Source organism: Apium graveolens, chromosome 11, assembly GCF_009905375.1.
Source record: "Apium graveolens cultivar Ventura chromosome 11, ASM990537v1, whole genome shotgun sequence".
NCBI lineage: Eukaryota > Viridiplantae > Streptophyta > Magnoliopsida > Apiales > Apiaceae > Apium > Apium graveolens.
The window spans coordinates 195,268,997-195,341,085 of NC_133657.1; the positions used below are offsets into that span (position 1 = coordinate 195,268,997).

The 72,089-nt window shown below is 34.0% G+C and overlaps 1 protein-coding gene across 8 annotated transcripts; it reads left to right on the top strand.

Moving 5' to 3' along the window:
* Window positions 1-27,001: 27,001 nt before the first annotated feature.
* On the top strand, window positions 27,002-53,121 carry LOC141697469 (putative tRNA N6-adenosine threonylcarbamoyltransferase, mitochondrial). Of its 8 annotated transcripts, none has more exons than XR_012564736.1 (16): window positions 27,002-27,258; window positions 29,884-29,971; window positions 30,565-31,264; window positions 31,359-31,403; window positions 40,651-40,725; window positions 40,850-40,946; window positions 41,065-41,155; window positions 42,461-42,510; window positions 50,239-50,429; window positions 50,541-50,626; window positions 51,219-51,294; window positions 51,399-51,482; window positions 51,572-51,686; window positions 51,784-51,843; window positions 52,386-52,474; window positions 52,763-52,876. XR_012564736.1 is itself a non-coding variant. In XM_074501863.1 (16 exons), the coding sequence occupies exons 4-16, from the start codon at window positions 31,019-31,021 to the stop codon at window positions 52,898-52,900; spliced, it is 1,383 nt and encodes a 460-aa protein (XP_074357964.1). In that variant the 5' UTR covers window positions 27,007-27,258; window positions 27,564-27,637; window positions 29,884-29,971; window positions 30,565-31,018; the 3' UTR covers window positions 52,901-53,121. The 8 variants fall into 8 exon arrangements, 7 of the variants coding, with proteins under 7 accessions (XP_074357964.1, XP_074357965.1, XP_074357966.1 ...); XM_074501863.1 differs by lacking the exon at window positions 51,784-51,843 and adding an exon at window positions 27,564-27,637 and having other exon boundaries at window positions 27,007-27,258; window positions 52,763-53,121; XM_074501864.1 differs by lacking the exon at window positions 51,784-51,843 and adding an exon at window positions 27,564-27,637 and having other exon boundaries at window positions 27,007-27,258; window positions 29,884-29,929; window positions 52,763-53,121.
* The last annotated feature ends 18,968 nt before the right edge of the window (window positions 53,122-72,089 follow it).

A 72,089-nucleotide genomic window follows, 5' to 3' on the forward strand; every position in this document is an offset into this window, starting at 1 on the left:
GGAATGTCTAGCAATATAATTTATATTAATTACATTTATGCCAAAAAAACAATATCTCGATAAAAAGAACTTGGGAACAATTTTACAAAATATTTTCACTCAATTTTATTCTACTATTTTCAATTCTACTCGCTTTTCTTCTCTTTTTAATTAAAAAAACTTGGAAGCACACGATATTGTTAACATCTAAAGAATTTGTTAGCGAGGGAATATGGTTAAGAAAGATTTGAGGTTTGCGGTCGGAATTAAAATCTGGAGCGGTGGTCGGTGGTCGGTGATCGGAGAAATCACCAAATTGCATTGATTTGTGCTTAAGAAATGGCTTAAATTGCTAGGGTTTATGTTTTCCTTCTCAGGGCTCTCAAACACGTTCCCTCATAATTGTCTACGTACCTCCTTTTATAGAGGATCAAGCCAGACGTAGTTCTTCGGGAACAAGAAATCTAGATGGACTTGGCTTCTCATTCTGCGACCCAATAGGAGTTGTCGAAAAACAACTTCCTACGATAACTCGAACATTGATTTACTTTAGGAGTGCCCGACGATGTGGCCTGGTCATAAAGGCCCAAGACTCGGTAATGACTTCGGGACTTCACGGAAAAGGAAACTCCCCGACCGGTGGATATCCCCATTCGCTACCGTTACTTCCGTCGATCGTAACCGCATGTATAGCCATGACTTACCGCAAATGCCAAAACGCACTCATGCCCCCCGATGAGGATAACCCATCAGACTACAGGACAAGTGTTATAGCACAAGTGATCTCAAGCTTAGAAGTGCAAAGTGCGAGATAACCCAGAGTCTACCGTTGAGGACGTACAACCCGGCGAATACGGAGGCAGGGGTCCCAAAACACACACTGGATGTTTACGATCGTTCCTCTACAAGGATAACTCACGATACTACAGAACGATGCCTTCGTTATATTTTTCTGGGACGTCGGGCTCCCGGAGAGCCCTTTTTCCTTCTTCGGGCGCGCCTTAGGAAGGGTTTGGAGTCCTCGGAGTCCTCTTCCATGCCTAGTGCGCACCCTAAGCTTGGAGAGCTCCCCCGGGGCTCCTCTTCTTTTCTTGTGTGATTCTTATATTTTGTTTACTTCCCAGTTTAGTTGTGGGAGAAACCTCCTCGCTAATTCTTCCTTGTCATCTCACTTGCGTTGCGGAGCGGCCACCCTGTGCGGCTATATAGCACGACTACACGAGGCACCCTCTAGGAGGGTCCGAAGACATTTCCCCAGAACCCGGATCGTTCTTTATTTCTTGATTGTTTCACTCTTTTTCCCTTGGTTTAAAATCATCATTTATAAACTCCTCGTCAATACTTGTTCTTCATCGTCATTTTCTACTATAGAGACAGCCGTGGTAACGTCGTCGTAGCGGTCGTCGCACACTTCCTTTATTATGGTTGTTGTAATCTCCCGTCGTGATGGTCATCGTAAACCTTCATATACAACTTCATCAATCGTTGTTATAACTTCTCGTGATCAGTAGTCATTAGGAGCGACTCCCATATAGGGTATGCTCTATAGGGGGTGCCTTAGGTTCCGGACAATTGTTTAGTAGAACATACTCTATAAACTACTTGTGAACATTATAAATTTATTAGCATATCACACACAATTTCACAAAAACAGTGATTATATACTCTGCATACAGACAATAGAATTTTTTTTATTTTCTCGACCTGATGCTTAGGTTGATGAATGACAATCTTTAATTTCTGAATCTCGTAATGTTATTGACAAAAACAAATTTGTCTTCATTTTAAATTGCTAAACATGCCAATCGGTCAACTTTCAACAAAAAAAAACTGGTCTAAGATTCTCCGGTTGCAATCACACATACAAAAACTAAAAGGCCTCTGATCACATAAGAACTGCCAGTTGAGCCACAGGAAAATTTTTAATTTCAAAATATAATGATATATTATTCATTTTGTATTCAAAATCGTAAAGTTTTCTTTTCATCTAGTGAAAAGGTTACATTAGAATGAAGCTATATATAAGATAAATATCTATTCAGTCGACACACTAATACATTTTTAAGGTTTTTATACTCAAATTAATCACTAAATGATACAAATTAAAAATCTAAAGATATAACATGCAAAATATAGACATAAAGATGCTTGAAAACATGATTACATGTATCCTATGTAATGCATGATCTATCAATTATCATCAACATATATCAGATATATCAGATGGACTCGAGAGAGATTAAGACCAAGGACTGTTGAGTATACAACAACGAAAGCAAAACCCAAAGCGAATAAACAAGAACAAGGAAATAAACGGCAATCACACAAGACAAAGATTTACGTGGTTCAGAAATTCCTACTCCACAAGTCGTACTAATTTTGTATTGATCTCTCACAATCTGTTGTGTTATGATTTTACAATTACATGAGTATTTATAAGAGAAGAAATTAGGCCTAAATCAAAATTATAGTCCAAATCTGAAAAGTAGACTAATCCATAAACTAATCTGAATCTAAATAGTCTATTTTCATGGGCTTAATTAATAGACTCCACAAACCCAACAATCTCCCACTTAGAGTCTGGCATATCTTCACTTCACTCTTGTAAGTCTAGTAAAATCAATTCTTCAATCAATAACTCTAACTAGTGCAGTGCCTTCTCATCAATCAATTCTGAAGGCCAGTTGAAACTACGCAAAGCTTCAACTTTTCATTTGTAACCAGCTTAATCAACATATCTGCATAATTCTTTGAACCGAGGATTTCTTCAAGGACAAAGTACCATTATTTATCAACTCTCTTGTAAAGTGATATCTCAGATGAATATGCTTCGTCCTAACATGAAACACGGGATTCTTCGCAAGATGAATAGCACTTTGATTGTCGCTATACAAAGCACTGTCCGCCTATTTCTTTCCCAGCTCATCTAGAAAATTCTTCAACCAAATTATCTTCGTGCTAGCTTCAGAGATAGCCATATATTCTGCTTCTGTTGTTGAAAGAGCAACACTCTTTTGAAGTCGAGATATCCAACTAAATGTGGTGCCACACAAAGTGAAAATATAACCCGTTGTACTTTTTCTTGTATCCAAACATCCACCCAAATCTGTATCAGAGTACCCTTCCAAGATAACATCTTTATTACTGAAACATAGTGCAACCTTGGATGTGCCTTTCAATTAGCGTAACAACCACTTGACTACTTCCCAATGCTCTCTTCCCGGATTAGACATAAATCTTCTAACAACTCCCACTGAATGAGAAATGTCTAGCTTTGTACACACCATAACATACATTAAACTGCTAATTGCATATGCATAAGGAACTTTAGCCATATCTTTTTTGCCTTCCTCCCTTTTAGGTGATTGCTTCTTTATGAGATTAAAATGACTCGCCAACGGTGTAATTCTGGTCTTCGCATCCTGGACACTGAATTTCTACAACAATTTCTCAACATACTTTTCTGGAGATAATTTTAAAGTACCTTCAGCTCTATCCCTTATAATGCTCATACCAAGTATCTGTTTTGGTGTACCCATATCCTTCATCTCAAACTCCTCAGACATCTGTCTCTTTATCCTGTTGATTTCCCTCATGTTTAATTTTGCTATCAACATGTCATCAACAGATAACAACAATATGATATAAGATGAATCAAATTGTTTAAAGTAACAATAATGATCCATAACACTCCTCGTGCACCCATTCTTCGTCATAAAGTTGTCAAACTTCAAGTACCATTATCTTGGTGCTTGCTTTAAATCATACAAGCTTTTTATAAGCTTGCAAACAAGGTTTTCTTTCCCAGATACCCGAAATCCCTCTGGCTGAACCATGTAGATGTCTTCCTCAAGATCACCATGTAAGAACGCGGTCTTAACATCTAGCTTCTCTAGATATAACTCCTCTACAGCCACAATACTTAGCACAATTCTAACTGTAGTCATCTTAATAATATGAGAAAATATATCGGTATAGTCAATACCCTTTTTTTGTTGATAACCTTTGACTACTAATCTCGCCTTGTATCTCTTGCTTCCATCATGTTCTTCTTTAATCCTGAACACCCACTTATTCTGTAAAGCCTTCTTTCCTGCTGGTAACTCTATTAAAGACCAAGTATCATTCTTCTCAAGAGAACTAATCTCCTCATTTATGGCTGATTTCCACTGAACTGAATCATCCACTTGTACTACCTCTGAATAACACTGAGGCTCCCCGTACTCGATCAATAACATATAATATGCCGAAGGAGAATATCTTTGTGGTGACCTCACAATTCTGCTAGATTTTCTTACCTCGACTTGTGGAGTAACTAGAACCCTATCATCAATATTCTCTGAACTCCCACCATTTTCTGCAAGATATGTTTGTGTAATATCTTCAAGCACCACTTCCTCTTTCTCAGGTTGTTCCTTTGTAAACCCAGAATTGACTACAAGTTTATCCTTATACATTGCATTCTCATTAAAAGTAACATATCTACATCTAACGACCTTCTCAGTCAGTTCATCCCAGAAACGGTAACCCATATCATATGAATCATAACCAATGAAGATACACTTATTTGCTTTCAGATCAAACTTGTCCCTGTCGGAATCTTTAACACGCACATAAGAAACTCAACCACAAACTCGCAAGTGTGAAATATTTATCTCTTTTACTCGCCACTCTTCTTCAGGAATCTTGAACTACAAAGGACTTGAAGGTCCTCTATTTATGAGATACGTTGTTGTGCTAACTGTATCAGTCCAAAACATCTTTGGCAACCCTACACGTAATCTCATACTCTTGGCCCTCTCATTCAAGGTTCTATTCATATGCTCTGCAACATCATTCTGTTGTGGTGTCTCTGGAATAGTTTTAATCATTCTAATCCCAAATTCCGCGCAATAACTTTTAAACTCATCACTATTGTATTCACTACTATTATCTGACATCAAACTCTTCACCTTCAAACCAGTCTGATTTTCAACTTCAGTCTTCCATTTCTTGAAAGTAGCAAACACATCTGATTTATTCTTTAAAAAATAAACCCATATCTTTCTAGTAGAATCATTAATGAAAGTGACATAGTAGCGAGATCCTCCCAATGACGCAACTGTTGTTGGACCATGTACATATGTGTGAACTAGCTCTAACTTCTTAACCTCGGGGTCCTCCCTGATTTTGTAAAAGTAACACGTTTCTGCTTTCCAAGAACACATGGCTCACAAAATCCAACTTTCACATTCTTCAACTCTGGAATCTTCCCCCTCGAAGTTAACAGTTTCATACATTTTTCACTCATATGACCAAGCCTTTAGTGCCACAAAGTTGAAAACTCAATCTTATCATCAACTGCATTTGCTTCATAGCTAGATTGTTGAACAATGTACAAAGTCCCCATTTTCTCTCCACGAGCAATAATTAGATTCCCCTTTATAACCTTCCACTGTCCGTCTCCGAAAGTAACTCGATGCCCTTCCTTATCTAACTGACCCACAGATAGCAACATCTTCTTCAGTCCAGGAATGTACCTTACATCTTTCAACGTCCAGCTAGTTCCCCAAAGAGGTGAGATTAATATCTCCCATGCCCGCAATATCCAAAGTCTCATCATCAGCAAGACGAACTTTATCAAAATTTTCAACTCTAAAATTTAACATTAAATCCTTGCAAGAGGTAGCATGGAATGATGCACCATAATCCATAATACATGATTAAACTGAACATTCAACACAACAAATTAAAGCATCATCATCCACCACTTCTTCAACTACGTTAGCTGAATTATCATCTTTACTCTTTCCTTTAGGAGCCGCGGGAGCCGTGCACTGATTCCTGAAGTGACCCTTCCTCTGACAATTTCAATAAACAATATCCTTGCGATCTTAGGATTGTCCTCTCTTCAGTGACTTCGATCTGCTACGCCCCTTATTCTGCCCCTTTTTGAATTTTCTGCCCATACTCTCAGCACTCAACAAGGAACCCGACGACTCTCCTGAGTTTCTCCTATGAATATCTTCTCCAAGAATTGAATCTCGAACTCCATCAAAAGTCATCTTACCGTTCCCAGATGAATTACTTATAGCAGCGACAAATCTCGACCAACTGTCTGGTAATGAGGATGCCAACAACAAGGCCTGTACTTCATCATCGAATTTAATATCCACTAATTCTGATCTTGCTAAGATAGAATTAAATTCGTTCACATGATCAGCAACACAATTTCCTTCATTCAATCTCGTGGCAACTAATAAATGAATCAAATACGCCTTATTTGAAGTAGACGGCTTCTCATACATGTTTGACAAAGCCTTGATCAAACCATAAGTTATCGTTTCCTTGACGATATTGTAAGCAACGTTCTTCGCCAAAGTCAACCTGACAACCACTAGAGTCTGCCTGTCCAATAGCTTCCAGTCTTCTTCCTTCATTGAAGTTGGTTTCTTCTCTTCCAGCGGTTCGTGTAGTTTTTTTTGGTACAAATAGTTCTCAATTTGCATCTTCCAAAACCTATAATATTTGCCATCAAATTTGTCGATCTTTACTTTCCCGTCTTCTGCCATCGCTCCCACTCGCCTGAAAACCTAGACTCTTGATACCAGTTGTTGAGTATACAACAATGAAAGAAAAATCCAAAGCGAATAAACAAGAATAAGAAAATAAACGACAATCACACAAGACAAAGATTTACGTGGCTCAGAAATTACTACTCCGCAGACCGCACTATTTTTTTATTTATCTCTCCCAATTTGTTGTGTTATGATTTTACAATTACATGAGTATTTATAAGAGAAGAAACTAGACCTAAATCAAAATTATAATCCAAATCTGGAAAATAGACTAATCCATAAACTAATCTGAATCTGAATAATCTATTTTTATGAGTTTAATTGATAGACTCCACAAACCCAACAAGGTCATTATAACCTTGTACATATAATATGAATTATGATCATATGGCTCTTAAAATAAGATGTCATAATGTAAAATTATTTTACAAACTCGGAATGATCGGAATGGTGATAACTTAACTACCGAATCATAATAAGTAGTAAAGATATATAAAATCCTATTCAAGATTAGGGCTACACTCAAATGAGAACTAGTCTCCGGAGAACTAGTATGTTCTGTAATATATCTATATATTTTGCAAATATTTTTTTAATATTTATTCTTCAATTGCATCAAAAATTCTCATAAACATATTTTAGTTTTACATAACACATTTAAAATTTTAATAAATAGTGTCATAATTATTAATTTATTATAGAACACTAAATATAAAAGTACGGTATCATCTGTAATTTATGCATAACATATGTATATATACATATGTCATGTAAAAAAAATTGTATTTTTTTTATACAAAATTTTATTTTAATTAACATAACGCATGCATTATGAATAATACATAAAAAAGTATACCAAAAATTAAAGTCTTCTCTGAATTCTCCAAATAAGATTTTATCCGTGAAACCAATTAAAACATTTGAAGTATTTTAACCGTGGACTTGCAGAGTTGCGGCATGGAGTCAGAGACTAGGCTCCGTTGCATTTCTAGGTCACCTGAACCAAGTATTTGCAAAACTAGCCTATTTGAACAAAATTTTGCAAAACTAGCCCACTACGCCACTTGAAGTGGCTTGGGGTTCTTGCTGCACCACTTCAAGTGGCGTAGTGTGTATTTATTTTTTTTGTTTACTTCGCTCTTCCCCTGTTTTTCAACTGAACCAATACTAGTACAAAAAATTCTTGTGTAACAAGGTTTTTGAGAGGATTATTAAGCATAATATATCCTTATAAGCTAATTTTATTTTTGCCTAATATTAATGTAAAAGTACATTACTTTCACTTGACGGAAAAATTTAAGCGAAAAAAATTAATGAAGATATATTTGTTGACACCCGAAAACGGTCCTTTAGAAGAAAATGTGAAGTAGTATATAGTGTTTTCTATTTTTTTGAAAATATAGTAATTTACGCCAAATTTTAAATTTTATAACTTTATATATTAATATTTCAACAGTACTTTGACAAAAAAATTTGAAGTTAAGAAAAAAAAAATTAGAGAAATATTTTTTAGCCACCCGAAAATGGTAAGAAGTTAAGGAAAATGTTAGATAAGCTCTCGAAAAAAATACAATAAATTGGGAAAATTATTTATTCATGGATGTATAAAGATTAGTACAGGATAGCTTAATAACAATATTGTCATCAATTCTGGGAATATTATCTAAGTTAGTAGAAAAGTTTTTGTAAAGTTGTAGACAAATAAATGAGATTGCGAGTGTATTTTCTATTGAAATGGGGAACATATTACATTGCAAGGGAATATTGAATAAGTAAATATTGAATGGGAGAAATACATTACAATAGAATGAGATAGTACATTACAACTGAAAATTGGATAATAAAAGAAGTTCTCAAATTTTTTAGTCATCTGCAAGATTAACTACGTAATGATCAAACTCTGATCTGCAATCTCGTTAGCAATCTCATCATCTACATCCTCATCCTCTTATATCTGAGGGGATGTATGCATATGACCTCCCTCCCCATCTACGTGGGTCAAGGCGTACCTACTCGACCGAGTATCACGCGATGGGCATGAGTGGGGGCCCTGAGTGCCATGACATATGGTTGTAGCCATACCAGCATCATCGTGGCCTTGAAAAAAATCCCCAAGTTTGACAATATATTTCGCATATTTTGTATACCACTGCTGGTTCTCTTCACATATCTTTTCAGTCCTACACCTTGCGACTACATCCTCGTATTCCTTTTTCCTCATCTCAAGCTCGTCCTCCATGAAGTGGTAGTGTCGAGACATTTTCTTTAACTCATAGTCATGTTCCTCCTTTGAAATGTGACCAGCGTTGAAACTCATATTAATGTTTTCTTCATACTCGATCGTTGATTTCATAAACTTCAAGTGTATTTCCCCATAGCCAACAAATTGTTCATTGTCACGGACTGGATACCCTTATGCGGCCCTTATACCTCACATTCTTCTAACAAATTATTTGACAAGACAGATTTCTGCTCGTTGAGTTTCAATCGATGCCTGAGATTTGGTCCATTTATACCAATTAACTTCCCCGTTATTATGAATATCAGAACTTGCATGTCCCTTTCCCTTGTCCATGACCTGAGTGTAACAGTCTCAAAATTTAAAAAATGTAATACTAGAAAGGGGGAAGAGGTAATTTTGTTGATGACTTAAAGTTTTACAGCTATTTATAGGCATAATTTTACATTATTACAGCCTGTTATATGAAGATGTGTAGTTAGGAATGTGAAAATAATTGATGTTATTGGGCCAATAAATTTGAAAATGACATTATTCATTTGTGTCATTTATTTGAGAACAAAATTTGAGTTGTCAAATCATTTTAAAAAATTGCATGTGAGTACTCTTGTGAATTTATGAAATGTGTAGTTCCTTTAAGTACACACAATACTTATTTTAACTTTTCATATTTGTGAGAAGATTCGGACATGGCATGTTCTATGCATTCATTTGACAGGATGACTTTACTTTTTAAAAGTTGACAAGTCGAACATTGTATTCCCTTAAATAAAGAATTCATTTAATTTCTTGTTGATTTAGATTATCCTTAATGAGAACCCAGATTATTGTAGTTTTTTTGTACAAGCCGTGTTGTTTAGCACAATTTCACAAAATGTTATAAAGGATGTTAGTATGTTATGATTTTATGTTATTGTAAGGGTTTTTAAAATTGAATTTGCATTAATTTAAGACTGTGTACATCCACCTTATGAGTTGACAAGAAAATTAAGTTAATATGATAGCAAAAATAACAACATCAGATTTGTGTAGGCGGGCGCAATGGACATTTTTTGCTCCGTTTTGTGTGACCTTTTTTATGGCAGGCGCTGCATTTGTTGGCCGTATATGAAGCATCCATCTCCGTTCTTATTCTCACGGATTGCCCCTTTTTACCGCGTTTCTTCTTCTTCCTCTTGAGGGACTCATCGGCCACCAACTTACCATATATTTGCCATTTGAGGGGTAATTGATAGTTCCAATATCCAGTCGGTTGTAGTGGATATATTAATGGCATATACAACTTTTGTTGTTCTTGGTTGGAGTGGCAAGGTTCAATGAGATGCTTCCACTGAATGTTATTTTTCATACACCCTGCAACTGCATGAGAGCACAACATGTGATATGTTGCCCATTTTCCGCAGGTGCAGCTACGCTCTCTTAGCTTAACAACCTGCGTATTGCCTCCCTTTACTCAACCTTTGTGCATGTACTGATGTGTACGTACACTGAACATCGCTCGCATACGACTATAAGTTGTTACCATGTGTACGGTAGCCTTGGTTTCAATCTTAGAAAGCATAGCTGATGAACGTGAACACAATTTCCCCCCCCCCCTTTGCATGCTGTCCTCAATTATATTTCGATGTGTGTCCAGAATCCTTACAGTCTTGTAGAATAGATACTCCATCATTGCAGTAACTGGGAGAAAACGAGCCCGTCGTATGTTGTCATTGAACCCTTCCATGATGTTTGTGGTAGTTTGACCGAAACGATAACCATTTATGTCGTAACACAGTATCCATTTTTTGGACGGTATTCTGCGAAGATATTCCAACGTCAGAGGGGATATCTCACCAATACTCTTCATACAGGCTTCATGTTTCCAAATTTGCGTGGTACTTCCAGTTTCCACATAAACTTTCATAATTCACCGCCTGGGTAACTCGAACTGAAGTTGCTTCTGACGTGGAATAGGCAAAACATATGAATGCCCAATGGCTCAACGAATCCATTATTGCGATCTTTCATTGCAGAGATAATGCTTGTTGCACGGTCTGAAATTATGCATACGCCGACTCTTTGTTGGCACACAAGTCTTCGTAAAAGTTTCAAAAATCAAGACCAATTTTCATGCGTCTCCTCTTCTACCAAGGCATAACACAAGGGATAAGGGTGGTTTTTTGAATCTACACCCATAGCAACAAGTAATTTCCCTCTATATTTTACCTTTAAGAAGGTTCCGTCAATTGAAATGACTGGTCGTGCATGTTTCCACCCATCCATCATTGCTTTGAGATACCAAAATATGCGCTTGCAAACAGACGTACCCCATTCTTAGAATGAGGAGTAACATCAATATCAACAACAGTTCCGGGATTAGTCGTTAAGATTGCTGCGAAGAATATTGAAAGACTTTCATATATTGTAGCCCAGCTTCCATATACTTCTTTAATTGCTATTTGCTTCCCTCTCCATGCTTTATTATTATTAACTTGGTGGTTGTATTCGTTGATGACAAGTGGCCAGATTGTTTTGATTGGTATTTCGGGAGTCTCTATCACCTGTGGCAGTCAATCATTAAGTACATGTGAAAATAATCCCGCAAAGAATACAAATAACATATATAACATTTTACAACTAAGATTTGTATTGAATTATGCGAGAAATTCACTTACAAGTGGTTTGACAAGCTTCGAAATCAGTCTTGTACATAATTTTATGTGATCCTGCAACGGTTGATTGACCATGCAAACATGTTGATCTTTAATAACAGTTATCCTAAAACATCTATGTGTCTTCTTTTTCGAGGTCGTTAGCCTCCAATTACAACCCGTCTCCGTGCACTTTACAGCTAACTTAGACTTATTACTTTTCGCCACAACATAGTTCCTATTAGTCGCTATATGAACCTTTTTTATTGCATTTATGAGGCTGTCTTTATCAGGAAATAAACGTTTATGATATAGGTCCACATGGTCTTCATCCCAATAGAGATACATGTCGTTACGATTATCCACCGTAGGAGCTGTGTAATCCTCGGTGACAAACCATGGCGCCCTAGCAACATGATTATGAGGGACATATACCCTAGTAACTTGTTCCCCCTATTTAAATTTTCTTCCTCATCCTCACTCTCAGAATCTTCATCTTCATTGTATGGCTCAAAAAGGTCATCACTAGATTCATCATCGTCCTCTACCTCCCAACCTTGAAAATCAGGTTCAGAAAGGGCTAATTGTTTACCCACCCTTGTTTGAGCTACATTCCTCTCTACAGAGATATTCATTTCATCATTACCCCCTCTACCTTGTTCACTAGAACCACCTTCAAACCCTGCATAATTTACAGTAATCTCCCTTCGATAGCCAGCTTGTTGGTTGAACCCGCCCTCATATCCTCTACATTCTTGGGTAAATTCCCTTTCGTATCCACCTTGTTGACTTGACCCCCCTGCACCCCTTGCATAGGTTTGTTGAGTAAACTCCTCTTCATACGCACGCTGGTGACTACTCCCCCCTCCGTAGCCTTAAAATACTTGATTTGACCACCCACTGGAAGGGAAAGCTAGGTATTGAGATCCCCGATTTTCTGCTTTCAGATGTGGCTGCGAAAGTTGTGACCCCTAATTTTGTTGAAACGAGTAGGGCTCATCGTCATGTATATGCTCAACTTCAATGAACAATGAAACATCACCACATCTATTAAGCATATTCTCAGGAATCCTTAACATCACTGTGACATCACCATCACAATTGATATCACCAAGATAGAAACCTTCAATAAGGTTGAATTTTCCCAAGCGAGGATACTTGAAATGCATCTTTAAATTCCAATGATGAGGATTAATTTGCATTAGATCGTACACAACATTTTTAAGCTCATCATATGTGGTTCTAGGTGTAATATACTGCATTTTTTTGGGATCGATTGAATAATGGATATTGCCATTATCTCGAACAATTTCTCTACCCCAAAAGTAATTTACATGCACGGAACCATCCATTTCCTTGAAATGAATAACAGTAAGAAAGTGTGTTGAATGTTGTTTTGTAGTTAAGATAGTGGTTGTAGTTATGATGAGAAAATGCAATGGAGGGTGAGGGTGCTTTAATAAGAAAATAAAGTGACAGGATAAGAAGGAAATGTGATGAAAAGTCTGCAGAAAATCTAATAAGTTGTCTGCAGAAAATCTCACCATAATGAAGATAAGATAAGGGATATCTCCAAGCAGAAGATAAGATAAGATGTGTTGTTGAGAATATTTAGAGTTTCAAAATATGTTTTAAAATTTATATTTTCAACAAAAAGATAAGATGTGTAGCATAATAATTCCCGATACTATAAATTTTGATTAGAAAATTTATAGTATCTTTTATGATGATTAAAATTTTATAATATAAGATATTAAAAATAATAATTATAAGATTTAAAAAAAATAATAGGGAAAATAACTTCACGCTACTTCAAGTGGCGGTGAGGGGTGTTGTGTAAGGAGTTATTGTAGCTGATGCCACTGGAAGTGGCGTGAGATGATTACACTCTCCCAGATATAATTTATTAGAAAAACATTTTATTATAAAAAATTACACTTTCTTAGAAATGTATGCTTTCTTTTATGATTAATACAATAACAAAAATGTCATAAATGAAGCTATTAAAAATTGTAATTAGAACTTTTTTTACTATCTTTTATGATTATTACAATTTTTATTAAAAATATTATTACAATTTTATAATTATTACAATTTCATGACAAAGACATTAAAATTTTTAATTAGAAACATTTATACTATCTTTTATTTTTAATACAATTTCTAAGATACTAAATTTTTTAATAAAAGGTTTATATATTATCTTAAATAATTATTACAATTTTAGAATTTAAGATATGCAATATTATTATAAGAAAAAATTATACTATATTTTATGATTATTTCAATTTCATAATTTTTATAATTAAATTTTTAACATGAAAAATGTATGCTTTTTTTAATGATTAATACAATAACAAAATTTAATGTAATTAAAATTTAATACTATCTCAAATAATTATTACAATTTTAGAATATAAAATATTAAAAATTATCATTATAAACATTTATACTATATTTTATGATTATTATAAATTCATAATTTAAGATATTGAAATATTTTCTTAGAAAAAATTACACTCTCCCAAATAATTATTAATTTTTTAAATTTAAAATATTAAAAAAATCGTTATAAACTCTTGTAATAACAGATTTTTTGAAATATTCTGTAAATTGGTAGTCTACGACGTCGTGTTATGTAAACATGTAACCGTAGTTTACAAAACATACACCCAATATACACAGATATCCGCAGAATAAACGGAAAAATAAATTGGAGTAAAGCTCAACCCCAAGCCCTGTTCTGTCGTCCTCCTTCTGTTCACGGCTGCTCACGCCACTTCAATTGACGCAACGATCGAAGGTTCTTCTCCAATTCCTAATGTTTAATTATCTGTGCTATGTGGGTTTAGTAAGATTAAGTACGGAAAGCTCAAATTTTGATTTTTTTTGAATTTGCTGTTGTGTATATATGAGCTTTTGTATGTCTCTGTATGTGTGATTTGTAAGATTATGCACTTGTGATTCATAGGCCTGCGAGTTTTATATTGTGCAATTGGTTTGCAATGTGCTTCATCAACTATTCATATTTAGATAAGAGTAGTAATATATGCACATTGATGAATTCTTTGAGGATGGTCCATACAGAGCAACATTCATATTTTCTATTAGAAGCATTTTACTTTTATTATAGATATAAGATATTTATATACCATAGGAAGCATGTCAAAAGGAACTATAAATTTCACTGAATTGCTCTTCCTTGAAGTTCAAATCTATTTTCTTCAGATCAGAATCCAGGTTATTCTAGTAATGGATGTTCAAATCTAATGCCTCCAGAAAATTAAACTTAATCAACTGATCATTACTTCTCATAGCTTTTGATCTTTTCCATACTGATTGTTCGACAATGTCACCTTCAGAAAGAGTGCATTTACGTCTTTTTCTTGCATTCACTTGCTCTACTGAACCACTGTTTTCATGAGAATGCATTTCCATTAGAGAAAATACTACATAAATTGTAATTCTGTTGTCTGTAATGTCAACAGTTTCGTGTTTTAGACAATGGTCTTCCTTTCTTCCAGAGCTTTCAAATGACGTTAGAGAACTGTCTAGAGAACTTCTAGTTTCCCTTGATGGATTGTTCTCGCTATCTTTTAAGATAGAGCCTTAGATTTCTGTTAACATAGACAATGAAGAACTAGGACATCCATTGTCAACCATTGATAGTAATTGAAAAAGTTCAGTTTTAGCAAGTTCCACTTCTGCAGAAGATGCATTACATCCAGAGAGTGTGTACTGTGCTTTAACACAGAATGTGGGGAGTTGCAGGAGGGTTTTGTGTATGCATTTTGTTATCTGTATATTCCTTAGCTGATTTAATTTTGTCGTTAGGGTACTAATTCAAGCCGGATGTGTAATGGTAAAAATAAGTGTGTCAATTTAGATATTTTTAACTAAATGTCCAAATACATCTAAAATTTGGTTATCGAAAATTTAATAATAAATATTACATAAATGATTAATATGTTCACGTAGTTATTTTAACTCTAACCTTACTACAATATCGTAATAGTAACAATTAAATAATGCAACTTAGTAGCTCAATTAAATAATTTTATTGAATTTAATGTTATTCCTAATTTAATTTGTGCTAATATTGTGATCTTAATTTTTCATGTAACAGGGATAAATGGCTCAACGTGAATTAATCCACCGCGGTCCTGTTAGTGCAGAGTTGCTCACTCGATAACATGAGCATCGCTCACAGTTAGTTTGGGATGGACAGGTAAATACTAGTTTAACTTTTCAAATACTGGTGACATGCATGTTAATAATAAAATCCTGACTCTTCCCATGCTAATTTTTTTGCAGATCACACAGCAGCATTTACGCCTCCGTTCGGGCTTCAAGTTATATTGGGATACAGTTGCTGAAGTACCACCTCCACCATCTGTAGTTCAGGGCATTAGGGCTGCCGATTTTGAGAGTGTTTTTCTTACTGGGATGATGAGACATGATGCGAGGTTGATTACTGCTTTCGTTGACAGATGGCGCCCAGAGACACATATATTTCATATGTGTTTTGGTGAGGCCACTGTGACACTACATGACGTATATTATATATTAGGCCTCCGTAGTTCTGGGTGTCCCGTGTCTCTCATTGGAGGGCATATATTTGATGCTAGTTCAGTACATGAGGTTCTAGGTGTGGCCCCTGAGCCCGGTGTCATCGTATCAAATAATATAAAGATTAGCTGGTTGGTTCGGGAGTTTGGTATCTGTACACGCCTTGAGGAGGCTAGTGATCCTGATTATGATAATCAGATGTTGTTCCACATCCGTGCACATCTTCTGCTGATTATAGGGTCACTATTCCCAAACTCGTCTGGGAACCACATTAGCATGCACCTCCTTCCATATGTGAGAGACCTTGATCAGATTGCTACTTTTAGTTGGGGGAGTGCTTGTCTTGCCTATCTATACAGTCGACTTTGCATTTCTAGCATAGGGAATGTCGTCGAGTTATGTGGGTCGATGACTCTATTGCAGGTACATGCCATTTTACTGTTTCCTGTTTTTGGAATTTTCTGTTATAATCACATGGTATATTGTTTTGACCTATTTTGCGTTAGGTTTGGATATACGAGCACATCACGAGGCTAGTTCCTAGACATCGAGGAAATTATATCATGCGACATCCCCGTGCACTTAGGTAAATAACTATAGTACAAAAAATTACTCAGTTTCATACTATAGTACTAAAAATTGCTTAGTAAAATGAAAAATTGTTTCAGGTGGATTCTCCCGGTGGAAGCTGTACATGTGCAGAGACATTCATATCGCGGAGTTCGTTACGAGCTTGATCATATGGTTGAGTCTTCCTTCACATGGATGCCCTACGGTGACTCTGCACTGCAGGCCCATGACATCCCAACCGATGAGCTGCAGCTGATGAGCGCCCCCTCTCCCTTGATATACATGTGTATTGTGGAGTGGTGTTATACTGATCGCGTCACTCGGCAGTTTGGTTTTCTGCAGTGGATCCCTACTGCCTCCCCACACATTGGTCATCATACTTTCCATGACAGTAGTAGTGGGTGGCACTTGAGTATGGAGAATGTTATTGAGCGTTGGGAGCACCACCATAAGGGCATCATTGCAGCACCGACATACATGTCTAACAGGAGACCCATCTCCGTTGATGGATATCGCATATGGTCTGATAGAGTTACTCGCCGATACATGATAAATCCCACTCTCTGGGCTTCTAAAGAAGGTTTTTTGGGGTCACGGGGGCTTCTTCATGTAGCTGTAAGTCTCAACTTTTTACTTTCACAATTGTATAGGTCTTTTCTCGTCAATTCATGCCCTTCTTACAATATTTTATTTGTTGTCAAACAGGCTGAGGGTTTGTCTAATGTTTACCATGAGATACAACGTTCTGAGGTGGCAGCTGATGATCCTATTGTTGATAGACTGATAGTGCACTACAGGGCATGGAGGTCACACTGGATGACACAGGTTTCCATGTCCAACAGGCGAGACGCCCCCATCCACCTCTCATGGTGCCTACTGGACGTAGAATACCTCGTACTAGAGGTGGGAGTACTAGTCTATCTTTTCCTCACCCTAGGCCAGCTCCCTTGGATGGATATGTACTGTGGGGTCGGGCCACGGCTAGGGGCGGATCAGCAGGACATGGTTTTACTGGATCTTCTTGGGAGCACACTATGCAGGGGCATGGGCATGGATCTTCTAGATCTACTTCGCAGCATACCTATCAGGGTTTGGACAGACTTCTCAGGGGCAGGGATTTACTGGATCTCCTATGGAGCATACTTCTCAGGGTCGTGGCTCTATTGGTTCTCATATAGAGCATACATATCAGGGGTTTGGACAGACTACTCAGGATTTTCATGGTACTCATCCCTCCACTTTTCAGCATTCTCAGACAGATGAGGCATTATGGGGTGGAACATATGGCAGTGGTTCTTCCTTTCAGACACCAGAGAGGGGTTTTTAGCCGTTCATGTCGCATGATACCTTCGGGAGTAGATATACCTCCCTTGTCGTTCGTGATGATGATGATGATGATGATGACGAAGAGCCTCATGATGTGCAGGTTAGGCAGTAGCCCCCAGAACGGTGAAGGGCCAAGGTAAGATCTGTCACACCGGTGGCAGGTACTGTCGGTGATTGTCTACTCAATAGTTAAAACAATTGCACCTCTTTCGTAGACTTTCTATATGTACTTCATTGTATTTGGAACTATTTATTTATTTGTGCGACTTCTATTTGAATTTTATGAAATGAAGAGTACGCCGTCTTGTTCTAATTATGCCTCGAAATTCTAACATAGCAATTGCACATTACGTATTACATAAAATGGGAACATGAAAAACAATTACAGGATGACCAACCAATTACTTCTTACTTCTTGTTTGTAGGTCTTTACGATTTAAGTGCATCCTCATTCGATTATCTTCTTCCCTAGCACGGAACAACGCTATTTTCAACTTTTGAGGGGTGCTCGCTGCATGTGTATGGTGCGTTGCTTTGGTATTCTTACTCCTTCCTCAACACATTGCCATATACTACTTTGGAGACATCCAACACGCCATTCCCACTCCCTCTGCATCGTTCTTACCGAACTTTTTGCGTAACGTTCATTCGGATCCATTGAGTACCTAAATTCGTCATCACAAAACCATTTCCTACCAATTGTTCGGTTAATATCATCAGGTGTATAACTCATTATTCTTCAATTACTACATTGTGCCAATGATGACAACACACTGTATTTATAACATAAAAAAACTTAATAGTTACTTGATTTGATAATATTTAAAATATCCAAAGATCCATGACTTTCCCAATCATACATTATTGACTTACACGTTATTTCTTCTACATGATTTTATTACAAGCTTCTCAATAATGACATATATGTTGAACATGACAAAAATATGACTTGTCCAATCATATAGTAATCTATGTCATTTATTGCATAACTTTATTTCATGCCAACTGTATTTTCCACCATATTTTGGCAGGTTATCCACTTTATCTTATCAGCAAAATTTACACATGCTTCTCAATAATGTCACTTTAACAATTATTCACCCAACAAAATTTCCTATATAAAACATTAAGCCATATGCAAAACGGCTTATAACATTACTACAATGTCATATAACATAAATCGGAACTGCTTGCCCATAGAAAAAGATGATGATTATATTAGTCTTAGGGTTGGTGATGCGAATGAGTACTTTGCCGGTGTACGTCGCGAATGGGCTTATCGACGCGAAAAATCCGACCGGCTGAGAGATGACCTGATTGCTATGGGTGTAAGAGTTCCGGTTCGTCAATCCCTTATAATGTATTCTGAAGCCGGGGAAAGTCCTACTTGGTCACAATTTAGGAGAAAAGTGATTAATGTCGTAGCACGTATTAGGAAGGAAAATAATCGAATGTTGTTGCGTAGAGAGCTTACAGAAGCGGAGCAACACAACCTATTACAAAATCAGAACTACCTTTCCGATGATTATATGTCTGATGATTCCCTTTGAATTATGTGTTCTCCTATTTCGTACCATACTATATTTCTGTATTTATTTATTTATTAATGCAAACTTAACTTCAAACAAATATGCCATCGCATAACATCAGAGCAACTTACTAATTTCACTTATAAATGTTATTAAAATATTTATGTCCTACTTTGATACAAGCCAAAAAAATGAATTTAAGAATTAATTGGAGTTAAAAAACACAGGGTTACATAATAATACGAAAATAGAACACGTTACATTGTCCATAAACTGCGACAACACGATACAAAAATAGAAACTAGTACGATGCAACAACATAAATATTTGTTAACCAGCAATATAGCAAGCATGTCATTCATCTGTATCATCGGAGTCATCATCATCATCATTGGTGTTCCAGGTTTGGGAGTCGATGAACGCTTTCAATCTCTGCAATTCCCTCGCTGCCTTCACATTTTCGCGCTGCAACTCATGAATTCTTGCACGATAGGCTACAACATTCATGTTAATTTCTTCCCTGAGCATTTCAATAAGACTTGCTGCACGGGATTCAAACGGCTCCTCGATCCAATGTTCGTAAATACAAACAACGTCAGGACATTAGATAAAAGGCATGCCTGCGTCAATACCCTTCCAGTAATGCACTCGAACAACTACTTTCCCACAAAAACAAAGGTCCATATTTGGGAGTGAAGACATAATTATTTTTGACGTTTGTTACTTCATGAGGTTGTAACTCTCTATTTATAAGTGATTTGGTAAAAAATACATAAATTACAAATATTGTCAGAGGTGTGTTCACGGGAAATAACAAGCTACAAATCACGGATAAAATTAATTCAGACACGCAATAAACCATTCACGCTTACAATTCCCTGATAAAAGTAACCACTCAAACCTTATCTACAACAACAAACAATTTCAAATCACATGTTCACCCTTTATTCACGTGTTAAAGTGACTACACAATCACAGTGATTTTTTCAAACTTCAATACACACACTGAGTAGTCATTTCAAATTAATTGAAAAAAGAAGCATATGACCTTTGCTGACTATTCATGACAACATAAAGCAAATTGCTTCTGCAATTTTGAAATAGTTACTCCAAAGTGATGTGCCAAAACAAATAAGTGATAAAGTATGATAACAGATTTAGGCACAATGTGACCTTTGCTGACTAATCGAATTTGCATGTGACTTAGAAGATACTATACTGATAATAGTAACCACTACAAAATTACTTATAAAAGTAACCTCCGAAATCTTATTCGCGTGTTGAAGTGACTATACAATTACAGTGACCTTTTTTACTAAATGACCCATAAATCTAAGAGGATAAACAATGAGTCCAAAGGGATTCCGACTTGGATGTGACTTATCATATACTTTAACTGATAAAAGTAACCACTACGAAATCACTGATAAAAGTAACAATTGAAATCTTGTCAACAACAAGGGCAATTTCAAATTGCTTGTTCAATCTTCATTCAAATGCTAAAGTGACTATACAATTATAATAATTTCGTGCAAACTTAATAAACACAGTGAGTAGTCAATTCAAATTAATACAATCAGAATGCATGTGACTTATGATTTAACATGTTGGCAATTGAATCAAAGGGATAATATGTCAATCAAAAGTGATGACCATCAAATCTGCTGGGATAAGATGTGAATCCAAAAGAATAAGGTTGCCTTAAATTTTTGCCTATAAATACCAATTTCCAATTGTCATCTCCAATATAAGTTTATAATCTCATACATATTTATCTTAACCATTATTGTTACTGAGAGGCAAGAAATATGTTTCTGTGGCATGGAACCCGAGATATCTAATATGTGGACCGGTGAATATGTCGGTAGACCTTGGGAGCAGTGTGCTAGCCGGAAGTGTGCTTACTTTGTTTGGCTCGATGAGCCGCTGACAGACCGTGCTTTGGAAGCTGTTCACCAACTTTACAAGGAGATGGACAGGAAACACTATGATATGAAGATGGAATTGTGGGCATATTATCAAGAGAAGTTGGTTGCGATTCGTGCTCAGGTGGTTGAGAAGGTGCGGGAAGTGGAAACCACCATCAACAAACGCTCGAATTTAATAAATTCGAAGCTTGAATTGTCCCCACTTATTTTCAATCTAGTTGTATTTTCAAGTACTGGTGCTTCGAAGTTGTTATACTTTCAACCTTGAAGTTGTATTCGAGATAACAAAAAATTCCTACATAATAATCGCATTAAATATTTCTACTTTCCATTCATTTTATAACAGAAAATAAAAATGGAGCATAGTAATCTATACTACGTCATTCTATAAAATTGTAATTTCAAATTTAGTATGCCCATTCTATGAAAAATATATTTTGCCAATTTACTGTATTATTTCTAACTTTTTCCTTACTTTCTTACCATTTTCGGGTGCCTAAAAATCATTTATCTAATTTTTTTTTCTTAAATTGAATTTTATTAGTCAAAGTAGTCTACAAATCTTACTATATAAAGTTATAAAATTTAAAATTTGGAGTAAATAGCTATATTTTTAAAAAATTTAAAAATCACTCTTCGTTATACTAGTTCACATTTCTTTACAAGGTACCATTTTCGGGTGTCAACAAATATATTTTCATTAATTTTTTTCTCTTCATTTTTTCGTCAACCGGATATATTGTACTTTAACTACAATACAAGGCAAAAATAAAATAAAATTATATGAATATATTATGTTTACAAATCCTCTCAGAAACCTTGTTAAACCTGAATATATGCTTTGTTCGGTTGGAAAACAGGGTAGAGCAAAGTAAACAAAAAAAAAATTAAATACACACTACGCCACTCTACGTCACTTGAAGTGGCGCAGCAAGAGGCGTAGTGAGCTATTTTTGCAAAATTTTGTTCAGATAAGCTAGTTTTGCAAATACTCGATTTAAGTGACCCAGAAATGCAACGGATTCCAGAAACGTACACATATTACCGGAACATCCATGATTTTAGGGTATGCATGGTAGGACATTACTTTTCATTGAACCTGATCTCATTACCAAACAATCAGAAAATCCAAATTAATAAAGTTTTATAAGGTGAAATAATAAAACAAAGCGTAGCAAAATAGATATTAACAATATAGTTGGGTAATGCGCTTAATAAAAAAACAAAGCAATTAACTATTTTCAAAAAAATGCTGAAAAATTATAAAACCGTTTCTTAATGAATTAATTCCAATTTTCGAAATCTATAACTAGAATTATAAAAAGAGGCGGAGATACGGCCAAGTTGTGATGTGATGTAGCCCAAGTGAAAAAAATTATTTTTTTTAATAACCCAACCCGTATATTTTAGAGTCGGCCGACGAAATTAGCGCTAATTTTTATACTATTATTAGTTGTACTAACCTATAACCCGTGCGATGCTAATATTTGTAATTTATTATTTTGTTATTTCGTAAAACTAAATTATAAAAATAATGGTTATATATTATTGAAATTAATAAAGTTAAAATATTTACGTATTATTTTATATGTATTATATAATATTGAAGGATTCTAAATTTCAATTCTTAAAATTTAAAAAAGTCTTTTATTCTTCTCTAACCTATATGGCGGGTGTAGGGTCTATACGATAGTGGGAGTCTTGAATATAAGTGTATATGAATGATTTGTTATTATTTTTTTAATTTTTCCTTGATTTAAAAATATTTTATTATAATATAATTTGAATTAATAAAATTAATTTTGGAAGTGTTTGATTTCATATTAAGAAAGAAGTTGAGTGCTCTTAAATATCAAGCTCCATTATAATTAATGGAGTTTGTAGTTATATTAGATACATGATTTATTTATTTTAATTAAATAATATTTGTTTAAACTTTGTTTGGAATTAACATATTTTTTAGGAAGGTGTTAATCGACCGATCAAACGAAATCATATTTCGTTTATAATAATAGTATAGTATAGATAAATAGATGGCTCACAGTTCACAGTTCAGGTGATAAGATTATGCTGGTTCCGGCCTTATTTATAAACGAAAAATATTTGAGTGTAGATACAAAATTTAACTATTTTAGCATGATAACAAGGACAGGAAATAAATATTTAAATATTATTGACGAGTTTTTGCAGCAATGTTATGTCATCATTATCCAACTTGAATAGGTGACTGCATGGACTGATCCCAGAAACTTCAACCGGAAAGTACAGCCTAACTCAAACACAGGTTTCTCTTCATTACAATCTGTCTGGTATTTAGACACACAAACTGAGTTGGTCAACTCTTAGATTTTCAATACTAATGAGTCAATAAAAATACATTATGTTTATTTAATCCTCCTCTCTCCAATCACAACTCAATTGTTTTAATAGCCAACTCAGTTTAACTAAATAAAAGAAGGCTAGTACAAAATTTGTATGTATAAGAATCCAATCACACTAGCCATCCTTTCCCACTAGCTATCTTTTTTTATCATTTCTTAATCAAACTTACAAAATTAAAATATTTAAAGTGCCCTAAGCACACAAGAAGAGATTATTATTTATATTAAAATGAAGCATTGATTAGCATGCCATTACTCATCAATGATTACCAGTCTATATACTGTGGGAGCCCATAATCTTCTAGGGTCCCCTTTCCTAAAGATTAGGATATATGGTCTTAAGTTAGATTTTGTCATTGGTTAAGTGAGATTAATTAACTTTCCACCTTAATTTAGATGGTTTAAGTTGATTAGTCATGTAGCACTAGATTATATAATTACTCAATTAGCTAATCATAGGGAAGCAGTTGTGTTACATTTGTTGTCTGCTTGTCAAATAAGGTTGTCAGCTTTAAGTTTAACTATGACTATGATTGAGAATTAAGATAAGCATTATTCTACTTGCATTAAAAGAATGGAAATTACGAGGAGTGTAAATTGGTTCCCATAAAATGATACGTGTCAAACAATAACACAAGTTAAATATCTTCTATATATATAATAAAAGAACAAAAGTATAATTTTATTAGATTAAAAAATCTCATTAAAAAAATTAAATTACCTCTATTTTTAATATTTATATAAAAGATGTGGTTAGTAGGAATCAAACTCAAGCTATTTGATTAAACTATACAACCTCTTACCACTATACCATATTGTCACATGTGATTTTTATCATACACATGATATGTAAGTGTGCTAAATGAATATTTTATTTAACTTTAAAAATATTTACTTGAATTCCGCAAAAAACGGATAGTTAGTTGAATATTTGTACAGTTGTTTTTAAATAACTGAATTCTAGATATAAAATTAAGCATAATACATAAATGGATTATTATCTTATTTATTAATCATTTTTTAGTTTGAAAATATATCTCAAATATTTTTAACATATTTTTTATTATAAAAAGTAATTAAAATGTACATATATAATTTTTTAAAATATATTGAATATAGAATCACTTATATATAAATAATCTATATTGGTATTATATATTTAGATAAGTTCGAATTATAACGAGTCAATACATTTTAGAACTTGCCCCATTGTTTGAAAAATACTCGAAATTTGACTACATGACCCGGCCGAAAAACATCGTCACATTCTACGTTTGGTAAATTTAAATTACAAGCTCGGCGAGAATATATTACCAATAATCTGGAATTTTTCAATATCTCATGTTAATATAAATTAATGTGTTTGAGGTCTTTACAAGATCAATAATTGATTATTTATATTAAAATTACTAACTTCACTAGTAACGCATTATTATTTTTGGGATTTGTCCCAATTTTAAGAATATTTGAAATTTGAAATGAGATCTCACTAGATTTGTTAAAACTACGATTATATATTAAATCGATTTATTTTTCATTTTTCACTTTAAAAAAACTAACTTCTTAAAAAGAATTCTTTTAGATCAATAATATTCATTGATCAAGATAATATTGTACAAATATTTTGAATTATTTTAATATTTTGAATTATTCAAATAAAAGTTTTATGTATTCTTTATTGTATCATTTGATTCAATGCATTTTATATTATTTAACAAAAAAACATATATTGTTCAATAATTTGAAGGAATTAACCGGTTCAACTGATATTTATAAAATTTTATCGAACTGAAATTTTTTAATTTTAAAAGAATAGTATAAAATATTATCAAATTATTATATGAAGAAATATTAGAGTCGTAATGAAAGAAACTTAAAAACGGTTTAAATAACAATATAAATACAATTTTTCTTTCGAATTCTTGAAAAAATTCATGAATATCAATAATAAATCTTAAAAATATATAATTCATCTTTATATTACAACCATGATTGATACCCGGTTGCGTAAAAAATAGATATGAATTGTTTGTCAGTGATAATGTGAATACCATATATAAATTATAGCAATTTATTTATTACATAATTTTAATTTTTGAATAACTGTAAATGCATGTTATTTAAGTAATCAATTATCTCACTATATGTTAATAATGATTATACATGTACATAAATCATATATTTAGCATATAAATAATGGAAACCATCATAATCTATTAGGAGATGTGACATACAATAATTTACATCTTAACACACACACATACATATAACTTAATTTTACCTTGTTAACAGTAGTGTAAATAAAAAACTAGCATTTTCCCATACATAATATGTTGAATTTCAAAAACTAATATATAAAATCAACTTTAATATTAACAATAATATAAATTTTACATTATTGTATATTATGATTGCAAGTCATTTTAACTTCAGTTATGCATTTTTTATCTTTTTAAATTGAGTAAGTTAATTGTAAGTTAGTAGTTAACTCAGTAATAATATAGAGCAGTACATATGGTTTATTTAAATAAAATTCAAGATTTCGGTCAATTATGTATTCAACATATATGTTAATTTGTAGCTTTTTATTTGTAAACATACTAACGGCATTCTACAAATTAAGTTTAATCGTTTCGTTTTAAACGTACACATACTACCCTGTTTATATTCATTTATTAAATATAAAATAACGGGTAAAAAAAATATAATATAATAATAGTTGAGGGGATATTCACTCCTAAAAGTGAGGAAGCACTTAAAAAAAAACTCTAGAAAAAGACCCGTGCTTTGCACGGGTTATTATGCTAATTTTAGTTATATGTTATAATAATTTCATATTTTTTTTAATTCTAATAAATTAATAAATTAAAATCAAACTTTTTCTTTATCTCTTTTGATATGTTATTATCTAGGAGTGTAATCGATCAAATCCGTCACGCTTGGCTCGAACTCCATTAAAAATGTTAAGACTTAACCTCGACCTCGTTTTCGACCGTAACATAAATTTTAAGCTCGAAATTAGACTTGAAAAAAATTTGATAGACTCGAGTTCGGCTCGAAAACTCGAATCGATTTCGCTCCATAATTACTAAATTTCGAATTATGATCAATTCAACTCGAGTTCGATTCGATTAAATATATAAAATATAAATAAGATATTAAATATTTATATAAAAAATTAAATATCATAAAATCTCGATAAAACGCGTGAAATTTACTTGCGGAATAATCTGAATCTCGAACTTGGTTTTCTAATAATTCGAATATCTCGAATTTGGCTCAGTTATTACGGATAGTAGAGCTGGAGGAGCTGACGAGCCCAACTATTCTGCAAGGCGCAGATAGGAATATTTACGAAGTACAAGGGCGTATGTACAATACCAACACTTGAATCTTTGTTTTATCTCCTCTAGGTTTCTCTTTTACAACCCCCAACATCAATCAATACGCTACTCAAATCCCAAACCTATATACACATATATACATACAACTTACACTTATCTCGTCCTTATAAACCTCCAATTTTTCTTTAATTTTCGCTCCAAAGGTAAATTATGTATATATATATATATTGTTCTAATGCTTGTGTATCTATAACTATGCAATTTTAGTCACTAGTAAAAATTGTACACAATTCACAATTTATTCTCAAGCACTTAATTTTATGCAATTCACCAATTTTATGTTTTGTTTTATTTAGATAATAAATTGCTGCTTTTGTTCTTTTTTTTAATGTTTATATATTAATAGCTCGAAATGCTTGTTTTTAGCTTGATTGTGGATCATTAGTAACTTGTACATTTTTTGACATTCCGAATTGTTATTTTGGCATGATTAAATTATGGATGCTAGACTAGTGGCGGTGTTTTAATGTACTACATTGCTCTGTTCGTATTTAGTATCGATTGAATTTTGACTATATGAAGGTATGTGTTGCCACTTACTAATTTAGATACCGTTCTTAGCTTGTGAACCTTTCTATTGATAATGTTTGGTATTTGTGATAATGTATTTACTTGTTTAAGAAACAGAAGGAGTTTATGTAAGAACGGAATGTGAGGTATTTTTAATTTAATTACGATATTACTTTGTTTGGTGCAAACGACATTTACTCTGGACACTAATATGATACGCAGCACAAATTTAGTTTTTCGGGTTTTTATAGTAATATTTGGATTTAGGCGTAGTTGAAGTAAAGTAGTTGTAAGATCAATTAGGAATTTTAATCATCTTGTATTAATTAAATTTCTAAATTGCTATCAAGTTTGTATAATCGGATGAGATGAAATAGTTTGTGGAAGCCAAAACTATAATGAAGGTAATATCAACGTGTTTATTGGAGGTTATATCTTTCAATTGTTGAGGGATGGTGAGTGGTAGTATTTTTCAATTTTCTGAGCGACGTAGCTGTACTTTTCTTGCATTTCACGGGCTTTTAGTAAGGTAACTTTAACCAATTGAACTAATGTCAATCGAAGCAATGTCCTAAATCATTTGCTCCATTTGTCATTTAGTGACTAGTGCTATGAATATTATCTAGAGCTTCGAAGTAGTAACTCTATTCTAGTTATTTTATAATGTCATATCAGACATGACACGCCATTTGATAACTATTTTTCATACATTTGTTTGGGCCTCTTGAGGGAGATTTGGATTATTTGGTGTGTGGCTTGAAGATGGGCCTGGATTAACTAAATTGTGTATTCATTTTGGGTTGATAAGACATCTTTTAATTTTTGAAGCAACCATTGTCGGGCCCAAAGTAACTGTCCCTATAACTCTTATAAATTTTGGCTTGATAAGATATTTTTTTATTTTACTAAATAAATCCATAACTATTTATTATCCGTGTTAAATAAGCATATAAATTCTTATACTCACATAAAATTATGGTATATGTTAGTATAATAAAAATAAAGAAATTATCAACATAAATCAATAATTAATTTATTAAATTTTAAAACTTTCTTTCCCTAAATATACCAAATTAGAAAGTCGTAATCTCTTTCGAAAATCTAAAAATTAAATTAAAAATTTTAAAAATTATATAAAATTATACTTTTTCTTTATTTTTAGATAGTGATATTAATTCCAACCAATTTATACATGTCCACGACATTTACATAATTAACATAAAACCAAAGTAATAATTATAAATCATATACTAATTTAATCCAAACATTTCGAATATATGTTTTACTTTTTTAATCTATAATAATCTACTAAAAGTATAATTATTTTTTTTTTACTTTTTTTTCTTATTTTCTAAATAAACATAATAAATTTTCCAGCTGTCACAGTAGATTCTTTATGCTCCCCCATCTTTTTCTAAGCTCACATCACTCTCTAAAATTGTTCTAATATTCACACATCCTATATATATATTGATTCAATTGGGTTTTTTTCTTACTGCTGCTCCATCCACACACAGGTACTCTAATTAAATTCTTGTTATTTTTTTTTATTTTGCATTTATGAATTTGTGTTATGAATTGTGTATATTGATTCTGTTGCTTTTGCATGGTGAATTGTACTATTATTGTTGTTGGGTCTTTAATTAAAATTTGATTCTTGGTTCAAATTAGCTTGTTACACTTTTTTGAATAGTTTGATGTTACCATGGTCTGTATTTTGGTTTGTGAAGTTGAATATTGGGAATTGACTGTGAACCCTTGATGGGTTTTACGTAAGGGGATGAATTGACCTCGAAAGTTATGATTTTTACTCTGTTGGAATCGTCCGGTTGCGTTTTTAGTGTAAAAGGCGGAATCTTTAGATGAATAAAGGGCGTGGACAGGGCCAAGTGAGACCTCTTTGGTTGGTAAATTCTGTCTAATTGAATTTAGACGATTCTTTGGCTTTTATGCACAAGTGATGGTAACGAGCTCTTGGTTGGTTTATAATACATAATGTATTGCTATTAGTATCAATCACATTGAGGATTGAGCGGTACACGAGTTTTAAAAACTAGTAGTATACCATATGCGATTGTTTCTTGATTTTAATCGTACACATTGTGCAGTCAATGATATACCAGTTGAATATCGCGAACATCATATACAATCTGTTTATTACTTTTCTGCTTGTTGCCTAGTTGTGATTACTGGTATTCTGTTAGCGACCTTAGAAAGTACTATCTCTTTATGGATTTTTACACTTAGATTGTTTACAGACTAACCACACAGCAGCCGCCGCCTCCTCCGTTCAGCAACATACAGGTCCCTCCCTCCCTCGGTCTCCCTCTCTCTCCCCACTCCTATGTATGTATCTATTGATTACTTGTAGAAATTTCTGAAGATCTGTCTGCTACTACTGCTATTTTGTTCTTCTTTTTTTAAATGCATTATGTTGTTTTTTGTTTTAGACTGTTATAATGTTCTTGCTTGTCCTGTTTTATTAACTGATTTGAGTAATTTCTTAGACTATAAACTGCAGACTATTTCTTAGATTGTTAGGTGAATTAGTGAGGTTGTTGGTGTAGAAAAATTAGTTTAGATGACTGATTAAATAATGATGATTAAGTAGCTAAGTACTATATGAATACTGTGAACTCTTACTTGGTGAAGATAATTGTTGCTGTGTAATAATATCAACCGAGAAGAATGCTTAGAGCATATTAAAAACTATTAAAAATAAGCAACACATTTAAATTATATTTAGTTATTTGTATTAAAAGGAGGAAAAAATATAATAATCAAAAACTATTAAAATTCAAAATTGAAATACAGTACTTCAAAAAATAAGATATATTAAATAAAAGCAACAATTATATTGTGCTAATATTGAAATACAATTATATTAAATAAATATAAATAAAGTGCTAATATTGTGATCTTAATACTTCGTGTAACAGGGATAAATGGCTCAACGTGAAGATATGTTCAAGTGGGATATTTAAATAAAAGATATGTTCAAGTAACCCAGAAATCCAACGGAGCCTTACATTTTCCCATCTTCTTCGATTTCACCTCATTTCTTCTCTCCCTTCTTCCCTTCAACGTTGGGTTCTTCATTTTAAATCGACAGTCTTCATTAATTTAACGCAGAGTTTCTTTCTCCTTCCTATTGCCAGTTTTGTATCTGCATAATATGGGTGGTTCTCCACTTTTAACCGGAAAGTGCCGATTTTTGACCGGAAATTGCCGATTTTGATCGGAAATTGCCGATTTTGACCGAAAATACTAAAAAACGTTTTCTTCTCCGATTTCATTCTATATTATCGCTAGGCTGCCTTACAGCGATTTATCGGCCGATTTATTGGCGAAATTGCCGATTTCTATAACACCGGATTCACAAATACACAAAAAATGGTGACAATTATATCTTCACTTTCCTGCTTAACCCATCTTCCAAAACCCCTATACACACTTTTAAAACCTTTTAAACCCAGACCTCAAAAACCCAATTTTTATTCACTCATCTTCTCACCCAAATCATTATCTACTCTATCTGCTCATAAATATGGTGACCCATTATCATATAAACAAACCACAAATCATGATTTGGTTATTCTTGGCATTGAAACTAGTTGTGATGACACTGCTGCCGCTGTTGTAAGCCATTTCTTGGAATTTTGTTGTGTGTGTGAGTTTGGGTTTTTTTGTTTGATTTGTTGTGTGTAAAGATTGTGTCCTTGTGTTTTTATAGGTTCGAAGCAATGGTGATATTCTTAGCCAAGTTGTGTCTTCTCAGGTAATATATGTACAAATGCTCGTTACACCACTTTGGATTGATTTTTGTGTAATTCTCGGGTTTTTGTGTATTTTTTTCCTAGTTAGCCTTTAGGTAATTTTTTTGTGTGAGATGAGGTATTGTTATGCTTAAGATTCATGATTAACAGCTACAAACTTGTATATATATGTGTAGATATAACTAAGGATAATCAACAATCATGGAGGAACTGAGATCTCCCCATTAGAGATGAAAGGTTTTGAGATTTTATCAGATCTAACTAACTCTCCAGGAGCTAACCAAACAGAATATATAGACAAGACAGAAAACGGTTATGATAAACAGTTTTCTCTATTAAAGTTAACTAGTAAAGCCTACTTATCAAAATGTGATAAGATAGGGGCAATATTCCCCCCCCCCCCAAGTTGAATGTCGAACATTCTAGCTGGAAAGAATCGACCAATGAGCTTGACAACCAAGGCCTTAAGTAAAGATGTCATCCAACTGAGAAGAGCTTAGATTGTAAATTGGAGAGATGAGGTGTGACTGAACCTGTTCCCGAACAAATCAAGAGCGAAATGCTTTGTTTTGGGATGAAAACTAGATATACGACAATGTCAAGAGCAGCTTGATTGTTTGTGTGAATAACAATGGGCAATTGTTGAGAAATATTAAGTTCTGACAGAAACAAAGTAATCCAAGTCAATTCACACGCTGTATCTGTAATAGCACGGAGCTCAACTTCAGCCGTGGAGCGAGAAATAACCTTTTGTTTGCTAGAGTGCCAGGTAATAAGGGAAGAACCAAGCAGTAAGCACATCCCAGTAATGCTTCTGAACATGCCTGTAGAATCCAGACAAGAGCCCCAATCACTGTCACAGAATGCAGACAAAATAAGACTGGAATTAACGAAATAAAAGATACCCCGAAAAGGTGTAGCTTTTAAGTAACGGAGAACCTGTTGGACAGTCTGCATATGTGGAACACGAGGCTTCTGTAAGAATTGGCTTAAGTGGTGGCTTAAGTGGTGAACAACAAACGCAATGTCTGGTCTCGTGACCGTGAGATAGAGAAGTTTTCCAACAAATTTCCTGTACGGAGTAGGATCATCTAACAATTCACCGTTCACCGTCATGAGGAGAAAGCTTGACATGGTGTCAATAGGAGAGAGAGGTTTGCAATCCTCGAGGCCTGCTTCGACTAGCATATCATACACAAATTTGTGTTGATGAATATACAGCCCCTCAGTAGTGCGATGTAATTCCAAACCCAGATAATACTTTGCTAAGCCTAGGTCTTTAATAGTGAAGGAGGAGTGCAGAACAATTTTGACATGTGTAATAAACTCAGAATCTGTCCCAGTTAATAAAATGTCATCAACATAAACTAGAGCAATAAACAAACTACCACTTTTATAAGTGAAAAGTGAATAATTTGCAACAGTTTGCACAAAACCAAGACCCAATAAAACTGAAGCTAATTTTTGAACCAAACACGAGAGGCCTGTTTGAGCCCGTAAATGGACTTATTCAATCGAGAGACTGCATTTTGTACCATGTAAAGGGTGCCCCTTTGGAATTTCCATGTAAACTTCCTCCACTAAATCTCCGTGGAGGAAGGCATTATTAATATCCAACTGGTGAAAATCCCAGCCTTTAACGGTAACTAAAGCCAAGAATGTACGAACCGTAGGGGTGTTTAACCGAATGGGATAACCGAAAAAATTTCAGTTCGGTTAACCAAATTATAAAATTCGGTTCGGTTTTCGGTAGTAAAATTTCAGGAATTCGGTTTTTCGGTAATTCGGTTTTTTACCTTGGTTAACCGATAACCGAATACAACAACCAAAGTTTTATATAATATATAAATATACAATATTAATAATACTGTGTCTGTAAGTCTGTAACTAATATACTTATATTATTAATATTACTATAGTACTTCTCCAGTTCTCCCAAACCAGACCCCAAACCAGACCCAGACCCAGTTCCCAATTTCCCATCTCCATTCAAAAATGCATTGATTCAAAACGACCCAATTCCCAATTTCCCATCTCCATTCAAAAATCCATCGATTCAAAACAGATTCCATTCCAGAGTCCATCGATTAGGTCCACTCCAGAGTGACAGAGTCCATCGATTCAGAGATTTTTCCAAGGTATTCGATTTTGATTTTTGTAAATTGATAATCATTTTCATTCCATTTCCATACGATTTTGTGATGTTAGTTCGATTTTGTGATGTTAATTCAAAAAGAAACAGAAAAAGTTGTGAAGACTGAAGCATATGAAATATCAAATATATATATATAAATAGATATACGTGGCTGCTCTTAATACCGTGGTTTCTGTACAGGGAGAGGGAGGAGAGTTATTATTCACCTCATTTTTTTGATTTTGAATTGTTGCATATGTATACAAAAATTATAATTTACAATTTGTTGAATTTGTGAATTGTGCATTTTATATTATCAAATGCTTGTAGGCTGTAAACTTAAATGTATTGGCCTGTAACTTCAATATTTTAAATTCTAATTGTAAACTTAATACTTATTGTAAACTTAAGCATATTTTGTTAAATTTCGGTTTCTATTTTCGGTTTCCGGTAATAACCGAAATGGTTATTTCGGTTTCGGTTAAAACCGAATACATTTCGGTTCGGTTTTTGGTAGCATTTTTTCCGGTTTCGGTTAACCGAAAAAAAATTCGGTTCGGTTCGGTTTTAACCGAATGCACAACCCTAGTCACACAACTAATCCATTCTACACAACAATACCCCCAAGCTATAAATCTCACTTTCTGCGATTCGACGTGGAAAAAGTTTAAAAAGTTGTCCAACTAGACTCCACAACACTTGATCAACCCTTCAGATTCAGTATTTCATAGAAATCTGACTGGTTACTCACACAAACAATCTATCAAACACTACTATGCACCAGTTAAACACTGCACAACAATTCTCCAAGTCAATTAATCAAACACTTGTAGTGCTTGAATAACAACACAATTCAATAAGCACAATTCCTCAGGACTTGAGCTATTCACAAACAATTACTGGAACACCATGACAACTAGTAACAACACAACACAACAGAGACAATTCTCCAGAGTTCAGCAAAGACAATTCTTCAGAATTTTCTGCTTCAATTTACTGAGTTAACTCCTCAGTGTCAATTGTCTCTGTTGAACTCTGGAGAATTGTCTCTGTTATGTTGTGTTGTTACTAGTTGTCACGGTGTTTCAGTAATTGTTTGTGAGTAGCTTAAGTCCTGAGAAATTGTGCTTATTGAATTGTGTTGTTATTCAAGCACTACAGGTGTTTGATTAATTGACTTGGAGAATTGTTGTAGAGTGTTTAACTGGTGCATAGTATTGTTTGATAGATTGTTCGTGTGAGTAACCGGTCAGATTTCTGTGAAATACTGAATCTGAAGGGTTGATCAGTTGTTGTCAAGTCTAAATTGTTGGACAACTGTTGAAACTATTGCCAAGTTGACTCACAGAAAGTGAGATTTATAGCTTGGGGGTATTGCTGTGTAGAACGGATTAGTTGTGGTGACTACGGCTGTGCATTCGGTTAAAATCAAACCGAATTTTTTTTCGATTAACCGAAACCGAAATAAGGGAAAAAAATGCTACTGAACCGAAATGTATTCGGTTTAACCGAAATCGAAATAACCATTTCGGTTATTACCGGAAACCGAAAATAGAAACCGAAATTTAAGAAAATATGTTATAATTGCAAAAAACTCAAGACAATGTTTTAAGTTTACAATTAGTATTAAGTTTAAAATTTTGAATTTACAGGCCAATACATTTAAGATTAAAGCCTACCAGCATTGATAATATAAAATGCACAATTCACAAATTCAACAAATTATAATTTCTGTATACATATGCAACAATTCAAAATCAAAAAAATAGGTGAATAATAACTCTCCTCCCTCTCCCTGTACAGAAACCACTGTATTAAGAGCAGCCACGTATATATATTTGTTATTTCATATGCTTCAGTCTTCACCACTTTTTCTGTTTTTGTTTGAATTAACATCACAAAATCGAATTAACATCACAAAATCGTATGGAAATGGAATGAAAATGATTATCAATTTACAAAAATCAAAATCAAATACCTTGAAAAAATCTCTGAATCGATGGATTCTGTCACTCTGGAGTGGGCCTCTGAATCGATGGACTCTGGAGTGGAATCTGTTTTGAATCGAAATGGGAAATTGGGAACTGGGCCTGGGTTTGATTTGGGAGAACTGGAGAAGTACTATTGTAATAATAATAATATATGTATATTAGTTACAGAATTACAAACACGGTATTATTAATATTGTATATTTATATATTATATAAAATTTCGGTTGTTGTATTCGGTTAACCACGGTAAAAAAACGAATTATCGAAAAACAGAATTCCTGAAATTTTACTGTAGAAAACGAACCGAATTTTATAATTTGGTAAACCGAACTGAAATTTTTTCGGTTATTCGGTTCGGTTTTCGGTTAACCGAACCGAATGCACACCCCTAGTGGTGACTGAATGAGTAGAATTTTAGTGTGCTTAGAAGCTGGCTGGATTGAAACTCTTGGAGTTTAGGATAGGGGTGGCTGTTGGTACAGAATGAAGGAGGAAAATGAGGAATCCTATAATGCACTCTTGCAGGTGGTCCAAAAACAGTGTGTGCTACAAGGAGAAGTCAAACAAGAGATTTCATGAGTTGGAGGAATTAATTGAACTGGTTACTCAGAAGATGGAAAGATTAAAAGAGATGAAAGCTAAGAAGAAATGAGAAGCTAGATTTGTGAATCATGTTGTTATATCTAGCTCACCAGGAAATAATCTACTCAAACTATTAGACCATCTCAATTTAAATTCTCCAAAGTTTGATGAACTGCCAGGTGAAGAGAAAGAGGATTGGCACTCTGAAGAAATCATTTGTATAGCTTTGGGACTGGAGGATTTCTTTCAGCCTAAACAGAGTTTTAAAAAAAGCAATTCTATTGGTGCTAAGATGTTGGAGTGCACACCTGATTTCACAGAGGAAATCTAATGACAAAGAAGATCTAGATGTGACAATGAAGTCAGGGCCAGAGTTTCAAATGCCAACAGAATTGATGCATCTACAAAACTGAGAAAAGTATCTTCATTGTTTCCTACAAGCAGAGACATTGTTGAGGCTTTCGATAGCAAAAGACTTGTCAAAAAAATTTTAACAGCTGAATTTTCTTATGATTAGGGTATGAGGTCTAGCAATTCTTGTAGGGACAAGGTGCTTATCTTTGATTCTGGTGGTCTGGTGCAAAACCTGCAGTCAGAAGCTGTTAAAAACAAGTTCAAAGATAAATTTAGGAGTGAGGTGACACTGGAAGAAGCTCTAGTGAAAAGTTCAGTTAGTGCACAATTTAGGCCTTGGGAAGATAGTAGTTTGAATTTCCAGTCAATAGAGCAGCTTGTAAAGGGACCTTCTCAGTGGCAAAGGAAAGTGTTCATCATTGGGACTGTGAATTCAGCTACACTACAATGCCAGAGTACTCAAAAAGTGATTGATCAGTTTGATAATATTGTTAATGAGATAAATCAAAATTATGTTTTTTCTGGGGAAACTGAGATGATTGTAATACCATACCTGTGCACTGTGCTGGAACCAGGCAGCCTTGAAAATACAAGGAGACTTGAAGATTATGATATTTCTAGGAAAAGGGTTTTAATGACCATCTTTGATCCAGGAGGGTATATAATTGGTGCCTGCTATGTTCAAATTATTTGTGCTACAGCTGTAATTCTGCATTCAGCGACTATTGCAAGTGGTGAAAAGCAACTGCAAATGCATGATCCACCATGAGGACATGGTGGCATTTAAGGAGGGAGGAATGTCAGGATTGACATATATTAGTATTAGTTTGGGATATTAAGTAGTTCGTAGTGAGTATTGAGGCAATTATGTCTTTTAAGAAGTAGTTAGTTACAAGCTAGTAGAGTCTATAAATAGATCTATCAGTTGTAATATCAGATTATGAATTGATATATGAAAATGGAATCTCATTCCAGCACTCTCTCTCTATAACTGCTTTCTCTCTCTAAAATTCTGGCTTGTTCTACAAGCATTCTCTTCTCATCGTAAATCTAATCTGATCTGATCTGATCTCTTCTGTTTCTCATCTTATTTCTTCTGTTTCTCACCTACATTTCTGCTTAATCTCTACTGTTTCATTGCTATTTAGCTGTTATCTTACTTGTTAATTCAGAAAATACCAAAAATAGACACAAATTAGGTCAGAATCTCACTTGATCCTGACAGAAACATGTTGCTTAGTAGGCAAAAGAATAGTCCAGATAGCACGAGAAAAATCATCAACGATAGTTATGAAATAACGACAACCATTATAAGTGGGTGTCCTATACGGGCCCCAAACGTCACAATGTATTAGTTCAAAAGGACTAGAAGCATTCGATAAACTTGAAGAAAACGGAAGCTTACATTGTTTTGCTAATGGATAAGTAGTAGAGGACTCAACAAATTTAGTACTTGAACAATGGGAATCAATTACATGAGTTTTGAACAAAATATTAGCAGGGACATGTTTGTGCCAAAGAGAATACGACGAAGTAGAAGCAATGAGGGCTGAAATAGCATTGGTATTGCAGAGTTGGTAGAGACCGCTACTGAGATTATCAAGAACCAATGCCTTCGTCCGGTATTGGTCTAGCAAATAACACGTGCTGGATGTAAAATGAATGGTGGAAGCCAATTGAGAGGACAATTTATGGACTGATAACAGATTAAAAGTGAAATAAGGGACTAATAAAACTTCATGGATAAGAACAGAGTTGGGATGAAGGAAAACAGAACCAATATGAGTAACAAGAGCACTCTCCCCATTAGGAAATTTAACAGTTAGTGGTGTGACTAAGAAAGTAACATCTTGCATAAAATCAATGTTGCAGCACATGTGGTTCATGGCCCTGGTGTCTAAAACCCTTATGTTATGTGAAAATTGTGCAGAAGATAATAAGGAATAAGCAGTACCTGCCAAGTGTGTAGCAAGGCTGAAAGAAGTTGGAGATGGAGTGGAGAATGGAGGTGGAGTGTTGAGACATTTCATAACGGAATGCAGCTGAGTTTGAAGTTCTTCTATCCTGGTAGTAAGAGAAGCAGAGTGAGAGACGGGAACTGCATCTGCACTAGAGTGTGACTGAGAAACCTGAAGAGCAGCAGGCTTTGAAGGTTTTTGCTGAAATCTGGAATGTTGAGGTCTGCGTTTTCCTTTGTTATTAGGATGAGCCGGATGGTCAAGAGGATAGCCTATGAGTTTGTAGCATTTTTCCTTAGTGTGATCCTTCATATGGCAATGAGCACATTCTTGAACACGAGCAGGGGATTTGTCACTAAACTTGTTAGGAATATAAGGAGAGGGACTGTGACTTGATGAAACAGAGGGCATATTAACCATCATAGCAATGGGCGAAGAAGTAAAACCATGGTTTTGTCTCTGTTTTTCCTCTTGTTTAATAAGCATGAAAGCTTGATTAACACTAGGCCAAGGAGACATAACGAGAAGTTGGCTTCGAGCAGCAGTATAGCTTGAATGAAGTCCCATTAAAAACTGTATGAGACGAGTTTTTTCCATCCGTGATTCCCACTTTTTATTGGAAGTACAGGTGCACTGAATGGCAGGTGATAAGGCTCGAAGCTCATCCCAGAAGCCTTTAAGCTTGTGGAAATAGAATTCCACAGAAACATCCCTTGTTCATGTTTAAACAAAGCACGTTGAGTTTCGTAGAATTTATGACCACTAACTGCTGAAAATCTTTCACTCAACTCATTCCATACTATTGCAGCATTGTCCATGTAATTCATACTGTTACTAATGTCATCACTGACAATATTCAAGATCCATGTAATGGCCATGTCGTTGACTCGACGCCAATGAGCATAAAGAGGAGAAGAAACACTAGGAGCCACAAACTCACCAGTATCAATTACCAACTTATTTTTGGCAGATAAAGCAATCTGCATAGACCTTTTCCAGGATGCATAATTCTCAGATCCTGTGAGTTTCTTAGAGATCAAAACCATTCCAGGTTGATCGTTATTATGCAAAAACAACGGATGTGCATTATTATCAATAGATGTGGAAGATTGAGTGTTGGCGTTTGTGTTTGAAGGAGGTGTGTTTGTGTATCTGTTTGAAGGAGGTGTGGTTGTATTCATTGTGTCAGATTGTAAAACAACTCGAGCGTAAGTGCGATTAAGAGGTGAAGACGTAGATGACATTCAACGAACGCGAAAAGCAACACGATCTCAAATAACAAGATGAATATGATCAATATCAAGCGGAAACGATTACAAAACTCAAACAGAAACGATTACGAAATTGATGCAATCGAGATATAACTCAATTAAGCACAAAGCAACGTCGCTATATCAGCGATTCATCAAAATTCAACAAAAAACGTGAACTACCAGAAACAAGAAACGATAAAATTGAGATGAAGCAGGAATACGATCAAACAGTTTGTAGGCGAAATGAAAAACTCACAAAGCACCAACCGATATGTCTAAGAGATGAAGATGACGCAGAGAAAAAAATTGTCGAGATGATTGCGGAAGAGAAAAGCTCTGATACCATCTTAAGATTCATGATTAACAGCTACAAACTTGTATATATGTGTAGATGTAACTAAGGATAATCAACAATCATGGAGGAACTGAGATCTCCATTAGATATGAAAGGTTTTGAGATTTTTACAGATCTAACTAACTCTCCAGAAGCTAAGCAAACAGAATATATAGACAAGACAGAAAACGGTTATGATAAGCAGTTCTCTCTATCAAAGTTAACTAGTAAAGCTTACTTATCAAAATGTGATAAGATAGGGGCAATAGTTATAAGCACAAATGAGTGTCAACTTGATAATTCTTCTGAAATTGTACGAAAGTAATGAATCAATGACCCAGGGGGAACTTGAAGATGGTCGGTTCTTCTTTGAAAATTTTACAAATAGCTTGCTTTACTTTGTACATGAACACACAGGGATGGCCCTTAGTTGATGAATGCATTTCTTTCTGCCTACTTTTATTTTTCGGTGTATTTGATTCTTTGTTGATGGAAAAAATATCTTGGTAAATATCTCTTATGCCTCCAATATCTCCGACGGCATAATTTCCTTAGTCAGTGTTATAATTACAAAGAAGAGAAGAACCTTTTTAACGTCTTCTGGTTTTTATTATTGTGTGACTAACACTACACTTAAATCAAGGGAGATTTGCTTGCTAAATATGGAGGAGTTTCTCCTAAAATGGCAGAAGAAGCACATTCACAAGTGATTGACCAGGTATTGTAGCTACATTGTGTTGATTATCTTTACTTTATTAAAGGTGCTTCTATGCCATCTCAAACACCTTCCATCTCTCAAATCCTTCACGAATATGTTCATATTTTCTGTTTGCTGTCTACAGGTGGTTCAGGAAGCACTCGATAAAGCTAAATTGATTGAGTCAGATCTTTCTGCAGTTGCTGTTACTATTGGCCCCGGTTTAAGTCTATGTCTACGTGGTAATTGATTTCTATGCTGGTTCTTAGCAGTTACAATTTTATTTAGTTACTAGATGATATTTTTTTGGGAACACGAGGCTTCTCTTAAACAGATATATCGTTTCATGTATACATGTAGTTGGAGTGCAGAAAGCTCGGAAACTTGCTGCTAGTTATAGCCTTCCTATTGTCAATGTCCATCATATGGAAGCCCATGCTTTGGTAGCTCGGTATGACATCTTGAAATTCAATAATCTAAAGAAATTAATTTTATACTTTATGTCAATTTTAGTTAATTGTTATTTTATACAATCTCATTCAAATTTGCCGTGACAGTCTCTTGATATTTTCACAAGTTTTTACTGCGGTTAATAACTTATATCAGTCATAGTTCCAAAACCTTGTTGAACCAACTTCTCAAATATTTGTTTTGAAGCATAATGTAATTAACAATCTCAACTTTCACTTTCAACTTTCGGTCTTTTTAATTATTCTTCTCGCAGTTATTTTGTTTCTAAAATAGACAATTGCCTGAAATAGTTACATATTTTCTTTCTCTCGGTCATGCTGTCACAGTCCCACTTAATTGTTTATATTTTGTCTTCGTTAACAATAGAGTATTCAGATGCTTTTACCTAAAAGAGTTTTTCTTAGCACATATGATCCATTTAAAATGTCTAGAAAATCAACATGCATTTAGACTAAGATTACATCCAGACAGGGGGTCAACAGTGGATCTATCATAAAATTGATATGTTTTTTTGCTTCCTCACTAAGACAAGCGTAATTATTTTAAATTTTAAATGATTTTTCTAAGAATTAAATGGGCGGGCAAGGTATACTTGTATGATTTTGTGGAAAAATCGCTGAATACTTGTTGAAATGATGTATATGAAGATGGTAATAGAAGTAGATATTGAAATAAAGACTAAACTCTGAAATATTCTATGGTTTTTGACAGGGCGATCACCTAATTTCGTCGTTTATAAACCAATGTCTTTTTTAATCTTTGTAACAAAAAAATCTTTTGTCGGAAGTAAGAGGATACATGAAATCATGAATAATTAGAAGCTTGATATATGGAAACAATGCTAAAGTCATTTTTTTCTAACTTTCAATTCAATTTTATATCCAAACCCCCTTATGCACTCATCTGGTAACCAAAAGAGATGCAAGATTGAAATCCTTTCACTCCAATAATGGATCGTGGATCAAACATTTCCTTCTATCCTTGAGACACAAGGTATATATCAACGAAAGAGCACCAGTATTTTCAAGGCTTCCGCATGCTCCTGTCTGTCTGATAAAGTCCATAAAGATTATGATAAGTAGCTACCCTCTGCAAGTTGACCCAGTAACGAGCACACCCAATCATCTTACAGTTTTATCAACGTGAAATGGAATGACACCCATATTGTGGGATTCAAAATTATGTGCTATATTTTGTGAACAAGACAAGTTATATGTAATTAGATATGCATACACATGCACATAAATTCCTTCTTACCTTACCTTCTCATATTCATTCTATTTAGGTTAACTGAAAGGGAGGTGCAATTTCCGTTTATAGCCCTTCTTATATCAGGTAAGAACCTTAAAATTGATGTTTTTACATCAGCATTATATATGTCAGTATGTTTATGTGCCTTCAATTGCTTGTGGAGATTCGTAAAACTCATAATTGATTTCAATAGTGTTGGGGAATGTGGAGCTCTACTTTTGGAGCACTAGTTCTTTATTTTAATATAAAGTACTTGCCTTATTTCCCCCAAAGATTTCACTACTAAAGATGGTTATATACTATGGAAGTCAGGTTCGTATCTAATCCTTGCGAGCTATTGGTTTGTGCAAACTATGATAATTTGGTTGATTGGTTAACATCTTCCTAAAAGTTTTTAGCATCTTCCAAAAAAATTTAAACATATATAATTTATTAAAAACTTAATCCATGTATCAAACACAACTATCAACTCTTTCCATAATAGTTAATCTATACTACTTACACTCAACTTCTTCCTAAACTCTTTTATTTGGAGTCAAACTCTTCCAAATTTATTTAAGCCAATGATACAAGGAAACGGGAATGTGGCCACGAATTGCGACCCAGTTCGTTCGTCCTCGATCCCGGAACAATCGCGAGCGGAAATGTTGCGGGTCGTGACCTGAAACGCCGGTAGTGATGAACCATAAGAACCCACGTTGTTCTTGACTTTCTTCTTTCTTTCAGATCGATGAAAGGAATCGATTGTTTTCTCTGTGGTTTTCTTGGAGAGTTTTAATGGGGTTTGCAGAAGTAAAGAAGAAAGAAGAACGGTTAGAGAGGGAAGGAAGAAAGACATGCACCCCCAAAAATATAAAAAGAGATCTCTTTTTGGATTAATGTATCCAGACATTTTGTTACATCCATTTTTCGATAATTGTGCCTAATTAAAAGGAGGCCAGTTGTTAATTTGTTAAACAAGTCAAACTGAATTCCCACTTACTAAAATTCGTACAATTGTGCTTTTATTAATGAAAGTACTTTTCATCTTAGTTGCTCCAGTTTTATCATCAAAATAATGTAATAATAAATTTACAAATTTTGTAGTATTGGAAAAACATTTAAACATTACAACTGAAAAGTGTGTAATATGTTGAATTATATAAATAAATATGGTGCGTCGTACCCATACGTTCCCTCGTACCCCGATGTTCCATAGTACCCGTACGTTCCCTCGCATCGAAATCACTCAAGACCGCCATGTATCCGTTTCCGTACCACATTTCGTATCGAACCCCGTCTTATGTAACACTGATTTAACTATGGGTGTTCATGGGTCGAGTTGGCCAGGTTGGAGGCGTTTTTACGACCTAACCCAATTAAATCGGTTTGGAATTTTTCGACCCAACGCGTAAAATATAAAATCGTAACACAACCTACCCTTTGTATATATCGTTTGGGTCGGGTTGGGCTGGTTGAACGGATTGAATGATCATATAAAAAAAGTTTCAATACTATATATAATTGCTAATTTTGAATAGTAGAACTTACGATTATAGTACTATTCTTTAAATATGATTAAATTGAAAATTTTAGTAATGTATATCATATCATAAATCATATACACATACACGAAATTTAACTATAAATGAAAATATTTGTAGTGTATAATGTACAATTACATATAATATATAGATTATATTTAAATTATCGAACGAGACTTAAGTTAAATCGGGTTGGGTTGGATGAAAAAATCTTGAACCCGTACCCAACCCGTTTAATGCGGTTTGAATTTTTTTTAACCCAACCATGGATCGGGTTTTTCTTAAATGGTTTAATCGGCCTAAAAGAGGGTTGGGTTGGGTCTGTTTGATCGGGTTAACGAACCCATGAACACCCCTAGATTTAACAATCAATATATTTAAAGATGAATAGGAAAACAAACCAAAAATAAATAAAAAATAAATAAAAAGCAGTATTTACTTATTGATTGCAAAACCAGAATAAATCCTACTTTAAAAAATAGATAAAATAGGTTGTAAAATTAAGATTTTATAAATATCATAGTTGATTAATATATAACATAAATGCTATTGCATTAAATAGACATAAATATACAGAATTCCATTATCATTAAAATTTTATATCACCATCGCAAATTAATACTACAAATTATTATAGAATTATGATACTAAAATTATCATAATTAACACATAATTAAAATACTATTGCATTGCATATGTATGTATGTATATATATATATACACATCATGTTCCTTGTAGAACCCTTAGCCAAAGAACTATAAGAACTGTCTCAACTATCTTATCTAAGATTTTGCGACAAAATTCACATTATTCCGTAGTTTTATATTCTTTAGCTGAACTTTGTATTTTGTATTGAATTTATGAGATAATTTAACAATTGATTTCAGAGAGTCTATTTAATATTTAGGGTACTGCAACAATTTTTTTTTTTTTAGTATTGGTTAGGGTCCGACAATATTATTTGCTTTATTTTGTAGTATTAATGTGCTATTTAAGTAGAGTTCATATGTAGTACATAACATTCTGCAACAGAATTCATTGAATTCACTTTGTTATGAAATATTTTTGTGCTATTTATGTATAGTTCAGGTGTAGAACTTTGCATTATATGTAGTATTAACTAGGGTTCTATAGCAGAATTGCACATGCAAAATGTCGTGTTTATGCATTATATTTATTGAAAACATTTCTAAGCAGACACAACAAGTATGTATCTAGGTTTAGATCCGGAAAGTCTAATTAAAATTTAGTGTTTTATTGTAGAATTTGCCTTACATTGTAATGGTTCTAGGGTTCTATTTTAAGTGTGTGTGTGTATATATATATATAGGACAACTTTAATAAAAACCAATTTTAGAATAGAAACTAGAAACTAATTAATTTTTTTTCTAAATTACTTCGAAATATAATAAATATGGTATGCAAATCGATCGTTGAAAGATCGGGAAAAATACAGTGAAGTCGGATTTCGAAAAATAATTACCGATTGACGGTAAAAACCAAATAGTTTCTAGTTTTTATATTAAGTTTGGTTTCTATTTGATCATTTGCATTTATTATATATATATTGTCCAACCTAAAATTAAATTCAAATTAAAGATAATTCTTACATTATTGATTCGTGTTAAAATAAAATTAAAGTTTACCTAATTCATTGGTGGATATAACGTAGACTTATAAGAGTAGGATATTGGGATCCGACCCCAATGGCCGAAATATTAAGGTCAATAGTAGATCTGTGTGTACAATGTTTGAATTTAATTTATATAACAATATATATATATATATATATATATTGTCCAACCTTCCAAAGAGAACCCTCTTATTTTATAAGATCTGTGGAGAACCCTTTGATTTTATTATAGATTCTCATCAGAAATTGTAGAGTTTTATTTTAGAAATGTTAAATTCGATGATAATGTAGATAATAATTATATTTGAATATTATAAAAATTTTAACACTTAAATTTGAAAAAAAAAATTGATGTTACATTTTGATTCTACTGTTGAATAATTTTGAACTGTGATTCCACCACAAAACCACTGCGAACTACTTCATTAATTTTCAATAATTGATTAAATAAAAAATTGTATAACTTTGTTTCTTGATTTAATAATTAAAATTTGTAAATATATATGATAAAAAATGAAATAAATGTGTATTTTATATTTTTAAATAATGGTTCTCTATTAGAATACAAATTACCAACCAGAGGGCAATTAGTGATTGTTATAGGTATATTAGTGATTCTAAAATAATCCACTTATATATTTATGAAGGTGACCCTAATCATTTACTGATCACTATTATGTAATTTAGTGATTCTTAGTAATTGAATGATTATTTTTGTGAAATTCATTGATCGCCTCTAAATTGTAAATATATAATTTATATATTTAGTGATTTTCAGTACGTAAATTAGTGATTTACAGGTTTGTAGTTTGTAATTTAATTTATTTTTAATAAGAGTAAGACTATATATATATACACACACACTATACTATAATAACCAAAATATGGTGTAATTTGGTTCAACGGTTATTCCCTATTGTGGTTATTAAAAAATATAAATAAATAATGTTATACATATGCTAATCTACTAAATTACTAAAAAAAACTTGATATAGTCTCTTTATCCCGCTAAATTACGATCAAAGCCTCTGAGTAGACTACGACCACAGTTCTTCCTTATTTTTTTTAATATTTTTTTTATAAATCTCTGATTATTATATATTAATATAAATATATTAAAGTTATTATATGACTGGATAAACAAAATTTAAAATTTATTTAAATATAAACGAAACCGTGCATCGCACGGGATTTAAGCCAGTATATATATATACTAGAAACTAACCTAAGTCTTTGGATCAATCTAATCTAATGCCCCCCGATGATCATATTGTATACCATATGTGCTATATTTTGAGACGATTTAAATGTTTTTTTTATTTTAGTTTCCGGTTTTTATTATAAGGGGGTGTCTAGTGGAATAAGGCCATATATATAGAGAGAGAGAATGATTCTTACTCAAATACAACTAATTTAAAATACAACCTCTCACCACACCCAATTTAAATACACCCTCTCACACACAACTCCACCTAATTCCCTCCATTTTTAATTGAATTTTTCCCGTCAATTGGTGAACTATTTTAAAATATAACTTCACCATATTTTTCTACATCCTCCAACAGTATAAATACCATATTTGATATATTTCGGCGATAAATCACTATTTATGCCTATGAGCATCACTAAAATCTATTGAGCTCTGGAATAATCCTGATTTCGGCTTGGTGATTCGAGTAAGCTTAAATATTGATTTATCACCGGAATATAGCAAATATGCTATGCAAATTGATTATTATGAGATGGAGAAAAATACGGTGAAATTATATTTAAAAAAGTTAATCGAATAAAGGGAAACAAATTAAAAACGAAGGGAGAAATATATACATGAATATATAGTGCACATGGAGGAGAGAGAAAAGGGTTAAATGTGTGGTTGTTTTTGGTTTATAGTTTGTATTTTAAATTTAGTTTATTTTTGATCAAAAGCCTATGTATATATACAACCTCCGTCCCCCTCATTTCTTTATGTTTTTTTCACATGCTTGACACTCGTTTTAAGGCAATGATAAAGTATAGTTCTGGAATTTATTTTTTAAAATTTTCATTTTTTATGTAAAAATTTGAACATTATATTTTTATTTAGAAGAAAAAATAAATTAAAAAAATTATACAACTACATTTAATAAGAACATTAAAGTGCATGTCGAGTCTCAGTCCCCCAATGTAAAGAATTGAGGAGGACGGGGGGAGTATAAATTATGTTTAAAATTTTTATAATTTTTCAAATACATACATATATTTTGTACAAATAGTTTCAATTAAATTGTATGTTTATACCATTTTAGGAATGCGCAAAATATACATTTACATTTACACAAATAAATAAATAAATATAAGTAATATATGTTTTTTACATATTTATTCAAACAATATATAAAATATAGTAGTAGTTTAAAAGAAACGTGTAGGTTATAATTATAACTGTACTAATATTTAAACCACTATATAGTTTGAATCATGCCAATAATATAAAATAAAAAATATTTGTGTCATTAATAGTTGATGTTTTTATAATAAAAAGTAAGAGTAAAGTTCTATGAAGACCTTTATTTTATATAGGAGACCTCGGAGACCACGTTCTGCAATTAAAATATTATAAAATATATTATCTTGTGAAGTATGTTTTACGAATATCACTAATTCATTAAAATTGTTGAAAATCCAATGAATTTAATGAGTGGAATGTTTATGTTCTGCAAATTGTACAAATGTTTTGCAAACTAAACATGTTTCGTAGGTTTAAACATTTTGTAATGTTTTACATGTAGTACATATACGATATTCAAGATTTTGAATTGATTAATGATATTTTTGCAAAACGTGATTCACAAAATAATACATTTTTACAATGTTTTTATGCAAGATTTTACTTGCAGAACATAAGTGGTCTCCAACTAAAAGGTGCTCTCCATAGAACTTTACTTTAAAAAGTAAATGTATTATATTAATAAGATAATAATAAATGTTAAAATTAATATTTATATATATTATATTATATTTATCTATATTTATTAAGCGTAAGTGATTTCTTATCCAAAACTTTGGTCATGTACCACCAAAACAATCTCAACCTAAGAATAAGAATAAGAACATAGAATAAGAATAATAACAATCTCCATAGAACATAGAATAAGAATCTATTACTTGAAAAATAGACTAATTAGAAAAAGAAACCAGTCTAATACAATCGTATATATAGAATATTATTAAAGGTTCAACCAATTATAAATATAAAAGGATTACGACGTTCTGCTACTATTCAAACACCAAAATATGATACAATGATATAACCGTAGGTAGAATATGCTAGATGTTCTACCGTATATAATTGTATAATATATCGCCAAAAAAGTAATTAAATTCAACATGCATATATTTCTCAATTTCTGCAAATTTGTTGCAACAATATTGCAACAAACCATTAAAGATAACAACAATATTACAACAAAATCAGAAGTAACAATATATATGTATATTAAAAAAATATAAAAAGAAAATTTTAAAATTTTAAAAAATAAAACAAGTGAAATTTAGAAAATCGTGCATCGCACGGGTTATAAGCTGGTATATATATAGAGAGAGAGAAAGAGAGTTAAGTTCTATGGAGCTCACCATTTCATTGGAGTACTGGAGTCCATATATGTTTTGCAAATAATATATTACGTAAAACATATTATTTTGTGAAGCATATTGTCCAAACGTCGCTATTATAATAGAAATCTTGCAAATCCTATACAGTTTATAAGTAGAATATTGCAAAACATGATATGTTTTGCAACGTGAACATGGATGTTCTACAAACTAAGCATGTGCTGCAAAACAATATATATTGCAAGGTTTTACTAGTAAAATATATGGAATCTGCAAGTTTATTATTAAAATAATGATATTTGCATAACATGATACACAAAATAATATGTTCTGCAATGTTTTACGTAATATATTACTTGCTTAACTCATATATATATATATTCTATTTTACCCAATTAATAATTAAAAATTAAATAATGAAATAGTTTTTTTTTTATTCATGTAAGTCTAATTATAACTACAGGTAATTATGAACCTAATAACTCTTAATGCATGATAAAAGTTGCTTGCATTAGTCTTTGACATGTCAGAATATGGCATACAGGATGTACTGGATTTCAACTCCTTATATCTCTATATGATCATGATGCCTTCTGAACTGGCCATATGTTATACCTGTAAACGTTTTCATGCATTCAACAGGAAAGGAAAATGGTTGTAAACAAAGAAATTTCACTTTCTAAATATGTGTCCAAGTAAATGAATATTAGTATATTGTTAGTCTTGTGTTTTGCATTTGTGTAAACAACTCTTGCAATTAGGAATCAATAGTTCTATTCTACTTTTGGCCATCTAGTCATGATCTTACTTTTGTAATTTGTAGAAGTTTAGTTTATCTGACTTAACATAAGCTGATGGATACTCATTATCATAACAAAAATGTTACTTTTGCTTTATCACCTTTTTTGCAACTTTGCAAGTATACTTTTTTGCTTGTCTAAGATTGGAAGATCAAAATTGTCCGTTTTTATTGAGATCTCCACATAACTTATCAAATCAAAGGTTCTTTTTCACTTTTGACCATCTAGTTATAATTATTTTTTCCTATTGTTTGTTTGTAGGAGGACATAATATCCTAATTCTCGCACGGGAACTTGGTCAATACTTGCAACTAGGGACTACTATTGATGACGCAATTGGCGAGGCATATGACAAGACTGCGAAGTGGCTCGGTCTTGAGTTGAGGAGGAGCGGGGGCTTAGCTATAGAGGAGCTTGCTCGAAAAGGAGATGCAGGATCCATCAAGTTTAAAGTAAGTTCATCTTCGACTGCTACTAACTTTAAGAGTGTTTAAGCTTTAGGAATAAAATTGGTGAACAGGGAATTTGCATTATAACTAATGTTGGACTATATTGCTGCTCAGGTCCCAATGAAACACCATAAAGATTGCAATTTTTCGTATGCTGGTTTAAAGACTCAAGTGAGACTGGCAATTGAATCAAAGAATATGTAAACTGCCTTAGAAGTTTCTCATTTCTCTCTATTCTTTTTGTGACTTTTTTTTGTCGTTTCTCTATTTCTCTCTATATTTAAATGAACTATGAATTATTGCTATCTACATTGTCGATTTTCTTTGAAAACTGGCTACTTTTGTGCTTTATGGAGGAAAATAATCATCTCTCTGAAATACTTGTTTTGTTCTTTCCTTCCATATACTTTTTTCCTCTCGCTATCCCTGTTGTGGTTGCTATTTAGGTTTTCCCCCCTAAATGTTTACACTTTGAGCTTTATAAGCGATTATTCCAGCCAGACCATTGTCGAATTAAATTGTGTAGACCATCCTTGAATTAATTGTCTGTTTCTCTTTTGGAGCAAACTGTATAGTATTTTAGGAATCTCGTATTTGTTGGAAAATGCCTTGAACCAGTAATTGGCAGAGAAGTGAAGTTATATAACTTTCAAGCATTATAGTTACACGTGATCATATTGCCTGGTATATGTTTTGAATGTTTTAGTTGTCAAACAAACCCTGTCGTAGATTAATTTTCTTTTTTTTCTTTCATTATATTCACCTATTCATTTTTAAACGAGTAATATGCAGTGATGCTGAAACTCCCAGTTCCTCCGCTAGTATTGAAGACCAAAGTTCACGAGCTGATATTGCAGCTTCATTTCAGGTGTAGCATCATAATTCGTTTGTCCATCTGTAAATTCAGATTCTATTTCCTTCCATATCTTAATATTTTTATTTGCTCTTTTGCACTGTAAACTCGTATTGCAGCGAGTTGCCGTATTGCATCTGGAAGAGAAGTGTGGAAGAGCTATTGAATGGGCATTAGAGATGGAACCTTCTATTAAACATTTGGTACTCTTCAACTTTGCTCCAAATAGTAGGTACGCCTCGCAAGTAAGCGTCAATTCTTATCACCGATCTTTTTGTCTGCTTGTCTAAAGGTGGTCTCAGGTGGTGTGGCATCTAATCAGTACGTCAGGGATCGGTTGGATCAGGTTGCTAAGAAGAAAGGGCTGCAGCTTGTTTGCCCTCCTCCTAGTCTTTGTACTGACAATGGTAATTGCATTTAGATGGTCGGACATTCTCTCCTGCAAGAAAACTTATTAAAGAAGAGATTGTACAAGAACTATGGTGTTGTTTCTTTAATTTGCAGTTTTGATCAACGGAGTTATTAGCTGTCTTCAGACCAGATTTGATCTGTCCTCATGAAGAGGTGCAGCTACTATATCGTGGTTTTATAGAAAAGGCCACAGGTCCAGTTGGCTTTTGCATCTTTGCTATTTAGTGAACTATGTATTCAAGATTAACAAAACAAACAATTAGTGCGTCAGAATGAGAGAGATAGAGACATAGAGAGAGAGAGAGAGATGGGGGGGGGGAGTGATTGGTTACACATGAACACAGAATTGGTGTTTGAGAGATGTACTGATACACATAAGTGCACACATGTGGAGTCAAAGAGGCTACAGATGAATAACTTGCTGAGACTCCACTTGATTCATAACGCTTACTGCATTTTTATGTTTTGTTAGAAGTCGAACTTAAAGTGTTCCCTTGATGATAATATTTTAAATTTGAATTTGCGCATTTTTAGCTTAACAGAAAAATTTGTTTAATTAAACTGAAGTTATGGCATCTGTCCACTAGGTCAGTAATACTGTGAAATTAGAAACCGTTTCTGCATTTTTTAGTGAACACCAGTAATTTGGCACACCTTACCTTATATACAATCATGTCTTTGTATCAAATGATCAGGAGTGATGGTGGCTTGGACTGGTATTGAGCACTTTCGTAATGGTAGATTTGATCCTCCCCCGCCTCTGAATGAGCTAGAAGATGCAAGAGTTAGTCTTTTTGCATCTCTCTTTTTGATTATTTATAAATTGGAATAGTATCTGATATTTACTTCATTAATTTACTGCCCCGGCAACGTAATATTGTTTTATTGTAATCTTATATTTATTTGTGAGTCTGCTTCCATTTTATATTATGAGGTTGAAAGATGGAGTATTTTCATGTTGTTCGGAATACATATTTTATTTTGGAAGCAAGATCCATATCAATTTCTTAGGCATCTTTATATTTTCATGGTCTAGCTTTAAATTTTGTTGAACTTTGTCATGTTAATTTAGCTTGATTTGCGGCCAAGGTGGCCACTGGGCGAGGAATATGCTAGAGGGAAAAGTGAGGCTCGGTCATTGAGAACAGCTCGAATGCATCCATCCCTTACATCTATGATCCAGGCATCTCAACGACAAGAACAAACATAGCCTTCAAACATCAGTTTCTATTGGTTTTGCAGTCAACTTCATTCTTTTTGGCTGTTATAGGTATCACGTGTCCTAAGCATAGAGGTCACTTTGTAGAGCTCTGACACACTGATTTATATGTTCTATTTTCATCAGAATGCTAATGTATATCCTTGATCATTCAATTCATAATTTTGGATAAGACTTTATTTCAAATAACTCACGCATACTATAGTATCTTAGTACGATCTGCCCTAGCAACTAACAGTCATTTGACCATTTTCTTTGGATCATTTTACTTTTGTTGATGTTTAGTTTAGTATAATTGCTGCATACTTGTGGATGCATTCTTTGGTCAGAAGTACCAAAAGAAGAATAAAGGAAAGCAGCAAACTGTTGGAGTAATTTCAGAAATATGATCACATTTTTATTTCTAAAATATTTTCAGGGATTTGTTTTTAAGTAAATCTTTTTGTCAAATAAGTCATAGCTGATTTTATGGCTATGTGATTTGGTTGTGTTCCTCGGCTCCCTGATTGTGGGAATCATTATTTATGTATTTCCCTTAATTGTGTGTTATCTTATTCGTTATTTTCCTATATATGGAGAGACGATTGAATGAAATAAAATTACTACTCATTCAGCAAACAATTGTGTAAGGAGAGTTGAAGAGTTCTCTCGACTAAAACTCTTATTGTGAAAGATAGGTTCCTCTAAGAAGGGGAATCAATCCATCTATTCCTGATAATAGACCCGTGACGAGATCCATAGCCCGGGACCATAACACATACTCTTTACAAGCTGGAGATAAATTTGAGAATTTTAGACTTTTTTTCCCGACAATCTTTATATATCTATGTAAAGTAGGATCACGCGTGTCTTACGTGTTGCTCCTAGAGGCCTCCTATTCTTGTATTCTAATTCCTCCGGTTTTCCCAATAATAATTATCGGTGGGTTATTTCATATTTGGCTTTTTGTTTGTTTAATTAATTAATAATTATTCTTTGATTAATAATACATCTTTCTGCATCCCTTAATCTGCAAATACAATCCCTCATTTTCCCAGCTGCCACTATATAAATTTTGTCACTGTGCCACTACTCCGCCTTTGTTGGATTGTTTGACGAGGCGAACTCATCAAAAAGGTGATATTCTGCTCATTTGTTGATCTATGTTTAGTTGTTCATATATATTTCTTCATTCCGGGCCTAATTATGGTTTATCATTTGTTGTAAGTCTAATTTCATATATATTTCATTCTTTTTTTAATTCTGTAGGGTGTGGCAAATGATTTTAATTAAGCATATCTAAATTGATTTACATTTTCAATTTTCTTATTTTTTTGTTTGTATCATTCTCTCTACTAATTATGTTTTCAGGCTTTTATTATATCATGTTTTTATATTTTAATTTTTAACTTTTATTCTTTGATTACATTATGTGTGTTATATTCTAAACTTTTTAATTTTGGTTTGAGTTGTCGGTGATCAAGCAGTTGGGTCGATGCTTTCTGGTGATCAAGCGGTTAGGTCGAGTTCGATGTGAGAATTTGATTCTTGAGTAGAATTTGATCCCACTGAGAGCTTGGTATCAAGAAAGAGAGAAGAAAAGCTTCATATATGTGATTATCTGCCTAATCAAAACCTCTCTGATCTCTTATGGTTAACACATTACATTCAACTTGATTAAGTTTAGTACTCTTTTAAGTATAACACATACATAACTATTTATTTTTATATAAATTGAACTTTTAGTTAGTGTACGTAAATTGTAAAACAACTCAACACAAGCATATTTAGCTAAAAACTTTACCTATCACATACAGTTTCAATTTTTTTATATAGTGAAGCATGACTGTGCTTAAATATTTTTAAGTAAATGTCGAATGAAGTATAATAGACAATGGAAAAGCACATATATGATCTAACACCATAAAATAGTCTTTATTCTTGGGGACCACAATTAAATCACATGCATCATATATAATGCATAACTCATGAGCTTGTGTTTCAGACCTCGTAGAAAGCTGATTACAGTGCAACATGATGCGTCATACACTAACGAGTCTCGTATTTATCTCCATCTTATTGTGAAAAGGTTTCTCGAGATATCTGACAAAAAATATACTGAACCTGAGATGATATATTTAGGCATGTATATTATGGTCACCAGTGTGACGCCCTCAATCTCGGAGTTAGGAAATGAGGACCCACACACCTTTAATCTATGAATTAAATAAACATAAACCCTGATTAACTACTAACATGATCAAACAGGATAAAGTTTGAGACAAGATTACAACTACCAACCATAAAATATAATTTACAACCCCAAGATAAAACCAAGTTTACATAATCGATTCCGACTTGGAACCGACAGATAACCCATTGTATCTTTACAACTTTCTGGTTAAGCGTTTGCTCAGTCATAACCTGTACTACCTGCTCTGGCATTTGGAAGCCCTCAACACAGTTGGGACCACCAGGTACGCTCTTACGAGCAGTGCGCCTAAGCCCGGTCATCCTCTAGCTTAACTGTCATGGTTAGATCAAAGCAAAACATATGAGTATAAAACTCAGCAAGTAACTATAAACAGTTCTACGATACAAAATCCACAATATACCATTACTGTTTTTCAGGGCATTCTTCTTTAACATCTCTAGGTGGCAGATTTCTGTCTTTTTGGGCTATGAAAGGGTTATGAAGAAAAGCTTTGGGATTTCAAGGCTCAAGATAGGGTGAAAGCCGACATTCATCATAAATCAATAACGAGATCTCAAATGATCTATCAAATGGAAAGCGAGAATCTTTTCATCATTGAAAATCAATTATACGATTGATAATATTATCAGAATAAAAATTCAAGGTTCACAAGCTGTAAACTAATCAATATCACAATCAACTCTTTTCAAAACAGTGTAAGCCATTTCATTTTCAAAGAATCAAACACTGAATAAAGATTCAATTCCTCTTTAAATAATAATGGAACCCTTGATTGGACTACTTTAACTTTCAATTCATAATAATACGGGTGATCAGCCCGTACCGACCTTCATATGGTCTTTAAGGTACCTATGGCATAATTTCAGCCTTAAACTGGACTAGCCCCGCTAGCCTCTTTATATGACTGGACTAGTCCCACTAGTCTCTTACGTCTCAATCCAATCCATCAGGAATTCGTTTGGAAAACCTTGTGTTGCAAAATAAAGGTTTTACTAAATTCATTTTATCATTACCGAGAATATGAAATCATTCAGACTCTTTCAAGTCGAAACTCATTCTTAAGTTCAATTTCAAGAATTCAAAGATAGAGAAATGAATCAAGGATAAGCAAAGTTCAATTCTAGGGATCTTGATCAAATGTTCATAAGGTACACAAGTTAGGGAATCATAGCAGTTTTAAGGATCATCATGAATAAGATTATAAAGAAATGAAGGATTATTACACAAGGGGTTCGCAAAGGTTCTTATAGGGTTTACAAGAATTCAAGGTATTAACAGGTGATCAGGATAAGAAAAGGTTACCAAAGGGTTTGAACAATAATCTTATCAATAACAAGTTCACAAGGACAATGACAGGGTATCTCAAGAATCAATAACATGGGTACATCACTATAAAAGTTCAATACTCTACATGGCATGAACAATATCCTCTCTATAACAATTTACACAAGTAAGTAGAGTTACTTGCCTGAATTCGCTTTCCTGTTTCACAAAAGTTGAACTACTGCCACCTAGTATATTTTTCCCTTTCCTAGCCCGAATGCCTTCACGCTCCGAATCTACAATCAACAATTAAACCCTAATTAGATTCTCACTCGACGTTCCTAGAACGCTTAACAATTTCCCTTAATCGCAATACCCTAAGAGTATATATACTCAAATATGATCACACAACACGTTTATACCAAAGCCCGTATATATATATATATATATATATATATATATATATATATATATATATATATATATATATTTTAATCATATAGTCTTCGAATCACGCATTACGATGCAAATACGACATATAACATTTAATCCTTGTTTTTCAAACTCTATACTTGAGTTATCATATCACTTATATAACCTTATATCAAGACGACTCAATCCTTCCTTTTTCATCATTTTATTCGAACCAAAACACACACATAAATCACATTACTTCTATAAATTACAAATGCATTCATTTAGCAAGGTAAGGAATCAAATCGATCACTTTTATACCTATATTCCATTCGGCTATAACCACAAAACACAACCCAAGAATCAAACAATAACATGCATCACCAAAATTGCATATAAACTTGGGATCAAGTCACCACTCATTCTTTTTAAATCATATTTTAGCCTAATCACTTACATGCACAACTCTATCTTCACATGCATTTACTATTTCTTCTAAAACCAAATCAAAATCATCTTTAAAGTCCATTTAAATACATCAATCAATCTTAATTCTTCAAGAACAATCAAGTACATTCGAAAATTTTAAGAATCATAACATGCATGCAACCATTTAAGCAATTGTTCTACCAATCACTCTAATTATCCAATAATTTCCAAGGATAAACATCAACAAGTCATTTTCATCACTAAAAAAATAATTTGATCCTCTAAAAATCAAGAACCCATCCGGGTTTTAGGAAATCATCACATGCAAACATTATTCCAAATCCTTAAATCATCAATTATTATAATTTCTCACTATTATCCTAAAACAATAATCCACAATCACTTTAATCAACAAAAATCAACTCAATAACTTTCAAAATCAAAAACCCATTCGGTTTTTAGGTAATCACCACATGCAAACACCGAAAATAAGTTTTATGAATACTAGAGCTCAATTATAACATCATCACTCACCACCGGTTCACCGGAGTTCATCACCGGTGGCGGTGGCTTCATGGTGGTGCCCTCATTTGAGGGTGTCCAACCACAAAACCCCCGATTTACTTTCAAAAACATAGCAACTCACACATGCAAGACACACTCATCACAAAAATCACATCATCTCGAGTTTATAAAGCAAGAACTCGGCACTCGGCTCAAACCGAACCTAAACACACACACACACACACACTCGCATGCAAGCATCTACACACACATGCACAAGAATCGAAGCTCATTAATGGAAAAAGGATGAAGTTTCATGGATGATTTCAAAGAAATAGAGAGGGAGAGAGACTATATACCGAGAGATAGGTAGAGAGAGAGAAAAAGCTTCGAGAGTGAGAGAGAAAGAGAGAGAGACGAGAGAAAATGAGAGAAGAGAGAGAGAGTAGAGCCGGGTGAAGAAAAGAAAAAGAAAGGGGGAGGTAGGTGTTTATAATAAAAGGGAGGGGCACTTTAGGTATTTACTTGATTTTTCTTATTTCTATTCTCTTTTCTCTTTTATTCTAAACTCCAAAAATAAATTAAACAATGAATAACTCTCTCAGAAAAGTTGGGAATGCAAAGAATAATGATTTTATAATAAAGATATAAAAATTAGCTTTTCGGCCATATTTTCAGAATAATTTTTGAGCGAACGATTGATTTACTACGGATTTTACAATATTGTGCGAAAAATAGAATTATAACCCGATAAAATTATTTTAAAATGCACCGATCACGAAATAAATCCGTCTATCATTTTTATAAAGTCTCTAGGACTATTTTGAAGATAAAAAAACAAATTCCACGCATTGACCTTACGCGAATAATTTTATAAAAATGTATAAAGGTTCAATAAACCTTATTTAAATTCAAATAAATCTCTTAAATCCTTTTAAAAATCAACAAATCACGTAATCATGCATACAGACAAGCAAGCACATATATTTACACATCACAAATCATGTCTGATCATGAAATTTCCTTTTTTTTATTATTATTCCTCTTTTTGCGTAACGGGTTGCGTTCTGCTTGACGGCCTGACGCTAAGCGTTTCAATTACGCTTCACAATTATCTTTACCAACCGACACACCACTAGAACATAATACTCACTTAAACATTCCATTTCATATATCAACACATAGTTTACATTTAAACACTTTAATCCCTTTTTAAGACGAGTTCCGTTCTATCTGACGGCCCGACAACACAGCTTAACCCCTTAGCTGACGCATCAAATTGGAACGCATCTTTCTACGCTCCCAGATACTAATATACAACAAGGACAATTAACCAAAAAAATCATTTAATCACATAATTTATAATTACACCACAAAAATCATACTTTATTCACTTAATTATGTCGCGAAATTCCCAATCCTTACAATCTACCCCCCTTAAAAGGATTTTGTCCTCAGAATCTAGTCTAAGAAAATAGATGGGGATACTTTTCTTGCATTTCACTTTCTAATTCTCAAGTTGACTCTTCCACTAATGGATTTCTCCACAACACTCTAACTAGAGGTACAACTTTATTTCTAAGTGTCCTCTTTTTTCGATCTAAGATTCGAACTGGTTGTTCTACATAAGACAAATCTGATTAAATTTCCACTGGTTCCAATTCGATCACATAGCTTGCATCAACATTATACTTCTGTAGAAGAGATACGTAGAACACATTGTGAAGATGTTGCATTTGCGGAGGTAGCGTTAATTCATAAGTCACCTGTCCAACTTGTCGTAGTACTTCGAATGGTCCAATATACCTAGGACTCATCTTCCCTTTCTTTCTGAATCTGGTTAAACCTTTCCAAGGAGATATTTTTAACAATACTTTATCTCCAGGTTCGAATTGCATATCTTGTCGTTCTCGATTCGCGTACTTCGTATGTCGATCTTGAGCAGCAATTAACCTTTTTCGAATCACTTCCACCTTTTCTTTCATCTTTTGAACTAATTCTGGGCCAATTAACTTGCGCTCACCAACTTCATCCCAATATGTAGGGGATCTACATTTTCTTCCATACAACGCTTCATAAGGCGGCATGCCAATGCTCGCGTGATAACTGTTGTTGTAGGAAAACTCAATTAATGACAAATGTTCGTCCCAGTTTCCTTTGAAATCTAATACACAGGTTCGCAACATATCCTCGATCGTCTGAATTGTCCTTTCACTTTGTCCGTCAGTTTGCGGATGATATGTCGTACTCATTTTTAACTTAGTTACCAAATGATCATGAAATTATCGCCAAAATCTCGAGTTAAACCTCGGGTATTTATCAGAAACGATAGATACTGGAACTTCGTGACACATCAAAATCTCGTCCAAATACAATTTAACCAACTTTTCTAACGAAAACCTTTCATTTATCGGCAAGAAATGTGCTGATTTCATCAATCGATCGATTATTACCCAAATCGCATCATGATTAGACTTGGTCTTTGGTAATCCTACCACGAAATCCATCGCGATATGTTCCCATTTCCATTCTGGTATGTCCAGCGGTTGAAGCAATCCACTTGGTCTCTGATGTTCGCTTTTACTCTTTGACACATATAACACTTACTTATCTATTCCGCGATTTCTTTTTTCATGTTTGGCCACCAATAACTCTCTTTTAAATCCTTGTACATTTTCGTACTTCCAGGGTGAATTGAAAATCTCGAGTTATGCGCCTCATGCAAAATCTTGTGCTTTAGCTCCACAATATTAGGTATCCAAATACGTGAGTTAACACGATATAATCCTCTTTCATCCTTTTGAGCTTTGATTTCCTCTCCTGACAACTTACCCTTCTCGCGGTTCATCACTTGCTTTTGACAACATCGAATCTTTTCCAATATTTCAGGTTGAAATGACATCGCATACATTGCTTCACCTCCAAATTCTGGAGTTTGCACCTCTATTTCCATATTTTCAAAATCCTTGATCAATTCCTCCGACGAAGTTAACATATTCAATCTTTTCTTGCGACTTAAAGCATCTGCTACCACATTCGTCTTTCCAGGATGATAATTTATTGCACAGTCATAATCTTTGATTAATTCTAGCCATCTTCTTTGTCTCATATTCAATTCCTTTTGAGTAAAAATATACTTTAAGCTCTTATGATCTGTATAGATCACGTATTTTTCCCCGTACAAATAATGCCTCCAAATTTTAAGGGCAAACACAATTGCTGCCATTTCCAAATCATGCGTGGGGTACTTCTGTTCATGCGGCTTTAGTTGCCTTGACGCATACGCTATTACCTTCCCATGTTGCATTAATACACATCCCAGTCCTTTATATGAAGCATCACTGAAGATCACAAATTCCCCTTTCTCATCTGGTAACACCAACACTGGGGCAGTTGTGACGACTGAGAATTTTGCGACGTAATTAAGTCAATAAAGTATGCTTTATGTGATGTGATTATAATTATGTGTGATTAAGTGTTGATTAAATTGTCTTTACTGTATATTAGAATATAGGAGCGTAAGTAAAAGCGTTCCAATTTAAAGAGTCAGCTTAGAAGTTAAGCCGTGTTGTCGGGCCGTCAGGTAGAACGGAACCCGTCCTAATAAGGATTTAAAGAATATAAAATATGGAATATGTGTGATTGAGTGAAATAAATATTTAAATAAAGTATTTCGCCTAAGTGACGTGACGGTCGATAATGTTAATGAGAAGCGTAATCGAAACGCTGGGCGTCGGGCCGTCAGGTTGAACGTGACCCGGTACGCGTAGAAAGGGATAAAGATTAAAGAAGGACAAATTCTCTGATCAGACCTGAGTTGTTATGTGTTCTTATATGTGTGATTGCTGGTCTGCGTGCATGACTATGTGCTCTGTGACATTTTTATGAATTTAAAGCTTTTATTTGATTTAAATAAAGGTTTATTTAACCTTCACGTATTTTTATAAAATTATCTGAGTAAGATAAAAACATGGGATTTGTTATGTTATTATCATAATAGTCCTAGAGACTTTTTAAAAATGGTGGACAGATTTATTTGTTGGTCATTGCATTTTAAATTGATTTTTATGTGCTAAATTGCTATTACTAGCACGAACTTGCAAAAATCATATAAAATCAACCGTTCGCTCAAAAGTTTATTATGAGTAATGGTTGGAAATCTAATTTCGAGATCTACATATTAAAATTGTCATTTGTAATAATTTTCGGCTTTTCGAGAGAGATATATTTTATATTTGATTTTTATTGTATTTGAGTAAAAAGAAAGGATCAAATAAGCATAAAAGGGAATTAGTAAAGTACTAAATTGCCCCTGTCCCTGATTGTTTATAAACTCCTTTCCCCCCTTTTTCTTTTCTTTTTCCCGTGCACCCCATTCTCTCTTCTCTCTTTCTTTTTCACTCTCTCTCGGCTACTCTCTCTCTCGGCTCTCATTTTTCTCTCTTGGTATACTACTTGTTTCTTTGATAACTCTCACCAATCCTTCTCAAAATCTCTTGTTAAACACATATAAGTAGTTATTAGAGTGTGCATGTGTGTATATCCCCTTGCATGCAAAGCTCGATGTGTGTGTTTGTGTGTGTTTACCCTAGAGCTTCTCGATTCTTGGTGTTATTGTTGAAATCGTCTTGTTTAAGCATGATTCATTACAAATGATTGGTATATAAGATGTGCATGTTAGTTGTTTTGAGTAATTAATGAAAAAACGGAGGTTTTGTGGTTGGACACCCTCGAATGAGGGCACCACCGTGAGGCCACCACCACCGGTGATGAACTCCGGTGAACCGGTGGTGAGTAATGATGTAACCACTAAACTCTACTACATCAAACTTGTTCTTTTGATTATTGCATGTGTTAATTTTGAAAATCCGAATGGTTTTGGTTTTTGGAAGTTATTGATGTAATTTTTGTTAACTAAAGTGATTATGGGTTGATATTAGGATGATTTATAATTTAAGGATTAAGAAAAACATTTGCATGTGTTGCTTCTTGAAAACCCAAATGGGATCTTGGTTTTTAGAAGATCAAAAATGATTTTAGTAATGGATATGACTTGTTGATGTTCATTCTTGGAAATTAATGATTAATTAGAGAGTTTGGATGATAAATTACTTAATGTTTGCATGCATGTATCAATGAGGGTTATGTTTCTTTTGTGATCTAAGTATGTTAATTGATAACAATGAATTTTTATGATATTTGGACTTGTATATTTAATTGGATGCTTGAGAAATCAAATTTGGGATTGCATGGTGAAGGTTTTGGTTCGACCTTGTGCTAATAAGAAGGAAAATTGATTTTTGTGACTTGATTTTGGTATAATTTAAGTTTAACTAGGAAGAAATGAGATTGCATGTTGATTTAAAAGGGGAATTGATGATGCATGTCTTGGTTTGATTGTGATTGTGATTAAGGCCGAATGGTTTATAGTACTTAAAAGGGGTCAATTTCAATTTAAATGCTTGATTTGATCATAGAGATTAATTAAGGATTGTAAGTGAGATTTTTGCTTAATTTGCTATATTTGGTTCGAATTAAAGTATAAAAAGAAAGGGGATAATTGATTTGTAGTTGTCGTGTTAGCTCAAAGATGACTTTTAGGGTCGATATTTCAAGTGTTGCCGTTTGTTTATTCATATAAGAATTTCTAGTAAAAAGAGCTATGTGTACTAATATAAAGTACGATTTGACTTCGAAATGAGATAAGGATATTTATAAGCGTTGGTCGAGTCTTTAAAGGTGTAAAGGTTAAGAGTAAAATATATGACGTGTGATATGCTATGTGCTTATGTGTATAAGCTATATTCGTATACTCGAGTCAAGGGTATAATCGAGCTATCGTGTTGAGTGATCGTTCTGGGAACGAGAGTTGAGAACTGATTAAGATTTTGGTTTTTATTGTAGATTCGGAGCGTGAGGGCATTCAGGCTAGGAAAGGAAAGGGTATACTAGGTGGCAGTAGTTCAACTTTCAGGAAAGCAAATTCAGGCAAGTAACTCTCATTACTTGTGAAAATAAGTTATAAATAGGTTATTGTTCATACCATGTAGAGTATGGAACTGTTAATGATTTGAGATATCCCATTTTGATCTTGATAAACTGTTATTTATAAGCTTACTGATTCAACCCTTTGATAACCCGTCTTTTCTGTTCAAGTTATTTGTTAAGCCATGAACTGTTATAAACCCTATAATTACCTTTGTGAACCCCTTGTAATGATACCTTATTTCTTGATCACCATATTTCCTACTGATTCCTGAAACATATATTGATCCTTCTAATTTAAGTACCATGTTATCCTTGATTCAAAAACCTCAAGAGTTGTTCCTTGCTTATCTTTGAATCACTCCCTAAACTTTGTTTTCTTGGAATTTGACTTAAGAATGAGTTCCGACTCAAAAGAGTCCGAATGATTTCATATTCTTGGTAATGATAAAATGAATTTAGAAAACCTATCTTTTTCCAAACTCAAGGGTTCCAAACGAATTCCTGATGGATTGGATTGGGACGTAAGAGGCTAGTGGGACTAGTCCAGTCATGGTAAGAGGCTAGCGGGGCTAGTCCAACTTAAAGCTGAAATTATGCCGATTGGTACCTTAAAGACCGGATGGAGGTCGGTACGGGCTGATCACCCGTATTATAATGAAATGAAAGATAAAGTGATCCAATCAAGGGTTATAATTGATTATTTAAAAGAGAATTGGAACTTTCTGTTCAGTAAATTGAATCTTGAAAATGAAAATGGTTTATATTAGTTTGAAAAGAGTTGATTGTGTTAATGCGAAGCTTAAAGCTCGAGAACCCTGATTTTAATCTGTTGAACATATGATTGATTCCATATAGTGAAATAATGTTGCTTTCCTCTTCCTAAAAGGTCTAATCTGATCCTTTAATGATTTGTGATAAATATCGGCTTTCACCCTGCGTTGAGCCTTGTTCCTTGAAAGCCTTACATTTTTCCTTCATAACCCTTCCTTAACCCAAAAGATGGAAATCTGCCACCTAGCTCAAATAAAGTAGAATGCCCTGAGATTGGTAAAGTATATTGTGGATTTCGTATCGTAGAACTGCTTTATAGTTACTTGCTGAGTTTTATACTCATATGTTTTGTTTTAATCTAACCATGGCAGTTAAGAAAGAAGATGGCCAGGCTTAGGCACACTGCTCGTAAGAGCGTACCTGGTGGTCCCTATCGTGTTGAGGGCTTCCGGTTGCCAGAGCAGGTAGTGGTATTTCTGAGTGAGCAAGCGCTTAGAAGGAAAGTTGTAAAGATACAATGGGTAATCTGTCGGTTCCCAGCCGGAATCGATTATGTTTATTTAATAATATTTTGGGGCTGTAAGTTATATTTTATGATTTGTAGTTGTAATCTTATCTCATACAATCCTGTTTGATCCTGTTAGTAGTTAATCGGGGTTTATGCATATTTAATTATTAGAATAAAAGGTGTGTGGGTTCTCATTTCCTAACCCCGAGATTGAGGGCATCACAGCAGTTACCAATCTTTTCTTCAATTCTTGAAAGCTTTCCTCGCACTTATCCGTCCTCACAAACTTCTTGTTCTTCCTTGTCAGCTTAGTCAATGGAACAACAATCTTAGAGAAATCTCGCACAAACCTTCTATAGTATCCGGCTAATCCCAGAAAACTTCTGACCTCCGTGGGAGTCTTGGGTCTCTCCCAATTCATCACAACTTCTATCTTGGTTGGATCTACTTTAATTCCTTCTTTATTGACTACATGTCCAAGAAATTGTACTTTCTTTAGCCAAAACTCACACTTTGAAAACTTGACATATAACCTTTCTTTTCTCAAAATTTCAAAGGAAATCCTCAAATGCTCTATATGATCTTCCTCCGTCTTGGAATAAACCAATATATCATAAATAAACACTATAACGAACTTATCCAAATATTGCTTGAACACTCTATTCATAAGATCCATAAATGTGGCTGGCGCATTTGTCAAACCAAACGCCATTACCAAAAACTCGTAGTGTCCATATCTTGTTAGAAACGCTGTCTTGGGTATATCCTCCGCTTTAATCTTTAGCTGATGATACCCATATCTTAAATCAATCTTGGAGAAACACGTAGCTCCTCTTAACTGATCAAACAAGTCATCGATTCGCGGTAGAGTGTGCTTATTCTTAATCGTCAACTTATTCAATTCACGATAATCAATGCACAACCTCATACTTCCATCTTTCTTCTTTAAAAATAACATCGGTGTATCCCACGGGGATACATTCGGGCGTATTACTCCTTTTCCAATAATTCTTGCAACTGCGCTGCTAATTCCTTCATCTCGACTGGCGCCATACGATATGGAGCCTTCTATACTGGTTTCGTTCCCGGAGCCAAATCAATTGTAAACAAAATCTCTCTATCTGGAGGTAGTCCAGGTAATTCATCTGGAAACACATCGTGAAAATCTCTTACTACCGGAATATCTTCAATCCTTACGGATTCTCTCTCTATATCCTTGACATGAGCCAAATAAGCTTCGCATCCTTGACGTAATAATCTCCTCGTCTGAATAGCCGTTAGAAATTTCTTCTCTTGTCTTTTTCCCTTGAATATCACTTCGATACCATCCTTGGTCTTTAACTTCACCTTCTTACTTTTACACTCTATTTGCGCCTCATGGTTTGAAAACCAATCCATTCCTAATATAACATCGAATTCTCCTAACTTAAAAGGGATTAAGTCAGCTGAAAAGTTCCGACCTTCTATAACCACATCATAATCGGGACAAACCTTATTAACAATGACTTTCTCTTGATTTGCTACCTCTATAATCAAGTTGGGTTCAAGAGGGTACGCAACACAATTTAGTCTATCAAGAATACTTTCAGAAATAAAAGATCTAGTTGCTCCAGAATCCATCAATACTTTTACTTCTATTGAGTTAATAACAAGCATACTTGCCACCACATCCACATCTTGCACAACATCTTTCATTGTCATATTGAAGGTTCTAGCTCTAGGTTGAGCTGTTGGTGCTGGGAGAGGCGGCGGTCCAACAATCCTAAGAATATTGGCCTTCTGAACAGGCTCCTTGCAGTTTCTGGCCATATGGCCCACCTTTCCACATTTGAAATAGGTTAAATCAGGCTTCTTTGCTCCATTTGGGCACTCTGATGAGTAATGCCCTTTCTGGTTACACTTAAAACAGGTTACATCCAACTTGTTGAACCTTCCCGGGTGTCTCTTCCCACAAACTTTGCACTCTTGAATCTGGGGTCTACTATCATTTCCCGGTTGTCCTGCATTCTGGAAACGGTTCTTCTGAGCTCCATTACTGGGTTTAAACTTCTGAAATTTTTGATTCTGATCCCCTTCATTCTTTCCAAACTATCCTCTGAATTTTGAACTTCCTTGCTCTTGCTCCGAGCTTTCAAACTTCCTTTTCCTACCTTCATTTTCTCTTTTTGCAGCTTCACGCTCTCCTTCCACTATCATTGCCTTTTGCACTAGAGCAGCATAGTTCTTGATCTCCAACAACGCCACTTGACTTCGAATCCATGGCCTAAGTCCCTATTGGAACCTTTTGGCCTTATTCGCCTCCGAATTCACATACTCAGGTACAAATCTAGACAATTCCGAAAATTTCACTTCGTATTCTGCTACCGACATATCTTCCTGTCTAAGGTCCAAAAACTTCATCCCCAACCGATTTTGCATATAACTTGGCAAATACTTCTCCAGAAACATTTCATTAAATTTCTCCCATGATAAATCCTTTCCTTCAAGCAAAGCTTTCGAAGATTCCCACCAGAAACTCGCCTCATCCTTAAGGTAATAACTCGCATACCGAGCTTTCTTTTCATCCTTAACTTCTGCTAACTGAAACGCTTTCTCCATTTCTCTTAACCACGACTGAGCTTTTATTAGGTAGGGCAAACCTAAGAATTCTGAGGGATGAACGGATTGAAAGTGTTTGAAGTTTCCAACTTTAGGGGCTACGGGTTGTTGCAAAAGCTGAGCAAGTCGGCTCATTATAGTGGTTTCTTGATTTATTTCTGGGTCTTGGGTTTGGATTTCTTCTTCTTGGTGATCTGGTGAGTTGGCCATTTCTTACAAACCTGATTGAGCAATTATTTAGCAATACGATATCATGGCATTGATATATATAACAACATTTTATTACGAAATCGCTTTTGCGGGTTTTAAGCTTTACCCAATTTTGCACATACAGTCCTATTACTATATAATTTTTCATATCAGTGTTGTTTTCTCATGGCACAGGGTATGATTTTACGAAATTTTAAACACGGTTGTATGAAACATGGTACACAAAACAGTTTATAAAGACTTCCAGGGTGCACAATAAAAAATAAGATATATGATTGATTCAACAAGCCAAAGGTACATAGATAAAAGTCTGATTATGACAAGTTCTGGAATAAGGTACAATAATATAACATGGCTAAATAGAGGAAAAACTGGAAAATATCCCCCTATCTACCCCTAACTTCTAACAACCACTACTACAAAGTTCTGAGATACAATACAACAAATGAAAAGGGATCCCGGCATCTGACCAAGTATCCCAAAGCCTACCGGCGGGCTCCACCAAAAGTCCCGCCTGACCAACACTAATCTCTAATAATCCAGAATCTCTCTCAATACAACCAACATCCAGCGAATGATCTTATGCAGCCTCCGAGCCTCAGCATCAGCATCACTAGTGGATGGTCCCTCATCCAATCTCCTCCGGGCAACCTGTTCCATCAACTGAATCCTAGCTCTCCACTCCTCCATCACTACTGAAGAGCTCTACCTAGACTCTCGAGCTAGCCTATCCACCAAAACTCTCAACTCAGGAATATGGGAGTAAACAAAGTCTCGATCCTGGGCTAACTTGCCACCAATACTGACAGGAACAATCTTAGGCATCTCAGACTCTAGCTCAGGGGATGGGGATGGGGTCTCTGACTCTGGCCTCAAGGGTGATATCTTCATAGGAATCTTACTACACTCAGATGGATCCTCCTCCGGATCTTAACTAACATACACAGGCTCCTCTGAAGAGGGTGGAATGGGGTCCACTGGGGTATCGGTCAAACTAACCTCTGAATCAGAATCACTATCACTACTGGGATCCTGAGAGAAAACATAAAATAACAACCAAGAAACAACATTAGGGTTAAATAAAAATTCCAACTAATTCACACCCTAACTCTAGTTGCCACTTTTAGCTTATATACATTTTTCTTAGACTATACCTAATAGTCTAACTCAACTCTATATGAGTCGAACACTCTCGCGGTATAAATATACCCAAGATACCCCTTTTTTATCCTAACTTGTCTCAGGGACTAGATTATGTAGCTCTGATACCAACTTGTGACGCCCTCAATCTCGGGGTTAGAAAATGAGGACCCACACACCTTTAATCTATGAATTAAATAAGCATAAACCCCGATTAACTACTAACAGGATCAAACAGGATAAAGTTTGAGACAAGATTATAACTACCAACCATAAAATATAATTTACAACCCCAAGATAAAACCAAGTTTACATAATCGATTCCGACTTGGAACTGACAGATAACCCATTGTATCTTTACAACTTTCTGGTTAAGCGTTTGCTCAGTCATAACCTGTACTACCTGCTCTGGCATCTGGAAGCCCTCAACACGGTTGGGACCGCCAGGTACGCTCTTACGAGCAGTGCTCCTAAGCCCGGTCATCCTCTTGCTTAACTGTCATGGTTAGATCAAAGCAAAACATATGAGTATAAAACATATGAGCATACTCAAGATACAACCACATCTTAAGAAGCATCAGAACATACATATGGCTCTTCAAGTTCTGATTCATCAAGCTCTGATAAGCCAAGTTCTGATAATTCTGAAAACTTAAATTCTGAAGAATCCAACTCAGAGAGCATAGTTTCAGGGGGAGCATCAGAAAATGTTGATGAAGTTAGCATGGATCATGGGGGAGCATCCGGTTTTAGAGAAAACCTTCCATCTGCAAGGAAGTGGACTAAATCACATACACCTGACTTAATAATTGGAAATCCTGATGCAGGTGTCAGAACTAGAACAGCTACTTCAAGTGAATGTCTTTACAATTATTTTCTTTCTCAGACTGAACCAAAGAAAGTGGAAGAAGCTCTTCAAGATGCTGATTGGGTGCAAGCAATGCAGGAAGAGTTAAATGAATTTGAAAGAAACAAAGTATGGACCCTAGTGCCAAGACCAAAGAACAGATCCGTTGTTGGCATAAAGTGGGTATTCAGAAACAAAACTGATAGTGATGGCATAATTACAAGAAATAAGGCAAGGTTGGTTGTAAAAGGATACTCTCAACAGGAGGGAATTGATTATGATGAAACATTTGTACCAGTTGCTAGATTGGAAGCCATAAGGATATTTTTGAACTACTGCCACCTAGTATACTTTTCCCTTTTCTAGCCTGAATGCCTTCACGCTCCGAATCTACAATCAACAATTAAACCCTAATTAGATTCTCACTCGACGCTCCCAGAACGCTTAACAATTTCCCTTAATCGCAATACCCTAAGAGTATATATACTCAAATATGATCACATAACACGTTTATACCAAAGCTCGTATATATATATATATATATATATATACTTTAACCATATAGACTTTGAATCACAAATTACGATGTAAATACGACATATAGCATTTAATCCTTATTTTTCAAACTATATACTTGAGTTATCATATCACTTATATAACCTTATATCAAGACGACTCAATCCTTCCTTTTTTCATCATTTCATTCGAACCAAAACACACACATAAATCACATTAATTCTAGAAATTACACATGCATTCATTTAGCAAGGTAAAAGAATCAAATCGATCACTTTTATACCTATATTCCATTCGGCTATAACCACAAAACATAACCCAAGAATCAAACATTAACATGCATCACCAAAATCGCATATAAACTTGGGATCAAGTCACTACTCATTCTTTTTAAATCATCTTTTAACCTAATCACTTACATGCACAACTCTATCTTGACATGCATTTACTATTTCGTCTAAAACCAAATCAAAATCATCTTTAAAGTCCGTTTAAACACATCAATCAATCTTAATTCTTCAAGACAATCAAGTACATTCGAAAATTTTAAGAATCAAAACATGCATGCAACCATTTAAGCAATTGTTTTACCAATCACTCTAATTATCCAATAATTTCCAAGGATAAACATTAACAAGTCATTTTCATCACTAAAAATCAATTTGATCCTCTAAAAATCAAGAACCCATCCGGGTTTTAAGAAATCATCACATGCAAACATTATTCCAAATCCTTAAATCATCAAGTATTCTAATTTCTCATTATTATCCTAAAACAATAATCCACAATCACTTTAATCAACAAAAATCAACTCAGTTATAACATTTGGTTTTTAGGTAATCACCACATGTAAACACCGAAAATAAGTTTTATGAATACTAGAGCTTAGTTATAACATCATCACTCACCACCGGTTCACCGGAGTTCATCACCGGTGGCGGTGGCTTCATGGTGGTGCCCTCATTCGAGGGTGTCCAACCACAAAACCCCCGATTTACTTTAAAAAACACAGCAACTCACACATGCAAGACACAATCATCACAAAAATCATATCATCTCGAGTTTATAAAGCAAGAACTCGGCACTCGGCTCAAACCAAATGTAAACACACACACACACACACTCGCATGTAAGCATCTACACACACATGCACAAGAATTGAAGCTCATATATGGAACAAGGATGAAGTTTCATGGAGGATTTCAAAGAAATAGAGAGGGAGAGAGACTATATACCGAGAGATAGGTAGAGAGAGAGAGAGTGAGAGAGAAAGAGAGAGAGAGACGAGAGAAAATGAGAGAAGAGAGAGAGTAGAGCCGGGTGAAGAAAAGACAAAGAAAGGGGGAGGTGGGTTTTTATAATAAAAGGGAGGGGCACTTTAGGTATTTACTTGATTTTTCTTATTTCTATTCTCTTTTCTCTTTTATTCCAAACTCTAAAAATAAATTAAACAATGAATAACTCTCTCAGAAAAGTTGGGAATGCAAAGAATAATGATTTTAGAATAAAGATCTCAAAATTAGCTTTTCGGCCATATTTTCAGAATAATTTTTGAGCGAACGGTTGATTTACTACGGATTTTACAATATTGTGCAAAAAATAGAATTATAACCCGATAAAATTATTTTAAAATGCACCGATCCTTTTAAAAATCAACAAATCACGTAAGCTTGCATACAGACAAGTAAGCACATATATTTACACATCACAACTCATGTTTGATCATGAAATTTGTCTTTTTATTATTATTCCTCTTTTTGCGTAACAGGTTGCGTTCTGCTTGACGGCCCGACGCTAA

Excerpts from the sequence above, each read along its gene's own strand:
- LOC141697469 (XM_074501863.1), top strand. The coding sequence starts at position 31,019 with ATGGTGACAATTATATCTTCACTTTCCTGCTTAACCCATCTTCCAAAA. Across the intron at positions 41,156-42,460 it reads GCCCATGCTTTGGTAGCTCG|GTTAACTGAAAGGGAGGTGC; the intron begins GTATGACATCTT and ends CATTCTATTTAG. Across the intron at positions 52,475-52,762 it reads ATGAGCTAGAAGATGCAAGA|CTTGATTTGCGGCCAAGGTG; the intron begins GTTAGTCTTTTT and ends ATGTTAATTTAG.